Source organism: Nicotiana sylvestris, chromosome 9, assembly GCF_000393655.2.
Source record: "Nicotiana sylvestris chromosome 9, ASM39365v2, whole genome shotgun sequence".
Taxonomy (NCBI): Eukaryota; Viridiplantae; Streptophyta; class Magnoliopsida; order Solanales; family Solanaceae; genus Nicotiana; species Nicotiana sylvestris.
Window position 1 is genome coordinate 88,277,872 of NC_091065.1, and position 72,089 is coordinate 88,349,960.

The 72,089-nt window shown below is 40.6% G+C and overlaps 2 protein-coding genes across 2 annotated transcripts; both read left to right on the plus strand.

Annotated features, from left to right (window-relative positions):
- Positions 1-28,537: 28,537 nt before the first annotated feature.
- Positions 28,538-30,869, plus strand: LOC138877891 (uncharacterized). The gene is made up of 2 exons (XM_070157537.1): positions 28,538-29,436; positions 30,533-30,869. The coding sequence occupies exons 1-2, from the start codon at positions 28,538-28,540 to the stop codon at positions 30,867-30,869; spliced, it is 1,236 nt and encodes a 411-aa protein (XP_070013638.1).
- Positions 30,870-30,939: 70 nt separating this feature from the next.
- LOC138877892 (uncharacterized) lies at positions 30,940-33,426 on the plus strand. The gene is made up of 4 exons (XM_070157538.1): positions 30,940-31,266; positions 31,753-31,834; positions 32,832-33,024; positions 33,210-33,426. The coding sequence occupies exons 1-4, from the start codon at positions 30,940-30,942 to the stop codon at positions 33,424-33,426; spliced, it is 819 nt and encodes a 272-aa protein (XP_070013639.1).
- The last annotated feature ends 38,663 nt before the right edge of the window (positions 33,427-72,089 follow it).

Here is a 72,089-nt window from a genome sequence, read left to right on the forward strand (position 1 = left end):
TCTGGCCCACGTGCCCGGATTCCGAAAATCTTTGAAGATAAACTTTACCCATAACCCCACGAACTCAAATATATAATTTATTCCCAATTCCAAGCCCAACTTAGTGGCCAAAATCCAAAAATATCAATTTCTAGATTTTCTTCCAAATCCCACAATTACTACAAATTTTCAAGTCTAAATCCATATATAGACCATGTATTTAACTTACAACGAGAAGAAATCACTTACCCTATAAAAGATGCTGGAAATGACACTAAAAAATTGCTCCAACGAAGAAATTGAGCCAAATCCTCGATTTTAAAAGAACACTGCCCAAGCGACCCTCCTTCACGAACGCAGAAATACCCTCGCGTTCGCGAAGGCCAAACTTACACTGCCTTCAATTTTCCTATTCGCATTCGCGAAGGCTCCGGGCTCCAGGTTCCATTGCTTCGCGTTCGCGGTGGGAGCTCCACGTTCGCGAAGGCTAAATGACTCCAGGCCCAGCTCCCCTTTCCTTCTACTCGTTCGCGATTGGCCCTTCGCGTTCGTGTAGGTCCCTTAGGCAACTCCGCCGCGTTCGCGACCTCCACGTCGCGTTCGCAAAGACTAGAACTTAGGAACCTCAAACTTTTCTCTTTGAGAACGCGGGACACCCTTCGTGTTCTCGATGAAGGAAACCAGATACCAGCAACATCAATCCAAAACAACTCGAAATAATCCGGCACTATCGCGAAACATACCCGAGGCCCCCGGTACCCCGTCCAATCACACAAACCAGTCCCACAACATAACACGGACCTGCTAGAGGCCTCAAATCACATCAAACAACATCAAAATCATAAATCACACCCCGATTCTAACTTTAGAACTTCAAATTTGTACATTCGATGTTGAAACCTATCAAATCACATCCGATTGACCTCAAATTTTGTACACAAGTCATAATCCACATTACGGACCTACTCCAACTCTCGGAATCAAAATCCGACCCCGATATTAAAAAGTTCACTTCCGGTCAAACTCCTCAGAACCTCCAAAATTCCAACTTTCGCCAAATGACTCCAAAATGTCCTACGGACCTCCGAATCCACTTTCGGATGGGCTCCCAATACCAGAATAACCATATGTAGCTATTCCTAGACTCCGAATCCCAAACAAACATTGATAACATTGAAATGCACTTTAACCCTAATTTATTTTCCGAAATTCTATCTTCCACAATAGGCGCCGAAATGCTCCCAGATTATCCAAAACCTGATCCGAACATACGCCCAAGTCTGAAATCATCATACGAACCTGTTGAAACCTTCAAATCCTGATCCCGAGGTCGTTTACTCAAAAACTCCATCTTAGTCAATTCTTCCAACTTAAGGCTTCCGAAATGAAAATTTTCTTTCCAAATCCACTCCGAACTTCCCGAATTTCAATTCCGACCACGCATACAAGTCATAATACCTGAAGTGAAGCTGCCCATGGCCTCAAACCACCGAATGACATGCTAGTGCTCAGAACGACCGATCTGGTCGTTACATTCTCTCCCACTTAAACATACGTTCATTCTCGAACGTACTGAGAACTGCTCTGGAGTTGTCTGAAATCACTGTTTAACACCTCGTGCACCTACTTGTGCTATCACAACTCAGTTGAGCACATTTGCTCGAGCAAATCTGAAGATTCCTCTTTTATTTAGCAGCTTAGCCTTAGAGCCAGATTCTAACATCCGGAATTCTCTACCAGTACTGTTTCCATCATGTGAACACCGTATCAAACTCTATGCGATGCACCAATACATGATTGAGTACCTTTTCTGAATCCACACTATGCACTGCATAACTCACATAACCATAACAACATCCCCGATAATAGTAGCCCAAATTTCATGAATCTAATGCTCACAATGCACCTCATCACATATATAAGCCTTGTTCCAACTCTTGCTATGCCGCCACGATGGAAGAGATGTGTAGAAATTTATAACCAACTGCCGAGTCAATAATTCATTGAGTTCCTTCTCTTGACAAGATCCATTGCCTCATTATGAACCAAATATCTGTGTTTGCCCTTTAATATACTTTATATAAATCCGATCGCACTAATCCCAGGTCCAATAATCTCGTCTCACCCATTATAAGTTGCCCAGGCAATAAGCTACCTCAGACACTACAAAGATTCTCATATGATGCCACAACGTGCCAATAAGCTACAACTCGAATATGATACATAGGAAAACGAACTCTGGAAAGAACTACTTAACCCACGTAACTAATTAGACAACCGAGAAGGTGTCGTGAACCTTCCTTAGAAAACTGGAAACAATACACAAAATAACCATCGGGGGCTGTACTCAACATCACATTGTTGCGGTATGCAAGCCGATCCAAACAACTTATTCGTGGCGGCGTGCCACCTTATTCATACATAATAATCTATAAGGATTTACTTACCGAGCTAAAATGCTCATACCTGTGACATGCCCGAATATCAACCAGGAGCACGCGGAGTGCATAATGAAATTCATGGGGAAACCGATAGCGCCATACGCTACAAAACTCAAGCACGACTAAGGTGCGATATATGATCTGAATCTCGAGAGCCATCCTGCTCACCTAAAACCATCGCTATACAAAACCTCAACACATATTAAATTTATCAGGCCATTTCACAACTCACATGGCACAATATAATATTACATGAAATAGCTGACGACGAAGTATCATCCAGCGTTCAAACACCCCTCCATAAGGAGCGTTATGCTGAAATGAACACATCCGACCTGATATAGAGCCTACATTCATATTTAGGTTTATCCACATACCTCAAGCCGATTTTGATCGTACCACACTGGGCTAATAACCTTTCAAGGGTCCATAATAACCCCTTTTTCCCATAACACACAAGAACAACCATCTAATTTGGAACGAACTTCTATAGTTCCACCGGCCACACTAACACTGTGAAGCAGGTCAAAAATCCATAATCAGTACTCAAAACGTCTTACATAAGATGTCGATCTCAGGTGACGCTGAATATAATACCAGCTAGCTCTAACCATCTAACTCCTTCCTTGCTCATCCGAGCTCTTGACATTCTTATCAACACCGAACCGTGACCTTGATCCTCAACTTCCAATTCCCACGCTACTTATGGCACTTAATCATGACAATGCGCAAGAGTACTAAAAGTTCATCATAACTCCTGAACCACTAATAGGGCGAACACTTCATCATGAAGAAACCCTTGACTTAACTCATTTTAGGAGAACCATTGCGACACGTGACTAAATTCTCATAACAATAGAAAATGCCAACCTCACGTAGTAGTCTAAACCACCATAACTCTCTTAGGGTCCATCTATACATAACATGCCATACTACTTGAATGCCTCCAAATAAAATCAATTACGGTGGTCGTCAAGCCTCGCACGTACTGCCACAAATTACATGCATGGTTTAACACGCAGAAGGAACTGATCATTGCCACCATCATACCAATTCAACTATTTCTAACCGATCCGACTTTTTCAAATTTACCTTAGACTTGCCTTAGGAATAATGATAGCTTCATTCAAACATAACGAACTCACATCCGCACTCGTCCCGAGTGACCTTATTTCACGAGACCATGTTGTCTCAATTCCCACAAACCATCTTATACCCTCCTTATGCGCGTATTCACATCTTCAACTGGTATGCCTATTCTGATAATTCCTCTATGAATTAGAAGTCATTTTCTTCCATTTCTCTCAATTGCATTACATACGAAATATAACACCGAATACTCCAAGCTCCTTTTGTTATAATCCACCGCAAAAGCTCGATACTCAACCATACTATGGACTTGAAATACTTAGGCACCAAAGTTTAGCCTTCGAATCCACTAGGACCATTGTTGAAAGTCACCCACTTTGACTTGGTCCCGAATATAATCAACTGCAAGGCTCCGCTAGCACATGACCACTCTCTCAAAGAAGCACCTGGCCGAAAAACCTTCCTTGCATTTCACTTCTACACAAAGCATAGTTCTTGAGTCTTCCCAAAGCCTGAACAGAATCAATGATGCCAATTATAGAACATATTCCTCAAGTCCTTTGCTCAAATTACCACTGATATTCTCTCTCCTTAGTTGAAATATGTTTACCATGAAAATGGTAATAATAATTAATTTTGTAAATGGGATTCTAAAAATACGTGATCTATTCTCGAGCTAGTTGTTAAAGCAGTTAATGCTAAGAACGTGAAGCATAATGATACAATGCGAGCTAAGATGGGGCAGCAATCAAACCAAAGGGGCCTATTGCCCGGGTGCAAATATGGTCGACGAGACCTCGGGGTCGGCATTGGTATCAATCTCGAACTATTTGGGATAGCTGGGGATGGGATAATAGTTAAAGGTATAATTAGATAGGGCTCTTTTAGCCAATATTAAGCTATAAAGCGGAGAACAAGTTAAGAGGCAATGAATAAGGAGGCGGCCTCGGGCCAATACCAAGTGATAATCGAAGATAAATGACTTTGAGCCAAGGGGAATAAGCAAATTAGAGAAGAGAGAGACAAGATATTATTGCACTTGTGGAGAAATGGAGCAGCATCAGCCGTTTACAAGGTGGGGCAAGTCCTCTTTATATAGGAGGGGAGAATCGGCTACAAGTATGTGGGGATTAATTACAAAGTACGCTGATGGGATGGCTTGACATGATGTTTCAGCATAGGCTATGGATATGCCAGGCTTGTCAGATGTAGCCATGTGCCTAGAGGGCTTCCCCTTCTATCCTGGCTTCATTCTTCGTTTTCTCCGAGTCGGGCTTTGACGAGTCATGAGGTCGAGGATTCGATCGCGGCCTCCTGCCCTCGGGGTCCTGGGGCATGCTCTCGAAATGTCTCGACAGCGAGAAATCAAGTATTCTAATTTCTCCGCGTATAGATAGTCTCCGTGTTTCCCATAACGAAGTGATCGAAATGATTCTGACACTTGACTCCTCGAGCTTCTTTCGGCGACGCCATATCAATGATGCAACCCCTGGTTCATGCTTTTTGACCTCATTCATTACACTCCCTGATTTTTACTTCCCAAGGTACAAGTACCACCGTCGGTTCAGTTTTTCATTGATGCATTAACTGCGCCCGTCGGTTAGTCTTCCGAAGCCTAGATGACCGTGTCATAATACCCTATAAATAGGGGTGCATTTCCTTTGTTTTTCCTATCTCAATGCTTCTGTTGGCTTGCTTACCTTTTCCTTCCTATTATCTTTTTTCACCCTTGAACATCATGCTATGGGCTTATGACCTTAAGGCCGTTTGGAGGAGTTCCCATAGACTGCATCGTGGCTTTCTACCTGAGTCTCCCTTCGTCGAACATAAGCTTGTTGTTCCTCTATCGCTATGGTCGTCGGTATGCTGGCCCTTGTTGTTGCTGCTGGCCTGAGGTGATGAAGGATGGGGAGTCGGCTCCTTCCTTACGTAGAAGTCGTTCGGATTATGCACTGCTGCTCAAAAAGGGTCTCGGATCATACACCGCTACTCACCTTCACACCCTGGCTCGACATGGTGCTCTGCTTCGAGTTGGGGGCTTGCATGGTTGGACATCCCAAGAAGTGTATTCAAAGTTGTCGTGCAAGCGGGACCGAGGATTGTTCGGTACGCTGTCTCTCTGAGGCTTCCTTGGCCAAAGAAGGTCCTCGAGCCTTGGATAGTTATGGAGTGTTTTCATCCCTCCCTACCACTCGCCTTATCCCTTGGGGATATCAGTGTGGAAAGTTGGGATGAAACTTTCGAGGACGAGTGTCTGGAGGCGCCTGTTATGGACTTACGAAGGTGGGTTGGTCTTCGGGCTTTCATATAGCACGTGCATCCCTTTGCCTATTTCTCTAGGCGTAGACTCCTGTAGGCCTTTGTAATTGTATGTAACGACCCCTTAAGGGCTGCTTGTATGCAAATTTTTATGAATAAGAATATACTTTGCTGATTTTTGCTTTCCTTACTTCGCTTTGTTTCTGTACGCTCTCATGCCCTTCGAGGCTCTTCAAATGCCTTCTTTTATTTGCTGACCACTAATATCTGACTTGAGCGCGAGCGCTCATTCTGATCTTATGCTGATCGACATGGCTTTTCTCTAACCTGTCGTCCTATTTTAGACTAATCTTGGATTGATTCTGATATATCCAGGCTACCGATGCCCTTCGAGTTGTTTGGAGATCATGTGTAAAATTTCGGGGCTTTCGGGAATGTTACCCTGGACGAAGTCCATCTTCGGGTACCCAGGGGTCCCTATTGATCTTGATATAGATAACCTTTTTAGAATGAATAGGATTGACTTCTACTGGGGAGTTTGCTCATATTTGGGCGCTTCCTCGAACCTTCGTGGAGCTTTTGCCATTGGAGCTTCCTGTGTTTATTCCTCTTTTCAGGAAGAGGGGGTCACGAGACTAGGTGCTTGCCTTACATCGAGTGTTGGCATTTAAAGCTCATCGAGGTCCGACTTCTTTGGGCTGGGGGTTCTTGATGTAGAGTGCTGCCCCGAACATGGAGATAATACGAACAACCCCTTGAGTCTTGGCTCCTCGTTGGAGGATGTTTTTTGGATCGGGTATCGACCCGTCGATCTGTATCGAGGTTGTTGGCTTCCCGGGGCTTGCCTTGGGCAGGCAAATCATCGCTGCTTCTCGCGTATATATGGGACGGCTTTAGCTCCTTGGCAAGACTTCACCACTTTTACATAGCTACCTTTCTGCTTTGGCACGAGGTACTTAATCTCTTTAGGCGCACAATGTGTTGGTGCGCGCCCTTGCCTTGACCTGTTAGTTTCACCATAGTCATGGGAACCACTTCGGGGCCGATCCAGCAGGCGGCGGGGGGCACTGCTCCTAGTGCTCAGGAACCGAGGGATTTTGCTCTGGAGACGACGTCCTTGATAAAAGAGGAACACCTGGAGATGGCGAGGAGGTACTGCGACTGGAGCGAGGGGGTAACACTGTAGGTTCTTTCCCTAGATAAGGGCATTGCAGACTTCACTGATGGGTTCTCGAGCATGTACCTATACCCTTTCGTATTTGGCCCCCTTGATAGGGTTGTGCTTGATTTTTGCTTGAAGTATCGGGTTACCCTATCACAGATTCATCCGACGTTTTGGCGAACGGTGCTGACGATGGGATTTTTTACGGAGAAGTCCGGGCTTGAATTCACGCTTGACCACCTTGTCAGGCTATATCTGCCCTTCATCATTGAGGCATGCTAACTCTGAGGTGTCGTTCATCCACGCCCTTTGTTGTTGGTAACGAGGACGGCGAGGATCGAGAGTGGTCTAGTTGGTTTATTTAGGTCCGGACGACCGATATTATCCTTGTAGAGTTTTTGCCATTGACCGAAGGGTGGAATTATGCACGTGAGTGAGGCGTTTGACGCTTTTTTAGATTCTGCATATAGTGAAAATCAGTTGAGTAATAATGTTGTTTCCCTTGTTGCAGCAACTTCGTGGATGTCGGGTGAGGTTCATGACCTGCCCGGTTGGGTCGGAGGTTAGATGACCCATTCATCCTACGACGAGCGTAGATGGCAAGCTGTACTCTGTATTGGATGGGGAGCGTAATACCAAGGTATGCGCATATGCTACCTTTGCCTTGCCTTTGTATACCCGAGGTAACCCTTTCCCCTTCCATTTTTGCCATTTACAGATATCGGGTGGTTCCCCGGGATGGGGCAATGTTCTTCCGAAGAGGGGAAGGAGTTATTGTCTTTCGGGTCGAGGGATGATGGAGATAAGAGAGATCGGCACCCTGGGTGTGACGGAGCTTTGAGTGGCGCTAGCCGGGCTCACATTTTTTAGGAAAGGGCGTCGCCCGAGTCTGTTTCTCCTGGAGTGCCTGAATCCCGGCCGGCAGTTCCTTTGAGTGAATATGTTGTGCCCGGGGTCGGTTCTTTTGGGGCCTTAGGGGCAAGATCAATAGGAGTGTGTTCTGAACTCGAGGAAGTCCGTCGGCTTCACTTTGTGGTGAGTTTTATGTATAGTTTCCCTGTATCCCATGTCCTCCTCCCTCTATTGAATCTTCCTCGTGCAGGTCTGTGATGGGCTTAAGTCTGAGCTGTTTCGTCAAGGGGCCAAGCTTTAGAAAATTCTGGGTAAGGGCGTATCTATTAGGCTCCTTAGCGAGGAGAAGGAAGTTGAGCTGCAGCATTGGCGATATAAGGCATACCACAGCTCAAACTATGAGAGCTATTTGATAGAGTAGGTAACTTCCTGTAGTGCGTGCTTCGCTCCTTTCTTACCTTAAGGCTAATTCCCTTTTGTCGTATCAGTTGTAGAAAAAGGCAGAGGCCTTGGAGTACCTCAAGGACGATGCCAATCGCGTTAGAGTTGCTTGCGAGGAGCTAAGGGCTCAGGTGCAGGCTCGAGCTTTAGAGGAAATGAGCATCTCGGCTAAGGACCCTACCTTCGAGGCCCAACTCAGCTTGACTCATGACAATGCCAAAGTTCAAGCGGATATGATTGGGAAACTTGAATCTGATCTCTTGAAGGTCAGAGCCGAGATAATCGATCCTCGGGTAGAAGCGGCATTAAGCCGAACCAAGGCTGATCGTAAGATAGCGATTCATATGAAAGATGCTGCTAATGCCCAAGCCGAACTGAAGCGAGCCCTCGATCGGGAGAAGAGGATCGAGGAATATATCCGTTGTAGATCCCGGAGAAAGGTACTCGAGGAGGTCGGTGCAAGGGTCTTCATTCTCTCGGAGGAATTGGCTCGAGCAAGGGCAGACGAGTATGCTGCTCGGTCACTTCTTGTTGACGTTGCCGAGGGAGAATTTGACAAGTTGTAGCCCTTTAACATAGAGTGTAGATTTTGTCATTTTGTCACTTTATCTCTAATATATGTAGGACATGCCCGTAGATGGATGATGTGCCCTTTCTGCGCGTGAAATATATAAGAAAGAATTTGAAGCTTTATTTCTTCTGTACCTTTTTTTATCTTTTTTTATTGTTGCTTTCGAACGGTCAGGCCGGTTTTCGTGTTTGGCGAGGTCCTCATAGGTCCAGAATTGATCGGACAGATCCGGGGGATCTTAAGTGCGCTCCTTGACGCGAGCAGGTGCTGGGGCCACTGTACCAGGCCTGGCCATTTAGTCTTAGTCTCCAAGTCGCATTGTGACTCGTGTTTCAATTGACCCTCAGGCTCTTTCCTTCCTGCATGGGCGGATGATGATGCCTTTTGTGCTTTGGGTCGATGTGACCTTATAGGAGCTTGGTCCTGAGGTTTATCGGCTGGTGAGAGTGACATTCATGCTGCGCCCTTAGGCATATTGCAGCTTTTGGGTCCAGTCTCCGAGTCTTGTTGCGATTCGTGCTATAATCGACCCATAAATTTCCATGATTCTCTGGCCGACGATAGTGGCATTTATGCCCTGCCCTTGGGTATATTGCAGTTTTTGGGGCTAGTCTCCGAGTCACATTGCGATTCGAGTTGTGACCAACCCATAAATTTCCATGATTCTCTAGTCGGCGATATCGACACTTATGTCGTTTGGTCGTTGAGACCTTTCAGGAGGCTTTGCACAGTTAACTATTTTGGATTCGGTCTCCGAATCGGGTTACAATTCGAGCTCATTTTAATCCTCAAGTTGTCAAGATTTTTTAGCTGGCGACAATGGCTCTTACACTTTTTGGTCGTAGAAACCTTTCAGTATGAGTCCCGTAGGCTTGCTTAGCTAGCGACAATGGCTCTTATGTTGTTTTTGCCCATGGGCTTTTTGTAGGCTTTGTTTTCACTCGTTAAGGTCTTTTTATAGTATTTTTGCCTGACCCGTCATCGGTTCCAGAGGAACCTCGATTTCAAGTCGTTGTCGGTGATGTTACGAGCACCTCGTAAGGTTCATAGCTCGTAGGTCGAGTAGATCGACGCTCTTGCAATTTGGAGCCGATATGATCGGAGCTCGTTTTTGCCTATTGAGGGAAGCCTGTTTTAACTGGTTCTTTCTGAAATATATTTGGAGTAGTGGCCTGCAATTTTTTAGCAACAGTCGGGCGTTCCCGAGTCGCGTTATTTTGGCCGTATCAGCCGTTTTGACCATAGTCATATGCATTTGGCCGTAGCCATTTTTGATCCCTAGTGATAGTTTAGGCGTCTACATCGAGGGTATGCCCTTTAGGGATTCTTACAAATGCGATGTATAGCCTAAACTTTGGGATTTTTCATGTCGGTTGAGGTCTTATAGTTTGTCATGCCTGTTGAGGTCTTACAGTATGTCATGCCTGTTGAGGTCTTACAGTTTGTCATGCCTATTGAGGTCTTATGGTTTGTAGAATAGATCTAGTTACGCAGAGGCTGCCCGGTAGGGGTCTTACAGTTTTGGGTTTTCTAGTTGTATGTCGATTAACAGCAGTCTCCGAGTCATCGAATTTGTTTATGCTTGAAGATAGCTTCTCGTGAGCTCAGAGTTGCCTTCCAAGGGCTTGATGAGCCCGGAGTTCCGACCTTGGGGTCATGCAAGTTTTTGAATCGCTAACGCTAAGTCTCTGAGTATATCGAGACTCATTTGATGGAGAAACATTTGTCGCGAGTATGTCGAAATCACCTTTCCCGAAATATGAAATGCCGAAAAGGTATTCTTTATTGCTTGGCGTAAATATATGTTGTATCTACATATTGTCCCGTTGCTGTGAGCTCGGCCCGCATGGGTGCGGCTCTTCTGATTATCTGATCCATTTACATAATTCCATTTTGGAACTTAGCCTGCCATTTATTGGCCCTTCCGAGGGGATGGTGCCCTTAAGAGGAGGTCATCGTACGTAGTCTGACTATAGAAGAAAGGACTGGGATCTTGTCGGACCCCTTTCTTGGGGTATGTTGCTCCGCTAATAATCTTGTTGTCGGGACCTTTAGGTCGGAAACCCGGTCAAGGAAAGAGAGCTCAGCGGGTCCCGCGGAGGCCTCAGATCTTTGAGTGAAGTTTAGAACTTCTGAATGCCTCGGCTGACTGCCTGCATGTAGGTTAGTAAAAGGAAAGAAACAATTAAAGGAGCGGAGTAGTCCTTCCCTGCTGTCGTTTTAGGGCACGAGCCCTAATGCAGCTTCCGCCGCGTTCAACCAGGCTTGGCCGAAGAAGCAGTTCTGCTTACCCTTTGAGGGCGAAGGCATTGATGCCGGCGGTGGGTCATATGGTGAGGGATTTTCTCTCGTCACGTATAGCTTTTTGTCGAATTCCTTAGTCCCACCTTTGTCGGGGAGTTTCATCCCTTTGGCGAAGTGGGGTCGAAATCGCCTCTGGGTGGTGTGGTTGTTGTCATTCGAACAAAACGTCCGCGCTTCGCGGGCTCGGCGTTCCAGTCCAAGCTCAAGCGAGCTGTATAGAGGGAGCGGCCTTCCTGGTTGTTGTGGCGATCGACGTCTGGAATCCACCAAAGTTTCGAGGTGTGGGAGTGATTTGGTTCGTTAGTCCGAATTGCCCTATTGGCTTTGGCCTAACGCTGTCAGTATAGTTGGTCGAGCCACCTGCATTAATTAACATATGCTTTATTTGGAATAGGTTAAATGAGGGAGGGGATTACTAACGCGTGAATATGAGGCCGAGGCAAAGTCTTGGCATCCCTTTCCTTGGATGCAAGGGTGTCCTTTGGGTATATTCCCCGGAACGGTCTTTTCCCGGCGATGAGCACTTTCTCTCTAAATTGTATGGATCTTTGAAGGGTGCCGCCGCCCTTTTACTGCCGTGGCAATACGTTGTGGTTTGTCAGCTTCGTTTTTCCCAATATCCTTCCTCCCTTGGAGCTAGATTCGAGCCTGACCGCTCGATGATACTTGGTGGCGATCTTAATTAAATAGCACGGATATCGTTCTTTTGAGCCTATGACCCCGCGCGCCCTGTGGTTCTCGCGCCGGGCCATAATTCTCTTGAAGGGGTTTTGGTCGAACAGGTCTGAGCCACCTGGCATTCCCGGCTTCGCTTATGGTGATCACGATGTTTGGTATAGCAATGTTGAAATCGTACTCGGCTGGGCGGGGTTTCCCTACCAGTTGTGCCTTGTTGAATCTGGTTCCATCGGAGGTTCCTCGAGGGTGTTGTCCTCGGGCCATCTCCCTATTGTTGCAAGGTAGGTTGCATCTCAAGTCATTCCTTCCATTCGCCACGCATGGATGATACCTCCATCTGCTTTGTATCAGCTTCTTTTTCGGGAGTCTGCTTGGATATACCGAACCCAAGGAGGTTCCTGGAAGGTTGTCCATGGCCTTGATTCGGGGCTGGTGCTAGGTGTGGGCATCCAACCTGACCTCGGCTGGGTACTGGATCAAGCTTTGCTTGAAATGCCCTGGAATCGTTGGGCATGCTTCGTTAGGCTTTGGGTGAAGTCCTGTGTTGGCCGATCATCCGAAACTGGGAGCAATCTCATTCGTCCTATCAGGGAATAGGGTGCGGCTTCTTGCGGTATTTCATTTCTTCTTCATTCAGCCTCAGGTGTATCGGGCCCTCTCGGTACTGCTTTAATGGCACTGGTGCGCGCTTCCGCGGAGTACCACGTTGGTACGGTAAGAGAGTTTGGGAGGTCAGGTGCCAGGCAATGGCACTGCATCACGGTTTCTCTCGAAAGAGTTTCTTCGAACTTCCTCAACGAGACAGGCTCAAACTCATCATCTCGGGTGTCGCTGCCTCCGAATGAGCACGAGCAAGTGATGGTGCGCCTGTAGAGATTTGAGGTCCTGTCGGACCTAGGGAGTTTCAGCATTTCGGGTTTCTTTGAAGCGAGTTCTGGGACCATTTCCTCGGGAGACGGTTGCTGTAAGAGCTTCCACGAATCCGATTCGATCCTTTTGAAGAGATTCCCAAGCATCCTCACTACGGCGAGGTCGGTTGCTGACCCATCGTTACTTGATCTCTGGGGTACTAACTCATCGTAAGGAGATGTCTTCGTCGCTACTGCGTTGGGGGTCCCCAGGCGACTTTGCAGCCAAGCGATAGCCAACTATCGTGCCTGCTACATTTCAAAAATAACATGAAGACTAACTTCATGTTCTACCCGGGCTGGGGTTTTTTGTGCTTCTTGTTGGTCGTTGTCCGTACGCACCTGTCAGTGTGAGAAGTTTCGTCGACTTGTTGTACGTCCTGTGAATCTGCGTCTGCTAGGATCGGTCTAGGAGCGATATCAGGATTTCGTGGAGGTGCTCTAGTGGTTGGGATAGCCACGCCATTTTCCCCGTGATTTTTGAGGTTGTCGTTCTCAACTCCGTTTACCGAGCTAGACATTTTGACCTGAAATCAAAGGATCTTGGACAAGAAAAAGTGTGAAAGATAATGTATGTTTGTGAGACGAAACCAACAAGAAAATAATCACTATTATGTTTAGCCCCACGGTGGGCGCCAAACTGTTTACCGTGAAATTGGTAACAACAATTAAATTTGTAAATGAGATTCTAAAAATACGTGATCTATTCTCTAGCTAGTTGTTAAAGCAGTTAATGCTAAGAACGTGAAGCATAATGATAAAATGCGAGCTAAGATGGGGCAGTAATCAAACCAAATGGGCTTGTTGCCGGGGTGCAAAGATGGTCGACGAGACCTCGGGGTCGGCGTTGGTATCAATCTCGAACTATCGGGGACAGACGGGGATGGGATAAAAGTTAAAGGTATAATTAGATAGGGCTCTTTTAGTCAATATTAAGCTATAGAATGGAGAAAAAGTTAAGAGGCAATGAATACGGGGGCGGCCTCGGGCCAATACCATGTGGTAACCGAAGATAAATGACTTTGAGCCAAGGGGAATAAGCAAATTAGAGAAGAGAGAGAGAAGATATTATTGCACTTGTGGAGAAATGGAGCAACATCATCCGTTACAAGGTGGGCGAGTCCTCTTTATATAGGAGGGGAGACTCGGCTACAAGTATGTAGGGATTAATTACAAAGTACGGTGATGGGATGACTTGACATGATGCTTCAGCATAGGCTCTGGATAGGTAGGGCCTGTCAGACGTAGCCATGTGCCTAGAGAGCTTCCCCCTCTGTCCTGGCTTCGTTCTTCATTTTCTCTGAGTCGGGCTTTGAAGAGTTCTGAGGTCGAGGATTCGGTCACGGCCTCATGCCCTCGGGGTCCCGGGGTATGCTCCTGAAATGTCTCGACAGTGAGAAATCAAGTCTTCTAATTTCACCGCGTACAAAATAACCCATCCATATGCCGATTACCAGAAACCTCATAAGTAAATCACCATACAATCCAATCGTAGGCGGTGAGACTTTCCCACTTAGCTCGAAGCTACCCTTGCATAACCTGGAACCCACCAAGACTCTTCCTCCCTCGTTGATATGATCTTTCACAATCAACCTGCAAAACTTCCTCGAAATCTTCCTGTTAACCATCTCCTGAATACTCTGAATCACTAGCTACGTTTACATATTCAACCTCTCGCCAGATAACCAGTAGATTCCCTAGTAGAAGTTTCGTCGACACCACACGACCGCTAACCTGTTCACATGAGATAACCCACCTGTGTAAATTACATGCCGATATCTTCCAACGTCGTTGTACGGGGTAGAATACTACAAAATTAGTAACCCATCCAGAGCCCATGCTCATTCACCAGCTACACACGTCCGTAGACCCAGTCACTATCCGCCATATATCCCGAATCACTCTAGACTTCCTCAATGTGTGTAGTCTTCCTACCACAGAACCCATGCGCTACTCCGCCACTCTCCTACTTAGGTCAAACTCACTCCTTTAAGTAACTACTCAACACATGTTTCTCACACTTGGCCTTCTAGAAGTTTAGCCACCGCATGACAATTCCCGCATGTCTTTCCTTATCCCCCTCTTTAGATCTCTAACAAATTTAAACCCCTTCAAAGATCATTTTTCTTGAGCTATCAAAACCTGGAACTCCGATTCAAATCCCGAACCACCGCACACCGCAAACTCTGTTAGCCGCTTCTCCGTCACTATTTCACGCTACTCTACCTAAAGGCAAATTGGAGAAAACCATAACACCGACGAACTTAACGTATTCAACAAGGACAATGACACCACATCATGGATGAAAATTCTACCACGCTCAAAAATACCAAGTCTCATTCTTCATCAACCCAATCCTAAACATTTGTTGTTCGATTGCCTTTTCCTTCGCCGGAAATAAAATACCGAATCTCTGAATCATGCGCTGAGCAAACCCCCTCTCAAGTCATTCACCGCCCCGACACATAGGCAAGCATCTTACCATCACCTTAATACTAAGCGCTAACAACTTATGAGCATCATAGCAACCTGTGTGTAGCCTTGAAGCTCTCGAAAGTATAGCTACTGAGCTGAAATGATGGAATATCCTTCCGCAAGGCAATGACAATAGCCCAATCAACCACGCAAGGGGAAACCTCCCGTATCGCATCTGTAGTACCATTGCAATTCCTCAATTTGATCGATAGCAAGTGCTTCACGTCGCATAAGATTGAGTAGGAACGAAACAAAGGCATAAGCCTCAAAGGAATCAAACCACACAATGAGGAACCAAGAAGGGAAGTGCTCCTAACAGTCATGTAGACTCTCGAAACTAGCGCTCTGATACCAAGTTGTCACGACACTAAAACCATTAAAGGTCGTGGTGGCATCGGACACCACTCTCGGGCTAACCAACACTAAATAGTTAATTGAATTCTTATTTTTAATATTTCTGAAATAGTAAATTTCCTTCAATTTAACTAGTAAAAGATAATATTTACAAAATAAGTAAAAATGTTTACAACTTCAATAGTGAATATCCCATAATCATCCTAGAACTCGGTGTCACAAGTGCATGAGCAATTATTAGGAACTAAAATGAAATACAATAACTGTCTGGAATACAAATTGGACAGAAAAGGAAATATAATACTCTAAAGGAGACTCTGCTGGCTGCGGATCATCTCATAAGATACAGCTCACCTCTGTATCAACCATGCTGTCGTGCCCACTAGGCCACTAGACATATGGGTGCATGTACAATGAAAATGTACAGCTAGTGTAGTATGAGTATGAAAACAATGCGTACCCAGTAAGTATCCAGTCTAACCTCGAAGAAGTAGTGACGAGGGATCGACTTTGACACTTACTAGTGGTCCAATAATATCAGGTATAGTAAGAAGTAAATAAAGATGAGACAGAGTAAATATATGAAACAAACAAGTATAACATATGTGGTACAATTCCCCTCTTTACAATTTACTCAAGCTCTCAACTATCAAGTTCCCTCCTTAACCAGAGCGCATATATATAGATATAGTGGATTTAATCAAAGAGGTTGTCATAATTCAAATCAAGGGAAAGCCCTTAGATACACTATCTTCTTGCAAAATATTACGCACGATTCCCTGAGGATAATATATATAGGAAATGCAGAGGTGTACGGCCCGATCCAACATAAAATTAAATTGTGCACTACCGAGGTTCGAATGACGCGAACCATAGATGCATCTATTAACCTACCGAGGTGATCGTCTCGCTCAATTCTTTTTCGAAAATACGAAGTTCAAATGAAATTTTTTAAGGTCCCCACTGTATACGTTCGAAATCAGGTATGCCCTAATTCGTAGGCTCGGGGAGTTGCTTCGAGAATAAGCTCAAAATGGACCTGGCTTGAGCCCAATAGCGGAGTATAGAACTTGAGGATCCTCGATGGAGACCAAGGACGAGTATGACCATCCTCGAGATAATACCGTTATGGTTTAGTAACAGAAAGAGCGAGATTCCCGCAATCGCCCGAAGATCACGGTGTAATATCCAGAACGGATTTGTCCTTGACGGTTAAACAACTTTCCAATAAGATTCCCTACTATAATTAGAAGTGTACCTTATTTAGGACTCCCCTATTATATAAAGGGGAGCCCATTCACTTGTAACACACGATTCATTAACAAGAGAATATGCATTCATCACTTTCTTGCTTATTGTTCATCAGAGTTGCCTTATAATTTACTATTCTTACTAGCCCACCTCGAGACTGTCACAGATCAAGGTTGAGACATGGCTTGCACACTGGTTTGACCTACTTTATTCTTCAATTTATATATTAAATTCCTTGTTTATCAATTAGTATTGGACTAAATTACATATTTTTAAAACCACAATATAAGTTTAATTGTTACTCAAATTTTAGGGTAAAGTGATAAACAATTTGGCGGCCACCGTGGGGCTAAGGATAATTGGGGTTGTTTCAGTACTAATTCTGATAACACACGTTTATGAAAATGCTCGAGGGCCTCACTAAAATAATCGATTTGGAAGAAAAGAAAATCCAAGATAATGACAAAAAAGTGGAAACATACAACTCACGAGTTGATCAGATACCGGGGGCACCTCCGATCTTAAAGGGTTTGGATTCAAAAAAGTTTGTGCAGAAGCCTTTTCCTCAGAGTGCGTCTACGAAACCCATTCCTAGGAAGTTCCGTATGCCGGATATATCGAAATACAACGGGACCACCAATACTAATGAACTTCGTACACATGCGGGATAAAGAGAAATGACTTAGAAGACGATAAGATCAAGTCTGTTTTGCTGAAAATATTTGGGGAAATCTACCAAAGGGAGCAATGATTTGGTATCACAACTTGCCACCGAATTCCATCGACTCATTTGCCATGTTAGCAGATTGTTTTGTGAAGGCACACACTAGGGTTATAAAGGCCGCAATAAGAAAATCAAACGTTTTCAAGATAAGACAAAGGGATAACAAAATGCTGAGAGAGTTTGTGTCCCGATTTCAAATGGAATGCATGGAGTTACCACCAGTCATAGATGATTGGTCGTTCAAGCTTTCACCCAGGGGTTGAACGAGTATAGTTCGATAGCATCACGACAGTTAAAGCAAAATTTGGTCGAGTATCCAGCTATAACTTGGGCAGATATGCACAATCAATTTCAACCGAAGATCAAGGTTGACGACGACCAATTAGGAGCCCCTCCGATTTGGTACATCCAAACAGGTTGGCAGTTAAAGCTCCGAGGGACATTGATAGGGAGATAAGTTTGAACAGATAATGATGTCAGCCATATATCGCAGATCGAAGAAGAAGTGGATGGGGGCCCAATCCAGCTCGGAATGATCGAAGGAACAATCGAGGAAAAATATTCTCGGGGCTTATGAGCAAAAGTGGTTTTGATAAACACGCCGATACCATAGAGGCACCCCGTTTATCGGAGTATAACTTTAGCGTCGATGCATCAGGCTTTGTCTCAGCAATCAGAAGGATCAAAGTTACTAGATGGCCCAGACCCATTCAAACCAATCCTTCCCAAAGAAACCCAAATTTTATGTGCAAGTATCATGGCACGCATGGTCACAAGACCGGGGATTGCAGTCAATTAAGGGAGGAGGTAGCCCGTCTATTCAACAAGGGCCACCTTCAAGAGTTCCTTAGTGATCAAGCCAAGAATCATTTCATGAACAGAGACGCCAATAGGAAAAGTGAACCTGAAGAACCACATCATGTCATTCATATGATTGTTGGTGGTGTCGATATTCTATAAGGGCATGTGTTCAAGCGCACTAAAATATCAATTACCAGGGAGAAATTTCTTAGCCACATAATGATGCTCTAGTAATTTCTATCTTATTAAATAAAGTTCAAGTTAAGCATGTTTTAGTGGATCCAGCTAGCTCGGTGAGTATCATCCGATCGAGGGTCGTGGATCAGCTCGGCCTGCAAGATCAAATTGTGCCCGCAGCTCGGGTCTTAAACGGCTTCAACATGGCCAGTGAAACAACTAAAGGGGAAATTAATCTACTAGTGAACGTGGCTAGAACCATTCAAGATACCAAGTTCCACGTGATCGAAGGCGACATGAGATATAATGCCCTACTCAGAAGGCCCTAGATTCACAACATGAGGGCAGTTCCTTCGACTCTCCAACAAATGATGAAATTCCCGACATCGCACGGTGTGAAAATAGTGTACGGGGAGCAGCATGCTGCAAAGGAAATGTTTTCAGTTGATGAGGTAATATCGGTATCGACGTTATCAGCCTCGGAGAGGTCGTGCGCCAAAGTTAAATAGGAAACAAAATAGCAATTACAGCTACCAGCCTCGATCGAATCAGGAAAGCAAGAGATAGAAGAAGAAGAAGAAGAAGAAGAAGAAGAAGAAGACGAAAAGGAGAATTTTCTGACCCCTCGAACCTTTATTATTCTCGAAAACTCCGACGCTACCAAATCAATTGTCGAGGAGTTGGAATAGGTTATATTGATCGAGTATCTGCCCGAGCAAAAGGTATACCTGGGAATGAGGTTAACCCCAAAACTCTGGAAAAGGCATATCCAATTTCTTATCAATAACATGGATTGTTTTGCTTGGTCCTATTTAGATATGATAGGGATCCCACAAGAGATAAAAATGCATCGGCTAAGTCTTGACCCTAGGTTCAAACCGGTGAAACAAAATAGAAGGCCCTAATCCGAGGTAAAGCATGAATTCTTAAAGGACGAGGTAACTAAACTTATCAAAATAGGGTCCATTCGGGAAGTAAAATACCCTGAATGGTTAGCCAATGTAGTCCTAGTCCCTGAAAAAGGGAACAAACTTAGAATGTCTGTAGATTCCAAGGATTTAAACAAGGCATGCCCTAAAGACTCTTTTCCACTGCCTAACATCGATCGCATGATCGATGCCACAGCTGGCCACGAGATCCTTACCTTTCTCGATGCCTATTTCGGGTACAATCAAATTCAAATGAACCCGAAAGACCAGAAGAAGACCTCATTTATCACCAAATATTGAACATATTGTTACAATGTAATGCCATTCGAGCTAAAAAATGCAGGAGCTACTTATCAACGCCTAGTAAATACGATGTTCGAAGAACAAATAGGTAAGTCAATGGAAGTCTATATTGATGACATCCTAGGTAAGTCCCTGCACGCAGAGGACCATTTGGCTCACTTGCAGGAAACGTTCAAGACTTTGGGGAAGTATAACATGAAACTCAACCCCGAGAAATGTGCTTTTGGGGTCGGCTCGGGCAAGTTCCTAGGCTTCGTGGTGTCGAATCGGGGAATCGAGATCCACCCCGATAAAATCAAGGCCATCGAAGACATCACCATCATGGACAGAGTAAAAGTCATGCAGAGGCTAACTGGGCGGATAACTGCTTTAGGCCGATTTATCTCGAGATCATCGGATCGAAGCCATAGATTTTCTCTTTACTCAAGAAGAAGAATGATTTCACATGGACCCCGGAGTATCAGCAAGCATTAGAAGAATTAAAACGATATCTATCGATCCCACCATTGCTTCACACCCCAAAAGCAGATGAGAAACTCTACTTATACTTGGTAGTGTCGAAAATCGCGGTAAGTGGTGTCCTAGTTCAGGAAGACCAAGGTATATAATTTCTCGTTTACTATGTAAGTCGAACCTTAGGGGAAGTAGAAACTAGATATCCACACTTAGAGAAATTAGCACTTGCACTCATAAGCGCTTCTAGAAAATTGAAACCATACTTTCAATGTCATCCAATATGTGTGTTGTCGCGCCCTGTTTTCTCGCAAAAGCAGGTTTCGACACATGAAAACTCTTTAATGTAGGTATTAAAAGATAAGAGTCGTCACCTAATGAATTAAGGTGCATTAGGGCACCTATTTGCAGATAACTCTGTCTAACTAGTTTGTGTCACCAGATATCGGGTAAGGGCTCGAAATTACCTCGAAGAGAAGGTGTTATGCACTCTTCGAGGTCCACAAATGTGGGTCCCGACCGAACTTGAATTATATGAATTAGTCTAAGTGGAAGGTCAAATAAATAAAATGATTGATTTTAAAACAAATATGGGGGGGAGGGTCCTATGTTTTTTAGCCTAAAGGATCACCCCATGCAATATAAATAATACTTCGTAATTCCCTCAAGGTGGGGTGTTATTCATATTATTCAGCAGGTACAGACTATCATCTCCTGCTACCCCATTACTATCTTTAAGTTGTTTAACTAAAGCACACTAGTCAATTCTAAGTCATACCCTACGCGTGCACTGCCCGTCACATGCCTATGATCGAGGAGGCATTTGGACCTCTATCTCAGGGTGGTTCTAGACTTTAACATAGGCTGCTCAAAAATGAAAAATACTAGGTGACATACAAAACATTTTGAACTTTCACTTATAAGCAAATAAGGGCTCAAGTTGGCCTCTGCACTTAAACAACAAATGCAAGCAAAACTTGATTAACAAAGACAATTGCAGATTTTAACAAGTTGAAGTTGCAAAAACCTATAAGCACGATCTCTATATGATTCTAGATTTAATGAGCAGGCAATTTACAATCTCTGAAACCTACATGGTCGCCTACTGGTTACAGGTACAAGAGATTAAACTTATAGGCATGATAAATAGGCATTTTTATGTAGTAACTAATTGTGGTAATCACAGGATTATGTTCACAATTAGTTAATTGAGTCCTATATGCATAGTTTCTAGTGATGATAATTAGCACAACATTGAAGACTCCTAAAGGAATGAGTAGAACAATTAACTAAACTGATTCAGATCCTATAGGCATGAATTCTATAATTAAAACTGGTTTCAGATCCTATAGGCATGATTTCTAATAAGCAGGAGTCGAACACATTTGAACCAAATGAAGAACCTATCGGCAGGATGGCTAACATATAATAATAGAACATTCTAAGAATAACATACCTATAGGCAAGATTTCTACAATAACTTGAAAGTAACACGTTTGAGCGAAGATAAAATACCTAGGAATGATTTCTTACACATGATAGCTGATAATGTTTGAACATAATAGCACATTTTAACTAAGTAATGAACCTATAGGTAGTATTTCTACCCATTTCAGTGCAAGTATAAGATAAAAGCCCTTTTCCCAATTTTACTAATACCCCAAAATATTATTATAAGAATTATTATAGACCTAGAATGAATAGAATAAATTACAAAGTCGAATAGCTATAGGGAGCCTACAGATGGCCCAATGGTACACCTGGCCTGGCCAGGCCTTCATTCTCAGAGTTCACAACAGCCCAAAAATTACATGCTCAGGGACATAAGGCAGCCAGGACTTGAGGGATTCCCCTAGTGGTATTAAAATAGAGATGAACATATAGAACTAAGACCCTAGTGTGTCAGAGTTCCCAAGGGCTTCAAGAACCCAGGGCAGTACTCACACTAGGGAGATTGTTGATACCCAATTTTTCCCTATATATTTCTCAATGTGAAAATACTTTCAAAATAGCATATATATTCATATATAAGTATATCCAAATGTTTTATTATTATTTTTTACTTAATTTTTAAAGGTTTTTAATTCAATTTATTTCCCTATTTTATCCATAAAAACCCCAATAATTATTTCCAAAATTATCATTTTTGGTGATTCATTTATTGTACTTTTACATTTATGCAAAAATATAGCTGATGTAGTTCTTGCATATTTTTACAAAATTATTTAATATTTTTAAAGGCTAAATTGTATAATTGCGATATTAGCCTCCTTTAGGAATTAATTGCGTTATGCTCAAGAAAATTAAGTCAAGAATTTTTATATTAATAATTATATATCATAAATCGTTTTAGTACTTTAAATTTATTTCCAGAAATTAGTTTGCTATTTTTATAAAATAAATAGGAAAAAATGGCTATTTAGAATCTAGCCAGATTTCATTTCAATTATAGCCCAAAATTGACCCCAATTTGAACCCAATCCCCCTGGCCCAATTCCTTTTAAATCCGACCCCTTACCCGTTTAAATGACCTAACCCAGACTCCCCACCTAACCCCTTTAATCCTAGTCATTGATCGATTAGATTAACGGCTCCCATTATCCCTTTCCTTTTTTAACCCAAACGATCCATTTACCCTACCTCATTTCTCACCTACTGCCGCCATTGAATCTCTCTTCTCTCTCAACCCTCTCTGTAACTCCTACAAACCCTAGACGCCGCCATCAAGACAAACAATAATCCACCCTGATACCTACCTAATCCATGGCCTTCCGTGGTCATTTGGGACCTATACCAGCCTTCCATGGCTCCTATCTGTTTGGTTATATGGTTTTACGACAAGACTTCGAAGGATTTTGGTCCAGTCTTTGCTCGACTAGTGTTCATGGCCTTTTTCCGACCATCCACGACCTTTCCTGGCCATTCATGGCCTTTCAAGGCGTGTCCTTGGTATTTTTTGGTTAGATCATTAACTTTCGAGATCTTTCTCATTTATTTTGGGTTTTCTGAAACCCTAATCTCTAAGATCTTTCGATTTCTTTTAGATCAACCTTAGATCTGTGCTTACCATGAAATTTTAAGCATTTTTTCTCGAAGGTTCTTTAACTTTACTTTTAAAATGACTCTTTATCTTTTCCGATTAGGGTTTTTCTTTTAAGTTATTTCAAAATCTCTTCTCTGATTTTAACGTGTTTCTGATTCTGCTATGTTTGCTCATGTTGTTCCTTTATCTATTTCAATATGACAAAACCCTAATTTTTTTAATCTTACCCGAGTTTCGGAAATTGTCTGTTTAAATTACTGGCTTCATTCTTGTTTGACTCTGAGTTTTACCGTCTTTTGAGCTCGATTGTTGTCGAAAACCTTAGGTCTTTAGGTCTAAAATTGTTTGTTTGAATACTTGATTGAACGTTCTAGTTTCAGACTCTGTTTTCTTCACGTGACTTATCTGATTTTTACTATCTTTCAACTCGACTATGGCCGAAACCCTAACTTTTCAAAAGGTTTCCTCACCTGCTACTGTGAGACCTTTGCATGTTTCTGATACTATATTTTCTTCACTATTGATTCAATGTGACTTGACCTTCTTGATTACTATGCATCGAATGCTAGCTTTACTATTAAACCCTAGCTTATTTTTTCCACTACTGCATGCTTGTGATTATTTCTTTTGCCAATGTGCTTGGCCTCGCATGTCTGATGACCCTGTTCACTTTATTTATACACCGAAGTGCAGAAGCATGTTTCTTCTTTGATTGATCTCAATCTTGTGACTGATTTCAAAAACTTTTCTTTTATGAACTCTAATTTCACTCGCTTGTTAAAGTTAATTGATTCCTTTACTTATTTTGCCTTACTGAATATTTTTCCAAAATAAGCATATTTCTGTACATAGACTTGGTTACTTACTTAATGCTTTTAGTATTCCTTTTATGGCAATCATCAGTTTGTCTCCAAATTGATCTTCTTTCCTTATTTTGAATTTGTCATTACCCGTTAAACAGTGACTCCTTAATTAAAGGGAGTCACTTGTGTAATTGATTCTGACTTGTGATTGTTTCCATGTTTGTATTAAAACTTTACTTCTTACCTTACTTCTCACTCATTTTCAGAAGCTATAAATACCTTGCACTTTCTCTTCTTTCAAAGACACGAACCACTTGAGTTCTGAACACACACTTCACTAAAAAGCTCTCTCTCTCTCTCTCTCTCTCTCTATCTTTACTCTGTTATTACTTGTGTTTCTGCCTTGTCTAACCGGTTGAAAGCCAAGTCTAGGCTATGGAAATTTGCTTACTTTTCTTTCTGCATTTGCTTCTTTACTGGTATGTTCTAATTAATCTTCAGCATCAACAACAATATGTTTCTTTACTATTTCCTTCACTCTTGCATGTTTCCTGCTCGTGTTTAATCAAGTTACATTACCAAGGGTGTTGTAATCTGCCCTTTCCTCTTCTGAATTAATGTTTTTTCTTATGTATGAACTCTGTCAGTCACTTATTATGACTTATGAGTCCCAAACCCCCATATCCCTTATGTGTTTGTATTCTTTGGTCGGTTTGAGGGCATATCAGGACTAGAAATTGTTGTGCATGACCCAAACCTGACCCTCCCTAGGGTCATATGCTTCATATCCCCTCTATGTGTTGTGTTCTTTGGCTGGTTTATGGGCATGCCAGCACCAGTTATTACTTTGCAGGTCCAAACCTGACCCCTCCTAGGGTCATATGCTCCCTGCAATGTACTCTTAAACCCCTGACCCGTTTGTACAAAAAATGTTGATTCTGTGTAATGTTAGTTTTACTACTACTATTTTAAAATTACCCTTACCCCCTACTATTCTCAACCCAGTTTTTAAACAAATCTCTGCTCCTGCACTTCCACTATACTCTTAGACTTAGGTTCTGCTATTTATGTGCTTTGCTTGAGGAGGTATACATGAGCCTCTTATTTGTTTACATGTTTCCCTTAATGTGCAGTCCTATGTGTTTTGTATGTCGCCTTAGCCTTTTTACCTTTTGAAACCTAAAAGTCAACCTAATATCCTTCTCCTTCAGGAAAAGTAGTCCTAAGTTCCTCCAGGATAGGAATGGGATGGGTAATAGTATGCAATAGTGGTCGAGACCAATCCGCGCTTTAAATACCTTAATGGGGTGGGCAGGGTAGATATGGATATGATGACCGGTTCGCTAATACCACGTGTATCTCCTCTTCTGAGGAGTGTCATACCGGGTATCGCATTGATGTGATCCATATTACGAATAAACCTCGGACCCCTTTTCTTTTCTTTTTTTTCCATCTTTTCAAATATTTATAAAAATGCAACTTCGTTTCAAAATTCGCCTTTTAATAATTGTTCTTTCTCTTATGTGTTTAAACGTAAATCCCCTACTATTTGAGCCTATATTTCTCTACTTGCTAAATTGCAAATTCAAAAAACTGTCTAGCCGGGAACCACACTAGTGGATCCTGAGGGGTGCCTAATACCTTCCCCTTAGGATAATTTCAAGCCCTTACCCTATCTCTAGTTATCAAAGAAACATAGAAGTGAACCTTATAGGTGTCCTAATGCACCTTAAATCATTAGGTGGCGACTCTTCAAATGTAAAACCTAGTTCCCAAAAGGAATGAGTTTTTCTATACCCAAAATGTCACAAACCCGATTTTACGATGCAAAGAGGGAAAAAAGGGGGCGCGACAGCATGGCGACTCTGCTGGGGATATTAGGCTTTTACCACTTCAAATTGTTCTTGTGAATTTGTACCTCTTTATGTGAAATTACGTGTTTAATATCTTTTAGCATTTAATATCCTTTTCAACTGCAAGGCTGACGTATTTTCCTTGTTTCTTTCCTTTATTACTGCTTTAAATTATGAAACTGCTATATTTATCACTTTCTTAACGTGCAAATACGTGCCAACATGCTTTTAATTATTACATAATCATGCTCAACATCATACTCTACTTGTGCCAAACAAATACCATAGCAACGCTTATAATGATTGGTTGTGCTCTTCCTATATTATTACCCCCTAAATTCATAAAGGCATATTTGCGGTAAAACCAGTCGATCAGCGGTGCAGTCGACGGTCCCGTGCCTTTACCCTTGAGTTGTCTGCTCAAGAGTACCAATCTAAAACCTCATAGAAACCTTACTCTATTCAAATTGTACATGCATCATGGTCAAACCTAGCCGGGTCAGTTATGTTGTTCACATAATGATCCTTTAAGATAGCCTTGTCCAAAGTCCACCGGGTTTCCCTGAAACCCAAAACGTACACCACCACGTTCTGTGCATTTATTTGGAGAACTAAATGCTTCATGCTAATTGTTGGTATTATATAGTTGAGTCTGGTGGGGATAAGGGCCTAACCGTATTTGTCTTGCAGAAATATGAGGCACGAAGTCCCTAGATTTTGCATGGTCACCAACATCCACCCAAGACTACTAAGTTGGTGGAAAGATCTTTACTCTAGTGATCAAACTCTTGTCCGAAAATATTTGGGAAATCTACCTTCTCTCCTAGAAATTCAACCCAATAACAAGATTATAGAAGCTGGCACACTGTTTTGGGATTGTGAGAGGGCTGTATTCCGCTTTGGAAACATTGAAATGATGCCCTTACTAGAGGAGATAGAAGGATTGGCCAATCTAGTATGGGAAACTCCGGGTCTGCTGATGCCTGAGAACTGTAAAGTCAGGGGTTTCCTCAAAATGATGGGTTTAAAGAAGAATCCAAAATTGACATGTCTGAAGGAGTCCTACATCCCTTTTGACTATTTGTACGAAAGTTACGGTCACAACAAATCCTAGCGTGCCTACCCTGATGAGTTTGTCATCATATCCTTGGGGCACATCCATCGAAGGGTCTTCGTCTTCATGTTTTATTTTCTGGGGCTGATCGTGTTTCTGATGAAGAAAGCAAGAATCCACACCAAGCTGGATATGGTAACTAAGACCCTAATGGAGGGAATTAGTGGTTAGCCATTCAGCATCGTGCCCATGATCATTGCTGACATATATCGAGCCTTGGAGAAGTATCAACAAGGAGCAAAACATTTCGAAGGCTGCAATTTATTACTTCAACTCTGGCTCATGGAACATCTCCAAAGGGGCGAATATCGACAAGAGATTCAGCAAAGGGACTGGGATGATCACATCGCTTTCCATCATCCAAAGAGAACGAATTACATCCTCGATATGTTCGCTCAACCTGAGAGTGCCAAAGGATTGGTGGAGCTATTTGATAATCTGACTGAAGAGCAGGTTCAATGGATGTTCGAGTGGTTTTCGACCGAGGAGTTCATTGCCCGATCCAGAGATGCACCTTTCCTGATACTGATTGGTCTGAGAGGAACCTATCCTTACGTCCCTCTCCGAGTTGTGAGACAAGCTGGTAGGAACCAGGTTATACCAAATGTCGACAAGATGAGTCATTTCCGGGCTGATTTCCAGAATGATGATAGTCCTTACAAGTGCCAAGCCCAGCATATGTGGCACTGCAAGATAATAATGGGGAGAGATACCATCGAACCAGACAGGTATCATGCTGGTTGTGCTCCTTTTTACTCAAGTTGGTTGGAAGACAATCATGATGGTCTGGGTCAGCTAGGGTTTGCTCTAGGTCATAGGATTATAGATGAAAGGGCCGAGGCACAGGTCAAATACAACCAACTGCGCAAAAGATTCCGGGAGTACGAGGGCGAACACCGCGAGATACAAGAGTCCAACCAGAAGCTGGTTGAGGAATGGAAGGACATGGTTGTCAATACCAACAAGCAACTGGGATACTTGGAGCAAGGCATAGTGGAGTTGGAGAGAAAGTTTCTCAAAAGGGTCGAAGATTGCCAAAATGTTGAAGGGACCGAAGGCGGACATCTAGCTAGGGCCTACCTATTGTTAGGACTTCGTGAGTTGGGGAAGCTGTTTGATGAAGCCAAGGATGCAGAACAAGGGGAAGGTCATTCTAGGACCAAATAGATAGGATTTTTATCTTTTTGCTTTATGAAATGTAATAAGGCTATTAATGATTTTTCATTTCTTGTTTATTTAGTGTCAATTTGGGATTCATCTACTTTTTATCAATAAAATGATGCATTTAGCATCCTAAGTTCTTCAAATCAATTTATCGCTAGGCCCACCACAAGTATAAAGAGTTCCCTAAATTAGGACACGATTTACATTCCCGCATTATGTGTTTAAATACTGCAAAACTTTCTATGATCCTCACTAACTTGGTTACCTTTTGTTTTATTCTTTGTTTTTGTTTTTCCCTTCCCCAAAGGTTAGTTCGTACACTATGGCAACATCATCCTATTCCAGGAGATCCAAGGGCCCTCCACCCACTCCTCCTCTTAGTCCTATTAAAAATAAGAACAAAAGCAAGATGGAAGATCTTGACAACGTCAGAAAGGAGAATCCAACTGAACGGGTAGAGGCCACTAACGGCCATAGTACTCAGGTTCCTAAGGAGAATGTATCCCAACTTGAACAAAAGCTATTGAAATTTCAAGAAGAGCTCGATCAAGTCCGGAATTTGGCAAGCCTGTCATTTTCCCTCAGCACCCCAGATATCCCTTTTCCCAATACTCAAAACCCTACACCGCCTCAAAACATCTCAAAGAAACAGAATCATCCCGCTCCTCACACTATTCCACAAAAGACCCAATGTAACACCTGTCATACCCCAAACAACACTCCACTACTCATCCCAGAACTTCAAAACTCCACAAATGACCACTTTCAAGCCCACCATAACACCCCTATCTACGTGGACACCATGCCACACTCCACCCAAGATATATCAAACACACCTGAGTCTGATGAAAAGGATCTGCATATTAGAAACCTGGATAATGAACTTATGAAATTGACTAGCCGGATTCAAGGCGTTGAAGGAACCAAAGGAATTGAGGGGCTGAACTATGCAGATCTATGCATACAACCCAATGTCGAATTTCCCAAGGGGTACAAACCTCCAATGTTTGAAATGTTTGATGGTATAAGTGATCCAAGGGTCTATTTTAGGACGTACTATGACAAGCTGGTTGGAGTAGGGAAAGACGAGAGAATCCGCATGAAGCTGTTCATGAGGAGTTTGAAAGGAGATGCATTGTCCTGGTACATCAGCCAAGATCCAAAGAAGTGGTTAAGCTGGATAGGAATGGCGTCCGACTTTATGGACAAGTTCAGGTTTAACACAGAGAATGTGCCAGATGTATTCTATATTCAGAATCTAAAGAAGAAGCCTACAAAAACATTTCGCGAGTATGCTACTCACTGGAGGTCTGAAGCTGCCAAGGTCAGACCTGCCCTAGAGGAGGAACAAATGAACAAATTCTTTGTCCAGGATCAGGACCCGCAGTATTATGAATGACTAATGATGATTGAAGGCCACAAATTTTCCGACATTATCAAACTGGGTGAAAGAACAGAAGAGGGCATCAAAAGTGGTATGGTTACAAACTTCGAGGCCTTGCAAGTTACAAATAAGGCCTTACAGTCTGGTGGTGTGTCCAAGAAAAGGGACGTAGGAGCCGTGATAGTTGCACAAAGGACCAAATCTCCTATCAAATACCAAACCTACCCAACACCTCCACTCACATATCAGCCAACTCTAAATTACCAAGTACCCTCACCCTCATACCAAGCTCCACCACCCACTTATCAATCACCTCCACCTCCCACATATCAACCTACTTCACCTAGATATTCCCAACCTGCTCATGTCTACCAAACCTATAATATTCACCCATCCCACTATCAATCGCCTCATCCACGCCAAAACTTTCCTAGACCTTGACCTAATTTTGATCGCAGACCTCCAAAACAATATACGGCCATTGCTAAACCTACTGACCAGTTGTATGAGAGGTTCAAAGCTGCTGGTTATGTCACCCTTATCCCTGCTGCAACCCCTAAGAACCCTTCTCAGTGGATTAACCCAAACAAATACTATGCATACCATTCCGACATGAAATGGTACACCATCGATGAGTGTCGTTCCTTGAAAGACAAGATCCAGACTTTAATTGATAACAAGATTATTGTGGAAAAGGAACCTACTCCAAATGTCCGCAATAACCCTCTGCCAGACCATAAGGGTGAAGGCATTCACATGATTGAAATAGAGGGTTATTGGGATCCCAAGGGATCAATCGGGTTGGTCGCAGAAGGTGATGACCCGAAAAAGCCAATAGTTACTCTTAATCCAATCATAGTCCAGATTCAGCCATCTGGAGACGCTGAGGTAAATATTCTGTGCCACTTGAGTTTGAAGCAATGACGCCATCGCCAATTGAGGTCGAATTCGTGTCTTCGGCAAACGCCCCACACTGTTTAAAGTTGCAATTTTACCACCCAAGGCACATGCTTCGTTCAGAGTAAAGATAGTCGCGCTGATCCCAGTGGCGATGTCGACCATGACACCATTTCATACAAAAGCTATACCTTGGGACTATAAAGCCGAGGCAAGGAGGAAAGGCAAGGTTACGTTCGAAGAAACTATTGCGGCACAGGGTATGACACGAACTGGTAGAGTCTATACCCCGAAACATCTAGTTGATTCAAGCAAGCAGTCCTCCAACTGGCCACCCATCATTGAGACACGTTTAAAACGATCTTTGGAGAAAGATATAGGCCAACGAATACTCAGTCATCGACCAGATGAACAAAACACCGGCGCAAATCTCCATTCTTGCTTTGCTACAAAATTCTGAGGCACACAAGAATGCTCTGTTGAAGGTGCTAAGTGAAGCATATGTACCAAGCAACATCACTGGCGGAGAAATGGCTAACATGGTAGGACAAGTGTTGGAGAGCCATAAGATCACTTTTCATGAGGATGAGCTATCGCCCGAAGGGCTAGGGCACAACAAGGCATTGCACATCACTGCGCAATATGAGGACTATTTCATCACAAGAATCCTGATCAATGGGGGTTCCAATCTCAACATTTGTCCACTGGTAACACTCAAGAAGTTGGGTAAAGGACTGCACGAGATAAAGGATGGAGCCATCAATATAAAAGCCTTCGACGGTTCCCAAAGGTCCACCATTGGGGATATTAGTATATGTTTGCAAAAGGGGCCAATATGGTTCGATATCGATTTCCAGGTGATAGACGTGCCAACATCTTACAACCTGCTGCTGGGACGGCCGTGGATTCATGTTGCTGGGGCCATAGCATCAACACTGTATCAGGCAGTAAAATTCGAATGGAATCATCAAGAGGTGATCATTCACGGTGACGGTAGCAACCCTATATACAGTCGCTAGACCATTCCGGCAATCGAAGGAAGAAGGAAGCTAGGTGGAGAGACTTACCACCACATTGAACGGGTAAATGCTGTTGACAAATACAAATGGTGGGATAATAAAATCGAGAGTATACTGAATTGGAGTGGGTACGAACCTAGCAAGGGGCTCGGAAAGAATCTCCAAGGAATCGCTAAGCCCATAAAACTCAAGAAACATGGCACCACTTTCGATCTGGGGTATGATTACACCTGGGAAGAATTCAACAACTGGTAGCCACCATGGTACGGTCCTTACTCTCTACTGGAGCAGCCAATACCGTGTCTGGAACAAACTTTTCAATAGGGCGACATTATTTACGGGTCAGATGAAGAAGAAGCACTTGCAGCAGTGAAGAACTTATTCCTAGAAGACAATGACATGGACTGTTATGTTGTTCTCGAGGAGGAGGGGGAGGAAGCCCCTTCCATACAGGCTGTAAGCAGAGGGGTACGCCTCAATAACTGGACCATCAGGAGAACCAGAGCCCGACGAGCCTCGGGGTAGCAAGGCTAAAACAAGCATCATGTACTGTTTTTACTAAATAATTTTCTTTTTGCATTTTAATTCCCGTAATAAGAGCTTCAATGTTCAAAACAGTTATGAAATTTATCAAAGCATTTTGACTTTCTTATGAATCAACACTCATTATTATTTTTCTCTCATTACTTTACTTATTATACAACATTACTATTACTTATCTTGATGAACCAATGATTGTGACATGCAATGAGACAACGCAACAAACGGATATTGATTCAGAGGAAAATGACATACCGGAAGATATTGTTAAAGAAGTTGAGAATTTTGAAAACAGACCTAAGTCCAACCTGGACGAGATCGAAATTGTTAACCTGGGGGATGCAGAAAACGTCAAGGAAACACGAATCAGCATTTACTTATCGCCATCAGAAAAGAAGGAATACACAGAACTTCTAAGGGAATATGAGGACATATTCACCTGGTCGTATGATGACATGACTGGTCTGAGTACGTCTATTGTGGCTCACAAACTGCCAACCGATCCAACGTGTCCACCGATAAAGCAAAAGCTAAGAAAGTTCAAGCCTGATATGAGTTTGAAAATCAAGGAAGAAGTCACTAGGCAAGTTAAAGCTAAGGTTCTCAGGGTGGTAGAATATCCGACATGGTTAGCCAACATCATGTCAATGCCAAAAAAGGACGGGAAGGTCAGAGTCTGTGTCGACTACCGGGATCTCAACCGGGCCAGTCCAAAACACGACTTCCCTTTGCCAAATATACACATCCTGATTGACAATTGCGCCAAGCATGAATTGCAGTCATTTGTAGATTGTTTCGCTTGTTATCATCAGATCTAGATGGATGAAGAAGATGCTGAGAAAACGGCTTTCATTACGTCATAGGGAATGTATTGTTACAAGATGATATCGTTCGGCCTGAAGAATGTAGGGCCACCTACATGAGTTCCATGACCATCATTTTCCATGATATGATACACAAGGAGATAGAGGTATATGTGGATGATGTTACCATCAAGTCCAAGAAGGCCACTGATCATATGGAAGATTTGGGGAAGTTCTTCAATAGATTACGGAGGTACAGCCTGAAACTAAACCCCACAAAGTGCGCATTCGGGGTTCCTGCTGGAAAATTACTTGGGTTTATTGTGAGTCGCCGAGGAATAGAACTGGACCCATCAAAAGTCAAATCCATTCAAGAATTTCCACTACCAAAGAATAAGAAGGACTGATGAGTTTCTTGGGGAGACTGAACTATATCAGCCGGTTTATAGCACAACCTACAGTTATCTGTGAGCCAATCTTTAAGATGCTGAAAAAAGATGTCTCCACCGAATGGACCGAGGACTGCCAGAAGGCTTTCGATAGAATCAAGGAGTACCTATCAACCCCACCAGTTTTAGTCCCACCCGAGCCAGAAAATCCCTTATTACTCTACCTTATAGTGTTGGATGGAGCTTTCGGCTATGTTCTGGGGTAGCACGATGAAACAGGAAGGAAGGAACAAGTCATTTATTATCTCAGTAAGAAGTTCACCCCGTATGAGGCCCGATATTCTCTATTGGAACGCACCTATTATGCTTTGACTTGGGTATATCAGAAGCTAAGGCATTATTTCTGTGCCTATACAACATATCTCATATCAAGAATGGATCCTTTGAAGTACATCTTTTAGAAGCCCATGCCCACCGGCAAGCTAGCCAAGTGGCAAATCCTATTGAGTATGGTTGACATTGTCTACGTAACTCAGAAAGTGGTCAAGGGACAAGCACTAGAAGACCATCTTGCTAAGAATCCCGTGGATGGAGAATACGAACCCTTGAAAACGTATTTTCCTAACGAAGAGGTATCATTCATAGAAGAAGACATTGCAGAATCCTATGACGGTTAGAGAATGTTTTTCGATGGAGCGACAAACTTCAAAAGAGTTGGCATAGGAGTAGTCCTAGTATCAGAAACCGGTCAGCATTATCCGGTGTCTGCCAAACTCAGGTTCCCCTGCACCAACAACATGGCCGAGTACGAAGCCTGCATCTTAGGGCTCAAGATGGCCATTGACATAAACATTCAAGAGTTGTTAGTGATTAGAGATTTAGACCTACTCATACATCAGGTTCGTGAAGAATGAGCAACCAAGAACTCTAAGATACTCTCGTATCTGCATCATGTACAGGAACTGAGGAAAAGGTTCACGAAGACGGAGTTCCAACATGTTCCTAGAGTCCAGAATGAGTTCACTGATGCATTGGCTACCCTGTCATCTATGATACAACGCCCAGACAAGAATTTCATTGATCCCATTCCATTAAAGATACATGATTAGCTAGCTTACTATGCTCATGTTGAAGAAGAAGTAGACAGAAAGCCTTGGTTTCATGATATCAAGGAATATTTGGCAAAAGGAGAATACCCAAATCTTGCAAATCCTACTCAGAAACGCACACTGCGGAGATTGTCCAACAATTTCTTTCACAGCGGAGGAATCCTGCATAGGAAGACTCCTGATTTGGGATTACTAAGGTGTGTCGACGCGAAGGAAGCATCCAGGCTACTAGAGGAAATTCACGCTGGGACCTGCGGTCCACATATGAACGGTTTTGTCTTAGCAAAGAAGATACTCCGAGCCGGTTACTTTTGGATGACTATGGAAACGGATTGCATCCAGTATGTCCAAAAATGCCACCGCTGTCAGATACATGCAGACATGATAAAGGTACCTCCGAATGAGCTTAATCAACAAGCTCGCCATGGCCGTTTGCCGCCTGGGGAATGGATGTTATTAGACCAATCGAGCCTGCCGCTTCCAACGGGCACAAGTTTATCCTAGTAGCAATCGACTATTTCACCAAATGGGTCGAAGCATTATCTTACAGAGCAGTAACTAAGAAAGTTGTGGCAGACTTTGTCCGCGACCGCATTGTTTGTCGATTCAGGGTTCTAGAGTCTATAATCACTAATAATGGCTCCAATCTCAACAGTGACTTGATGAAAGCTATGTGTGAGTCTTTCAAAATCAGACACATGAATTCCACAGCTTATAGGCCTCAAATGAATGGAGCTACAGAAGCCGCCAATAAGAATATCAAGAAGATATTGAGGAAAATGATAGAGAAGCATAAATAGTGACATGAGAAGTTATCATTTACTCTATTGGGGAATCACACCAAAATCCTCACATCAACTAGGGCAACCCCCTATATGCTAGTTTATGGTACAGAGGTTATCATTCCCGCTGAGGTAGAAATTCTTTCCCTAAGTATCATATAAGAAGTTGAGCTTGACGACGTGGAGTGGGTAAAAAGTCATTATGAGCAACTAGCCCTTATAGACAGAAAGAGAATGAATGCAGTTTTCCATGGTCAACTCTATCAAAACAGAATGTCCATAACCTTCAACAAAAGAGTCAAACCAAGACAGTTTACACCGGGGCAGCTGGTGTTAAAGAAAATTTACCCTCATCAAGATGAAGCCAAAGGGAAGTTCTCTCCCAACTGGCAGGGTCCAAACATGGTTCACCGGGATCTGACAGGAGGAGCCCTCATAATTGCAGAAATGGACAGAGAAGTCTAGCCGAAGCCGATCAATTCAGATGCAGTCAAATGTTACTATATGTAATCTTTATGCTTTCCTTGTATGATGTAATTTGAACTACGCCTGAACTGATTCCCGCTTAAGAGGGGATACGTAGGCAGCCCTATGGGTTCGGTCACAATTTAATAAATTTTTATTTCCCCTCGCAGTTGGAAACTAGGGTAGAATATTGAGGAGGACCCTCAAAATTCTAAAGCAATTTCAGCCGAATCATCGCAAGCAACAATCAGAAACATCAACCCATTAAACTGGGGCAGAATTTTGAGGAGGACCCTCAAAATTCCTTAGCAAGAGAGGTTGTAATGTCCTGAACCACGTCACAGTAATCGGCTTATCTAAAAAGTTATTCTTAATTATATACTTATATCATATTTTTTACAAAATCATGCATATAACTAAAATTGCTTTGTTTAGCAATGCTAACCCAATAATACATACAGTATCACAAGATTAGAGTAGAGCAGGTCAAGAAAAAGCCAGCGGGGATGAGAACTAACCTCCCTTAACAAAACTCACGATTTTTCTTTGGATGCAAGCATTTGGATTATGAAATCATCAAACATACGATACACTCACAAGACAAACATTGTCCGGGAATACAACTCTCGGAACCGTTGCACTTACCAACACTTGCTATCCACACACAACAGTGACATTCCATGTGTCACAATGTCCCTAGCAGTCATAATATCGCAATCTGCTATCAGCTAAGAAAGCTCTATTACGATTTGCCATTTTATTTCTTGCATAAGGCTACCATTCTGCCTTACAAGACTAAATGTTGTCTCCATCTGCATTTCTGCATTGCATAAAGCTACCATTCTGCCTTCCGAGACTAAACATTGTCTCCATCTGCATTTCTGTATTGCATAAGGCTACCATTTTGCCTTCCGAGACTAAACGCTGTCTCCATCTGCATTTCTGTATTGCATAAGGCTACCATTCTACCTTCCGAGACTAAACGATGTCTCCATCTGCATTTCTGCATTGCATAAGGCTACCATTCTACCTTCTGAGGTTAAGCTCTACCTCCATCTGCATGGCTGAAAACTCTACCTCCATCTGCGTTTGCATGGCTGAAAGATCGCCTCATATTGTATCTCATGGGCTAAAAGATCACCTCATACTACATCTGCATGGCTGAAAGATCGCCTCATATTGCATCTCATGGGCTGAAAGATCGCCTCATACTGCATCTCGTGGGCTGAAAGATCGCCTCATATTGCATCTGCATGGCTGAAAGATCGCCTCATGCTGTATCTCATGGGCTGAAAGAGCGCCTCATACTATATCTCATGGGCTGAAAGATCGCCTCATACTGCATCTCATGGGCTGAAATATTGCCAAATTATCCAAAGGCGTCATCGTTCGGAGGCACCATCTTCATAGCCCGAGAACACCATGTCATGGCCTGAGGAACCCTTCCAATCTTTTGTATATCATTATTCAAAGGCATCATGGTTCGGAGGCACCATCCTCATAGCTCGAGAGCATCATTTCATGGCCTGCGAATCCTTTATCATACGCTTTATGGCCCGGGACATCATGGTCTAAGGGCGTAATCCTAACTGTCCAAAGACAACATTCATGGTCCGACGGGAATTTGCATCATGTCTAAATTTATGCATAGAATACGCCTGTATTGTTTCATTGCAGGTAAACCAGCAAGCAACGGCCATCCCAGCAGGAGAGGTCCCACTCCAGTTCCCGCAGCCATATCGAACCTAACTATTCCCGTAAACCGTCCACTCACCCGGCCCTAGATATTGCATTTGTTCTTGAAAGGTCTTCATCGGTATACTTCACTGATGGATCCTGAACTACATACGACATGATTCCTGTGAAACCAAGGATTTGTTGGCAGCTCAGAAGCCAGGGTGCGACCTAACCTCTTCAAACCATTTCGCTCGGTCAAAATTGGCCATCATATCTTTACCCGACAACTCTTTCATCCTTCCCGGGTAAAGAGGGACAGTTGTTGATACCCAATTTTTTCCTGTATATTTCTCAATGTGCAAATACTTTCAAAATAGCATATATATGCATATATAAGTATATCCAAATGTTTTTTTTTCCTTAATTTTTAAAGGTTTTTAACTCAATTTATTTCCCTATTTTATCCATAAAACCACAATAATTATTTCCAAAATTATCATTTTTGGTGATTAATTTATTGTACTTTTATATTTATGCTAAAATATAGCTGAGGTAATTTTTGCATAGTTTTACAAAAATATTTAATATTATTAAAGGCTAAATTGTATAATTGCGATATTAGCCTCTTTTAGGATTTAATTGTGTTATATTCATGAAAATTAAATCCAGTATTTTTAAATTGATAATTATATATCATAAATTATTTTAGTACTTTTAATTTATTTCAAGAAATTAATTTGCTATTTTTATAAAATAAATAGGGAAAAATGGCTATTTAGAATCTAGCCAGATTTCATTTCAATTATAGCCCAAAATTAACCCCAGTTTGAACCCAATTCCCCCTGGCCCAATTCATTTTAAATCCGACCCCTTACCCATTTAAATGACCCAACCCGGACTCCCCACCTAACCCCTTTAATCCCAGTTGTTGATCATTTAGATCAATGGATCCCATTACCCCTTTTCTTTATTAACCCAAACGACCCTTTTACCCTACCTCATTTCTCACCTATCGCCGCCTTTGAATCCCTCTTATATCTCAACCCTCTCTGTAACTCCTACAAACCCTAGTCACTGTCATCAAACCAAACCCTAATCCACCATAATACCTACCTAATCCATGGTCTTCCGTGGACATTTGGGACCTATACCAGCCTTCCATGGCTCATATGTGTTTGGTTATATGGTTTCACGACCAGACTTTGAAGGAGTTTGGTCCAATCCTTGCTCGACTGGTGTTCATGGCCTTTCTCCGACCATCCACGACCTTTCCTGGCCATTCATGGCCTTTCAAGGTGGGTCCTTGACATTTTCTGGTTAGATCGTTAACTTTCGAGATCTTTCTCGTTTCTTTTGGGTTTTCTTAAACCCTAATCTCTAAGATCTTTCGATTTCTTTTAGATCTACCTTAGATCTGTGCTTACCATGAACTTTTAAGCATTTTTTCTCGAAGGTTCTTTAACTTTGCTTTCAAAATGACTCTTTATCTTTTCCGATTAGGGTTTTTCTTTTAAGTTATTTCAAAATCTCATCTCTGATTTTAATGTGTTTCTGATTCTGCTATGTTTTCTCATGTTGTTCCTTTATCTATTTCAATATGACAAAACCCTAATTTTTTAATCTTACTCGGTTTTCGGAAATTGTCTGTTAAATATGTACTGGCTTCGTTCTTGTTTGACTCTGAGTTTTACCGTCTTTTGTACTTGATTGTTGTCGAAAACCCTAGGTCTTTGGGTCTGAATTTTTTTGTTTGAATACTTGATTGAAAGTTCTTGTTTCAGACTCTCTTTTCTTCACGTGACTTATCTGATTTTTACTATCTTTCAACTCGACTATGGCCGAAACCCTAACTTTTCAAAAGGTTTCCTCACCTGCTACTGTGAGACCATTGCATGTTTCTGATACTCTGTTTTCTTCACTATTGATTCAATATGACTTTACCTACTTGATTACTATACTTCGAATGTTTGCTTTACTATTGAACCCTAGCTTATTTCTGCCACTACTGCATGCTTGTGATTATTTCTTTTGGCAATGTGCTTGGCCTCGCATGTCTGATGACCATGTTCACTTTATTTATACATTGAAGTGCAGAAGCATATTTCTTCTTTGATTGATCTTAATCTTGTGACTGATTTCAAAAACTTTTCTTTTATGAACTCTAATTTCACTCGCCTGTTAAAGTTAATTGATTCCTTTCCTTATTTTGCCTTTCTAAATATTTTTCCAAAATAAGCATATTTCTGTACTTAGACTTGGTTACTTACTTAATGATTTTACTATTCCTTTTATGGCAATCATCAGTTTGTCTCCAAATTGATCTTCTTTCCTTATTTTGAATCTGTCATTACCCATTAAACAGTGACTCCTTAATTAAAGGGAGTCACTTGTGTAATTGATTCTGACTTGTGATTGTTTCCATGTTTGTATTAATACTTTACTTGTTACCTTACTTGTCACTCATTTTCAGAAGCTATAAATACCCTGCTCTTTCTCTTCTTTAAAAGACACGAACCACTTGAGTTCAGAACACACTCTTCACTAAAAAGCTCTCTCTCTCTCTCTCTCTCTCTCTCTCTCTCTCTTTTCTCTGTTACTACTTGTGTTGCTGCCTTGTCTAGCCGGCTGAAAGCCAAGGCTAGGCTGTGGGAATTTGCTTACTTTTCTTTCTACATTTTCTTCTTCGTTGGTATGTTCTAATTAATCTTCAGCATCAATAACAACATGTTTCTTTACTATTTCCTTCACTCTTGCTTGTTTCCTGCTCGTGTTTAATCAAGTTACATTACCAAACGTGCTGTAATCTGCCCTTTCCTCTTCTGAATTGATGTTTTTTGTCTTATGTATGAACTCTGTGAGTCACTTATTATGACTTATGAGTCCCAAACCCCCATATCCCCTATGTGTTTGTATTCTTTGGTCGATTTGATGGCATGTCAGCACTAGACATTGTTGTGCATGACCCAAACCTTGCCCTCCCTGGGGTTATATGCTTCATATCCCCTCTATGTGTCATGTTCTCTGGCTGGTTTATGGGCATGCCAACACCAGCTATTGCTATGCAGGTCCAAACCTTACTTCTCCTAGAGTCATATGGTCCCTGCAATGTACTCCCAAACCCCTGACCCCTTTGTACAAAAAATGTTGATTTTGTGTAATGTTAGCTTTACTACTACTGTTTTCAAATTACCCTTACCCCTTACTATTCTCAACCCAGTTTTTAAACAAATCTCTACTCCTGCACTTCCACTATACTCTTAGACTTAGGTTCTACCCCTCTTGTGTGAGCCTTGTCTTGGGACATATGAGCTCCCTATGAACTTGGACACATAAGGGCTGGCCCTTCCACACTGCACTCATCTCTATCTGGTTATGCAAACTTCGGTGTAAGCACTCTCCGGGGTCCCTTGAGACCCTTAGGGAAATTTGACACACTCAAGTTTGAGAAAGGCTTTGAAACAAATGGTATTTGAGGTGGTTTATTCCATAACTCATAGAGGATGTCAAGAATCAGGCTTCCTTTCATTGTAACTTCGTCTTTTACACTTTTCTGGTGTCATTCATTGTTCAGTTTGTAATAATTTGTAATAACATTGGGGTTGGCTAGTAAAAAGGGCTGGGTAATTGTGCATGTTTAAGGGTAGATGTCATGCCTGTAAGATCGGTTATTTTAAATTTTGCATGTTTAACTCTGCATTTAGATGTCATGCCTATAAGATCAGTTGTTTTAAATTCTGCATGTCTAACTTTACATTTAGATAACATGCCTATAGGGTTTGTCTTCAATTCTGCATGTTTGTTACCACACTTAGACATCATGTTCTTAGGGTCTAAGTGGTTATAATCCAACATCATGTCCAATAGATTAAAATCAATACTTTTATAGAAATCATGCCTATAGGAATTTCAAGTAAATGTTGCCTGCTTCATTTCATGTTCGACTAGAAATCATGTCTATAGGAGTTAAAATCAGTAATAATAGATATCCTGCCTACAGGATCTGAAACTAGTCTAGTTTAAAATCAACATAACTCGTATTGTTCTGAATTAGTTTTGAACAGACTTACTCCTTTATTTAACGCAGTTTAGAAAGCATGTCTATAGAATCTCAAATCGTCTGTTGTAGAACTGTTACTGCTTTGCTACATTCTGAACCAGTAATAGATATCATGTTCATAGGATCTCACCCAAACACTTAGGCAAGACTTAGGTGATAACGACAATAAAAACTGAACCCGCCTCTGTTAATCAGTAATTGCTACAACTAGCAGGCAGGCCTGATTCTGACTTCTTATCTGAGTTAGGTAATAAACTGGTCTACCCCAACAATTAAAACTTCCCTTGCCTTAGTATCTTAAAATTCAGACCCTGATTGTGTTTTAAGTCATGCTATTTATGTGCTTTGCTTGAGGAGGTATACATGAGCCTCTTATTTGTTTACATGTTTCCCCTAATGTGCAGTCCTATGTGTTTTGCATGTCGCCTTAGCCTTTTTACCTTTTGAAACCTAAAAGTCAACCTAATATCCTTCTCCTTTAGGAAAAGTAATCCTAAGTTCCTCCGGGACTGATAGAAATGGGATGGGTAATAGCATGCAATAGTGGTCAAGACCAATCCGCACTTTAAATACCTTAATGGGGTGGGCAGGGTAGATATGGATATGATAACCGGTGCGCTAATACCACGTGTATCCCCTCTTCTGAGGAGTGTCATATCGGGTATCGCATTGATGTGATCCATATTACAAATAAACCTAGGACCCCTTTTTTTTTTTCATCTTTTCAAATATTTGTAAAAATGCAACTTCTTTTCAAAATTCGCCTTTTAATAATTGTTTTTTCTCTTATGTGTTTAAACTTAAATCCCCTACTATTTGAGCCTATACTTGTCTAGTTACTTGTTTTATAAAAATAAAAATCACAAAAATAGCTCATTGTTACCCTTTTTCCTCTTATTGATTTTTTCTCTTTTAATTTAGGATTAAGTAGATTTTATAATTTTTATAATTATTTAATTAGTTTAATCTCACATTTTTAGATAATCTAGGATTTTAATTTTAAAGAAAAGAAAAAGAAAAACAAAGAAAAAAGGAAAATAAGAAGAGAATTTGAAAGATGGGGTATTAATTCAAATTTGTTTTGTTCTTATACCCAAAATCTGGCCCAAACCACTCAAAGCTCAAAAAAACCTGCCTGACCTGCCAGTCCAAACTAACATACCCGACCCGGATCCCCTCATTTAAAACCTAATAACCTAGATCATATCATCAGATTCCCGACCCTTAGAAAAGAAGAAGGGTGCAGCAACTCACTCCACCTCTTTCTCCAAAATCGACATCTTCCACCCTGAAATAAGTTCATTAGAGAAATTATCAGATCTTCCTCTAGAAAAGAGCTAGCATCGTTCCCTCTCTTAAAGGGTCCTCCCCCTTTTCATTTTTCTCAACAGAGAACAGGGACAATCTCTCGTTTTGGTGCATCTCTGGCGATCCAAGGCAAAATCCGGCCAGCCATCCTGCCCCCCATGGTTCTTCATCTACTCTTACACATGCTGAGGCCTCTTGCAACAAGTGGGAATTGCAAAGTTTAGAGCTAAAATTCAAAAATTGCAAAGTTGATTTTCAGTTTCAAATCCTTGTCTTCTCTCGTATTTTCTGGGGATTTCAGAGCTTGGTGGAGTTGTAGAACTTGTTTCGAAGCTGGAGTTTGATTTAAACTCAAATCTCTCTTCGATTCCGCTGATTTTACTATTTCGGGAACTGCTGAGCTTCGATCGATTTCGCCCCTGCATCTAGTCTGTTTACTTGAGTTCTTTGTTCAACCAGTTATTTGTTTTTTATTGTTTAAGAGTTGTTTCATTTTGTAGTGAGCTAAAATTTGTCAAACACACTTTGTAATGTGATAATTGCTGCCAAGATGTTGAATTTAAAACATCTGTTACTTATTCATTCTAATTTCGCGATTAAGGTGAATCAGATACTATTTGTTATTTAATGCAAGTTTAGTCACCAGTTCTGTCTACTCACGAGATTCTTGTCTTTTGGCTTGAAATTTTGAGCAATGTACATATTCATATTGCAACACTAGAAGAACTTAGCAAGAACAATTTTTGCAAATGGAATGAGGATATACTTTTGATTACACATTTGGGCCTAAATCTACCGAATTCACTGTGCAACATTTTCTTAATGTGAGACTTTGTACTGTCTTATATTTGTCTACATTGCAGATGATATGGATCACTTGTATTAGTCAGCAGTGTCAATTATTTGCCTAGTATCTCCTTGATTTACTGTGTTAAATGTGCTTCAGTTTCCAAATTTTGTTTTTAACATTAAGTTAAAGTTAGATACATTGTATGCAATGTTTCCTTTTATTTATGGAAGCAATCTCTTTGATGCACAAACTTTGTATCTGGATTGCTAGCTTGAGGTTTGCTTTCGTATGATTGTTTTTTTGTATTTGTAACCTTTTGAAATAAATCGAGGTGTGACATGCCAAATAAAATCCCAAAACTCATGGCCCTCACTTAATTAATTTTAATCCTTAGAAATCGAGGTGTGCCATTTAGTTAAATTTTCCATGGCCCTCGCAAAGTTAAAAGTACGTAGTTGCTTTAGGCGCATTATTTTAAAAATTAATTTCCTAAACTCGGGTGTGCATTTCATGTGACCCAAATCCAATTCTCAACAGTGTTAAATAAAATGTGTCGTGTATCGCGGGTGCATTTCATGTGGCGTGGTTCAGAGACGTGTTATAGATAACGTTGAATCTTCCTAAAATTAATTAAAAGCTGTTTAATAAGTTAAAATATACCATAGGCTAAAACATGTATTAAAATTAGATAATAGTCCAATTACGATAATTTAAGCAACCGTGCTAGAACCACGAAATCCGGGGGTGCCTAACACCTTCCCTCGGGTTAACAGATTCCTTATTCAGAATTTTTGGTTCGCATACTTCAAAAGGAAAGTTGAATTGTCCTCGATTTGGAATTTTAAAATGAACCGGTGACTTGGGACACCAAATAAACTATCCCAAGTGGCGACTCTGAAATGATTAAATAATCCTATTTCGAATAATGTCACTTAAATTGGAAAAACTCCCTTATATACCCCCTCGGGTGTGTAAAAAGGAGGTGTGACAGCTCTGGCGACTCTGCTGGGGATTCAAACCAGAACTTCGGTTCAGGGTTCAAGAATTCGAGCTTAGAATAATTGTTATACTTGGCTTGTTTTATCTGATTTTCCATGTTGAGCCTAATGTGCTAAATGCTTCTTTTTACCGCTTTGATATTGTGTGAACTGTATATAAACTTCTACGAAAACCTTCTTCTCTCTGAATCTTCTAAATCATCTGGGGAGTGTGCACTTCATGTGACTTCTCTTCTGTTAGAGTGTTATCCAATTTTAGAACGAGGTTCGGAGAAGTTGCAAAGCCGGTGAAGCTTCTGTATTCCCGGTACGATGCCCCACCCCCTGGCTCGAGTTGTCCGCTCAGGTAAGCCAGGTCTAGAACAATACACCCAGATTTTTAAACCTAGTATAACAAAGCCTCATGCCGGATCCCTAGTAGGTACGTTTGTTTGCATCACGTGCATTTGACTTTGGGGGTCAACATAGGGGTTGGGTCCATCAAGGACAGGTGTACCCAAATTAAAAAGACCATCCTGATGCATCTTATGTGCTGCCTGCGCATCTGTTTGTTTCAGCTTGCATGTTGACCGGCTTCTAGAATAGGTAAAGAAAATAAAAAAAAAGTGAAAAAGAAATCAAAAAAAAAGTGAGAGTTAGGTATTTAGAAAATTTTGAAACTCTGCCGAAATTCTGAAAAGGAAAAGTCATTTCTAAATGAGCTAAAATTTCAAGATCCATGTTTCCCTTGTTCCATCAAAACTGACCGAACTACGCGGGTCTGATTCTCACTGGATGTGAGATACGTAGGCAAACCTCATCGATTCCGGCCACAATTTTCAAAAATCCAAAAAATATTGTCCTTCACTTCCTTTTTTTTTTAGAAAAGTCTTTCTTTGAGACCCCAATTTTCAAAAAATCCAAAAATATTTTCCTTTAGAAATCTTTCCTTAAAAAATTCAAAAAAAAAGGGAAGTTTTTAAAATTCAAAAAAAGTAGTTTCCTTCTTTCTAGAGTATTGCATACGAGTTTTCTTTGTTTTGAAGTATTTTTCCAAAAAATAAAAAAAATAAAAATATTCTTTTCCTTCTTTAAAAGTATTTCATTCGTAAATGTGGAAAAAAAAATTAAAATTCAAGTCCAAAAATATTTTGCTTTTCTTTAGAAGTACTTTTTGTAAATAAATAAAAAAACTCAGAAATTCAAAACGTTTTCTTAAAAGTCTCTCTTTCGAAATTAAGAGGCAACATCCAAAATCCAAAATATTTTCTTTCTTTTTTAGAAAAAGAAAAAACAAATGAAAATTCAAACAAAAATATTTTCCTTTTACTTTTGAAATTCCCAAAGTTCTAATCAAAAGAAAAGGAATTTTTAGAAGTCTTTCTTTTAAAAATAAAAGAAAAATCAAAATAAAAAATCCAAAAAAAAATATTTCCTTTTTTCTTTTAAAGCATTTCTTTCAAAAATTGCAAAAAAAAAAGAAGAAAAACAAAAAAAAAAATCAAAAAAAAATATGTCTTTTCTTTTTCTTAAAGCTTTCATGGTTTGAGTTTACAAAAGTAACCAAAAAAAGAGTTGGCTTATTTACTCCATTTTCAATCTTTTCGAACTACGCAAGATCTGATTCATGCGGTGTCATGATACGTAGACAATCCCCATCGGATTCGATCATAGCTATAAAATAATTGAGTGAAAAATAAACTGATAAAAAGAGAGAAAAGAGAAATTTGAGTGAAAAAGAAAGAAAATAGCGAAAAAAAAGGAGCGACAAGAAATAAAGAGTGACAAACAAAAGAGAAAAAGAGAGTGCCAAAAATAAAAGAACGCCAAAAACGAGATGAAAAATCAAGAGTGTTCAAAGAGAGACAGAAATAAAAGAAAATAGGTACATACTGAAAGAGTTAGTTAAGGCCAGGATGAAACATGCAACCGTTCAAACACATGGTAGAAGCATTTAACTGTTAGGTGCATTGCATCCCAACATGTGATTTCCTATATGTTAAAATGTCTCAAACTAACAAGGTTGTGGTGTGAGCAAATTAGCCAGGTTCTGTTCAGGTGGTTGGTTTTGCTGGTATACGCGCAACCTTGCACGCGGCCACAACATTATACACAAAACTAAGCTCTACCTCCCAGAAATGCCTATCCTTACCAAGCTTCATATAATCCCAAATGAAATATTCTCAATACAATCCTCGCCCAAGAGAGCCTTTCAAAAGGAATCAGTTCACCCCTATTGGTGAATCATACTCGGGTTTGTTCCAAAAGCTAGTCAGGCGAGGTCTGCTGCAGCTGGTGGCCCCAAACCGGCCAAACCCCGAGTCCCCCTCGCACTGAGCTGACGCTAGATGTGAATACCACTCTGGAGCAGTGAGACATAGTACAGAGGATTGTTGGACCCTCAAAAGGGCGGTTGAAGATTTTATTGAAGCTGAAAGAATCGTTTTTCGGGATGAAGAAGCTCCTGATGTAATGAACAATATGTTGCCTGCACAACAACGGGCGAACAGTCAGAATGATTTGTGAAGATGAGGAATTTGATCCGGCACTAAAGGCTATTGCAGCCATTGCCGAAATAGAGGAATTTGATCCGGATTATCTCGGGGTGTGATCCAGATGTTTTACTTTATTGTCTGACTTTCTGTTGTAAACCCTTCTATCTTCAAAATTCAAAAAAATCAAATCAAAAAACAAAAATTAAATATTTCATTTGTCCAGGAATATCTCTATTCTTAATCTTGTCACTTTTCTTATTCTCTTTTTAGTTCTGTTAAATGCAGATTTTAATAATATGACATGCTTGCAAACTTCATGCCCAAATCCTGAAAGTTGTCAGACCTCGAAATAATGAATCAAGGATTAGATCGCAATGAAGATAAAGTTTAAGGAAATAAAACAAAGAGTTGAAACAACGGAAGGAAAATTAGTTCCCGGATTGGAAAGGTCCATACATTGCAACAAGATTACTGCCAAATGAGTGCGTTGTACTTGGGACACATCGAAGGAAATGTCCCTAAAATAACTGTCAATGTAGATGAAGTCAAGAGGTACTATGTTGGATCCTCCATATAATACTAATATTCTCCGGTTAGGATGATGAAGGCTTTCATTCTCGCTACCCAAATACTATCAACCCTTTGCAAACCCTTTAAGTCGGTTCCCTTTTCTTTGATTACCCTCTTTGGAACCTGAAAGTGTTATTGAAAAAATGAAATGGAAAAAAAAAGAAAAAGAAAAAGACAAATACAAAAAAAGGAAGAAAAGAAAAGGAAAATGAAAAAAAAGAGAAAAGAAGAAAAAAAAAAGAGAAGAAAAGGAAAGAAAAAGAAAGAGAAAATAAAACAAAAACAAAACATAAAACAAAATAAAATATAAAGTTTTCTGAACTACGTTCGACTTGATTCCGAAAGGATACGTAGGCAGCCTCTCTCTAGGGACCAAAATAAAAATTCAAATTCCCCCAAAAGTAAAATTGGGGCAGATGTTGTAATGGTCTGGCGATGATCCCGCATGAATGGTTCCAAAGTTGTAATTCGATCCAAATCATTTTTACCCAAATCCTTTCAAGTCCTTCCGATCAATCGGTGAGAATGTTCAAGGATCAAAGAATATGGCTACTTGGATCCGGTGCAATAAAAATAAGAGAAATAAAATGAGAGAGTCTTATTGGTGAAAACCCACACGGGCACCATGAGGCGATGGTAAGCAGAGAAATGAAAAATGAGAGAGTCTCGTTAGTGAAAACTCGTAAAGAGCACTATAAGGCGAGAAGAGAAATGAGAGAGTTCAGCTCGTGAAAACCCGCAAAGGGTGCCCCTGATCGAAAAGAGGATCCTCACAGCCATCAGCACCGACAGAGTCCTGGCAAGGTTTCTCGATTTTGAGGCAAAAGTTGTGATGAATTTCTGAGTCGGACAATTTACATAGATTAGACATCCAGTCCAAGAGGCATGTCATGTTTATTGAAGTCCGCATGTACTTCAGGTAAGTCCTTTTTTCCTTTCCCCGAAAGAGACACTTCTTATTTTAAACTCATTCTCCATTCCATTGTTTGTTTTCTTTGAATCCCTTTCGGTTTAATACTGTTCCGAAACTAAGACAAAGAAAGGATGGTAAGACCGATTTATAGAGTTCTCATTTGGCATGAGCTAATGTGCAAAAAGGCATCTAGCCTCGTCTCGGGCATCAAGTCGACCCCAACTAGCCATGGCGGCCGATGCTTCGAAATCAAAACTCTTGGAAAGAGAAAATCAAATAGAGTGCCTATAAAGGCAAATGAAGTTAAAAAGGTTGAGTCCCACATGGCTAACCGTCTTGGCAAAGAGTTGAAAAGCCAAGGTACCCCAAATGCTCAAAATTTGAAGTTGGGAGAAAGAATCCAGAAAAGAAAGGCCTACGAAGGCGAAATAAATATTGAAAAGGTTAAGTCCCACGCAACTAGCCATTGCAGCAATGTTTGAGGAGCCGAAAGTTCCCCAACGCTCCAAAGAAAAGAAAAGAAAAAATAATGATGAAAAAAAAAGAATATAAAAAAAAGAAAAAAAAATCAAAAGGGAAAGGCCTACGAAGGCAAGATAAAGTCGAAAAGGTTGAGTTCCACCAACCAATCATCATGACAAAGTCTAAAAAAGCCAGAGTTTCTCCAGAGTCAGAAAGGCAATCGGTATTCAGGAAGCAACCACTTTCAGGTGAAAGGGCCGAGATCAAGTGATCAAAACAATCAAGGCCACAAAACCAACCACCGTTTCAAACTAACAATTGTTCTTTGTTTGAAAAATTGAAACAGGTGCAATCCAAAACAACCGTGCAAGAAGCAGGTGCAGCCAAAAAGGAAAAAGAAATGTGCAAGTGCTAGAAACAGCTTTGCAACAATAATCAGCCCAAAAAGGAAGTCTCCTCCAAATTCTTTCCTGCATTTTTTTTATTAAAAATGAATTGAACTGAAAGAAAATAGATAAGAAGAAAGTAAAAAAAAGGTAGTTTAGAAGCCCCCAATATCAATCTTTTACCTTTTTTTCCAACATTAGGGCTCCAATCCCTGAGTTGAGATTTTTAGACATAGGGCCTCCATTCCCTAGTCGCCTTTTTGCCAATATTAGGGTTTCAATCCCTGAGTTGAGATTTAGACATACGACCTCCATTCCCTAGTAGCCTTTTTGCCAACATTAGGGCCCCAATCCCTAAGTTGAGATTTTTAGACATAAGGCCTCCATTTCCTAGTCGCATTTTGCCAACTTTAGGGCTCCAATCCCTATGTTGATGTTTTTAGACATAGGGCCTCCATTCCCTAGTCGCCTTTTACCAATATTAGGGCTCCAATCCTTAAGTTGAGGTTTTTAGACATAGGGCCTCCATTCCCTAGTCGCCTTTTTGCCAACATTAGGGCCTCAATCACTAAGTTGAGATTTTTAGATATATGGCCTCCATTCCTTGGTCGCCATTTTGCCAACATAAGGGCTCCAATCTTTGAGTTGAGATTTTTAGACATAGGGCCTCCATTCCCTGGTCTCCTTTTTGCCAACATTAGGGCTCCAATCCCTAAGTTGAGATTTTTAGACATAGTGCCAACATTAGGGCTCTAATCCCTGAGTTGAGGTTTTTAGACATAGGGCCTCCATTCCATAGTCGCCATTTTGTTTTGCCAACATTAGGGCTCCAATCCCTAAGTTGAGATTTTTAGACATAGGGCCTCCATTCCCTAGTCGCCTTTTGCCAACATTAGGGCTCCAATCCCTGAGTTGAGATTTGTAGACATAGGGCCTCCATTCCCTAGTCGTTTTTTTGCCAACAGTAGGGCTCCAATCCCTGAGTTGAGATTTTTAGACATAGGGCCTCCATTCCCTAGTTGCCTTTTTGCCAACATTAGGGCTCCAATCCCTGAATTGAGGTTTTTAGACATAGGGACTCCATTCCCTAGTTTCCTTTTTACTAACATTAGGGCTCCAATCCCTGAGTTGAGATTTTTAGACATAAGGCCTCCATTCCCTAATCGTCTTTTTGTCAACATTAGGGCTCCAATCCCTGAGTTGAGGTTTTTAGACATACGGCCTTTATTCCCTAGTTGCCTTTTTGCCAACATTAGGGTTTCAATCCCTGAGTTGAATATTTTTAGACATAGGGCGTCCATTCCTTAGTTGCCTTTTTGCCAACATTAGGGCTCCAATCCTTGAGTTGAGGTTTTTAGACATAGGGCCTCCATTCCCTAGCCGCCTTTTTTTTTTTTGCCAACATTGGGGCTCCAATCCCTGAGTTGAGGTTCTTAGACATAGGGCCTCCATTCCCTGGTCGCCTTTTTGCCAACATTAGGGCTTCAATCCCTGAGTTGAGGTTTTTAGACATATGACCTCCATTCCCTAGTTTCCTTTTTACTAACATTAGGGCTCTAATCCCTGAGTTGAGATTTTTAGACATAAGGCCTCCATTCCCTAGTCGTCTTTTTGTCAACATTAGGGCTCCAATCCTTGAGTTGAGGTTTTTAGACATAGGGCCTCCATTCCCTAGTTTCCTTTTTGCCAACATTAGGGTTCCAATATCTGAGTTGAAATTTTTAGACATAGGGCCTTCATTCCCTAGTTGCCTTTTTGCTAACATTAGGGCTCCAATCCTTGAGTTGAGGTTTTTAGACATAGGGCCTCCATTCCCTAGTCGCCTTTTTTTTTGCCAACACTGGGGCTCCAATCCCTGAGTTGAGGTTCTTAGACATAGGGCCTCCATTCCCTGGTCGCCTTTTTGCCAACATTAGGGCTTCAATCCCTGAGTTGAGATTTTTAGACATAGGGCCTCCATTCCCTAGTCGCCTTTTTGCCAACATTAGGGCTCCAATCCCTGAGTTGAAATTTTTAGACATAGGGCCTCCATTCCCTAGTCGCCTTTTTGCCAACATAGGGCTCCATTCCCTAGTTGAGATTTTAGACATAGGGCCTCCATTCTCTAGTAGCCTTTTTTGCCAACATAGGGCCTCCATTCCCTAGTTGAGATTTGAGAGATAGGGCCTCTATTCCCGAGTCACCTTTTCCTCCTAAAGACACAATCCTTATTTTATCGTTTTCAAAAGAAAAAAATTCGTTCCAAATATTCCTTACAAATAACTCACGAAATTTTCCTAGCAAAAACTGGGGCAGAAAAATTTCGTTCGTTTGTTTGTTTTGGTGTCTGAATAGGTCTGACCTCGAAGCATAGGATTCGAGATAACCAAAAGAATGAGTCTCAATCCAGAATAAAGAAAGACGAAGAGAGCAAAAAGAAGTGAACTCAAAGTGTTAAAGTGGAGAATGATGTGGACTGCTCAAAATATGTTTGAAGTCACAGGCTTCGCATGTCCCGCCTGGATCCAAAGCGAAAGAATGAAACAACACCTACAGCTGATAAGCATCAAGATTCAGATCGGAGTCTGCAGCAAGAACCAGCCAAGACTCAAGATCAAGCTTCAGAAGATTTATAGGTAGGAATCTTGTAACTCGTAATTGATAAGCTTAGCTAGTTTAACTTTTAATTTTTCATTTTTGGTGTAATAAGGAGCTCAGCAAGCAGAAACAGCAGCAACAGCAGTGAAATCACAGCTTCTCGGTAGTCCCACCTACCAAAACTTCCAGAACTACACTGACTTGATTCTTTTATAGCCAAGGATATGTAGGCAACCTCTGAAGTAAGGTTCGGTCAGATTTTTTCAAAAGATGCTTCTCATGGAGTCTCAGATAGGCAAAATCCCTCATAATTGCTCATTTTTTCTTTGCCTAAAAATCCTTCGTGTCTCCGAGCAAAGAGGGTCAGCTGTGAGCACGTGATTTTTGTCCCACATGAATTACTCCTATAAAATCCCAAGAAACTAGATTTTTTTTTTGTTAATTATTTGCCTTTTTAGGAATTTTGCAGAATTTTATTTAATTATTTGCATTTTGTGCATATTTAAGTTTTAGTTAAGTCATAAAAAAAATACCAAAATATCACGTATGGTATTTAGGCCTCATTTTTACATTTTTAGGATTAATTGGTAGTTACTTGTTTTATAGAAATGAAAATCACAAAAATAGCTCATTGTTACCCTTTTTCCTCTTATTGATTTTTTCTCTTTTAATTTAGGATGTAGCTTTTATAATTTTTATAATTAGTTAATTAGTTTAATTTCACATTTTTAGATAATCTAGGATTTTAATTATAAAGAAAATAAAAAGAAAAACAAAGAAAAAAGGAAAATAAGAAGAGAATTTGAAAGATGTGGTTTTAATTCAAATTTGGGTTGTTCTTATACCCAAAATCTGGCCCAAACCACTCAAAGTCCAAAAAGACCTGCCTGGCCCGCCAGCCCAAACTAACCTACCCGACCTGCTTACCCGACCCGGATCCCCTCATTTAAAACCTGATAACCTAGATCATATCATCAGATTCCCGACAATTATAAAATAAGAAGGGCGCAGCAGCTCACTCCACCTCGTTCTCCAAAAATCGGCATCTTCCACCCAAAAATAAGTTCATTAGAGACCAAAATTATCAGATCTTCCTCTAAAAAAGAGCTAGCATCGTTCCCTCTCTTCAAGGGTCGTCCCCCTTTTTATTTTTCTCAACAGAGAACAGGGACAATCTCTCGTTTTGCTGCATCTCCGGTGATCCAAGGCAGAATCCGGCCAGCCATCGAGCCCCCCATGGTTCTTCATCTACTCTTACACACGCTGAGGCCTCCTGCAACAAGCGGAAATTACAAAGTTAAGAGCTAAAATTCAAAAATTGCAAAGTTGATTTTCCGTTTCAAATCCTTGTCTTCTCTCGTATTTTTTGGGGATTTCAGAGCTTGGTGGAGCTGTAGAACTTGTTTCGAAGCTGGAGTTTGATTTAAAATCAAATCTCTATTCGATTTCGCTGATTTTATTATTTCAGGAACTGCTGAGCTTCGGTCGATTTCGCCCCTGCATCTAGTCTGTTTACTTGAGTTCTTTGTTTAACCAGGTATTTGTTTTTTTTATTGTTTATGAGTTGTTTCATTTTGTAGTGAGCTAAAATTTGTCAAACACACTTTGTAATGTGATAATTGCTGCCAAGATGTTGAATTTAAAACATCTGTTACTTATTCGTTCTCATTTCATGATTAAGGTGAATTAGATATTATTTGTTATTTAACGAAAGTTTAGTCACCAGTTCTGTCTACTCACGAGATTCTTGTCTTTTGGCTTGAAATTTTGAGCAATGTACATATTCATATTGCAACACTAGAAGAACTTAGCAAGAACAATTTTTGCAAATCGAACGAGGATATACTTTTGATTACGCATTTGGGTCTAAATCTACCGAATTCACTGTGCAACCTTTTTCTTAATGTGAGACTTTGTATTGTCTTATACTTGTCTACATTGCAGATGATATGGATCACTTGTATTAGACAACAGTGTCTATTATTTGCCTAGTATCTCCTTGATTTACTGTGTTTAATGTGCTTCAGTTTTCAAACTTTGTTTTTAACATTAAGTTAAAGTTAGATACACCGTATGCAATGTTTTCTTTTATTTATGGAAGCAATCTCTTTGATGCACAAACTTTGTATCTGGATTGCTAGCTTGAGGTTTGCTTTCGTATGATTTTTTTTGTATTTGTAACGGTTTGAATTAAATCGAGGTGTGTCATGCCAAATAAAATTCCAAAACCCATGGCTCTCACTTAATTAATTTTAATCCTTAGAAATCGAGGCGTGCCATTTAGTTGAATTTTCCTTGGACCTCGCAAAGTTAAAAGTGCGTAGTTGTTTTAGGCACGTTATTTTAAAAATTAATTTCCTAAACTCGGGTGTGCATTTCATGTGACCCAAATCCAAATTTCAACAGCATTAAATAAAATGTGTCGTGGACTGCGGGTGCATTTCATGTGGCGTGGTTCAGAGACGTGTTTTAGATAACATTTAATCTTCCTAAAATTAATTAAAAGTGGTTTAATAAGTTAAAATATACCATTGGCTAAAACATATATTAAAATAAGATAATAGACCAATTATGATAGTTTAAACGGCCGTGCTAGAACCACGGAATTCGGGGGTGCCTAACACCTTCCCTCGGGTTAACAGAATTCCTTATTCAGAATTTCTGGTTCGCAGACTTCAAAAGGAAAGTCGAATTGTCCTCGATTTGGGATTTTAAAATGAACCGGTGACTTGGGACACCAAATAAACTATCTCAAGTGGCGACTCTGAAATGATTAAATAATCCCATTTCGAATAATGTCAATTAAATTGAAAAAACTCCAATATATACCCCCTCGGGTGTGTAAAAAGGAGGTGTGACATTGTCCTATACCCATAATGTCACAAACCTGATTTTTCGATGCAAAGAGAGAAAAAGGGGGGCGCGACAGAGATTAGCAGAGATAACTTAGAGAAGAAACTAGGTACCAAACCCTAGTGTGTCAGAGTTCACAAGGGTCTCAAATGAACCCTGAGCAGCGCTCACACTAGAGAGGCCAAAGGACAGAACCTAAGTAGCATTGGCTTTCAGTCTGCTAAGAATGGAATTTAAAGGACTTAGGTGACAGGTGAAAGAAAGTACCAAAGTTGAGAAAACAGGAATTGAAAGGTTTAAACAAACACAACTAAATTGAGCAAACCAGGTAGACAGTTGATTAAATAACAAAGCTAAAAAGAGCAAGTTTAATGTACACTAAGAAACAGATTCAACACTTAGCACAGAAGTCGTCGCATGCTAAAAGAAAAGTTGAAAAGAACATATTTGCAAGATTGACTAAGTTTACTATACACAGGTGCAAGACAGGTTAAAACATGGTTGAATTATTCCATGTACACAACCTAATGTTATTACCAAGGAGACAGGACATCATTGTGATGAGTCAAATAATCATAGAAAGAGTAGGGTATCATGTTAGCAAAGGGGTGAGATTACAATTACAAATTAAGACACATATACAAACTATTACTCATAATAGAAGGTTGTATCATATAAAGTAGCAAGCATAGGCATTCAAGTATTGTTATAGTAGTCTAATTAATAAAAGATGATCCAGTTTGTACCAAAGATTTAGCCTAACATCTCAAAGTATTGATTCAAACATGATGAGACAACTGTTCCAAATCATAAGCAAACACTAGAAAAAAAGGAGAGGGGTATAGGGTCGAGTGATCATGCTGAATAATACAATAGCAGGGAGGTAAACTACGACTGACAATGAAGGTCTTAACACAAGATAACACAAATGTGAGGCACCCACTACATGGATTTAGGACAAGTGAGCAAACATGTTCATGAGCATTCAAAAGTTTAACACACTAACTGAATAAACCCCAAGAAAGTCCAGATTAACTAGGCTAGGAATAGATAACTGCAGAACTGGTGGCATTAGGGGCAGTTAAGTGTTAAAGAGGCTAAAACATGTAAAGTTGATAGAACAATGCCTAACAGGACTCAGAAGCCTATTGAACCATAGATTCATAAGTAAGAACACATGCAAATCATAGACATGTAAGAATGGAATTGCAGAAGTCAAGTGACTCACCAGTTAAGTAAAAATGCACAAAATAATAAAAGCCACAGTATTCTGAGTAGCAAGATCCCAGAACTAAATGGCCTTGGCTTCCAGCCGGCTAAAATCAAAGTATAGAATGTAAATTAGAGTAAAGCTTTTTGATTTAGTGAAGCTATATCGAGTTCAGAAAGTCTGTTCAAAGGGAATGGGGGGAGGGATTTATATAGTGGTAGAAATTAACATCCAAATAAGGAAAATCATCAATCAAACACGAGAAAGGAAAGATTCATTACATGCAATCAGAATCAGTAAGGGAAAGGGAAAAGTCTCAAACCCTAATTCTAGGGAGAGTGTAAAATCGACTGAATAAAATCAAACACCACATAGAATAGGACGAACATAGACGGAATTGCACTTAAAATCAGAGAATCGAACTCGATTTGGTTCAATTAAAAGAGGTCTAAAAACCCTAATTTAGGGTGGGTAAGAATCATCAACATATATAGAAAATATTCATACTTACAAAGGATACATGAAGAACATAGACAGAATAATCAGAGAAATCAAGGATTTGAACCGATTTGGTTCAATTTTAATGAGATTTGCTTGCCATGTTAGGCAATCAACTAGGTAACACCACAAATGAGTAACCAGTAGAGAAGGAACACAGATATGGTAAGTAAATTATAGGTAAATCCCATGGCTAAAGGGATTAGGAAGCGGATTGGTAAAGCGCAGCGATTAGGTTTATTCAGAGGTGAGACAGGGAGAGTTTAGAGGTGGCGGTCTTTAGGGAATGGGGATTAGGGTTAGGGTGAGGAGATATAAGGAAAGGGGATAGGGTTTTGTGAGCCGTTGATCATTTTTGATCAACGGTTGAGGTTGAAGGAGATTTGGGTCGGATTAATTAGCTGGTTGGGCTGGGGGTTATTTGGTTTGGGCTTAGGTATTATTGGGCTATTAGGTCCGAAAATGGATTTTGAATTAGGCTAGTTTTTAAATACCCAATATTTTAAAAAATAAATAATTTATAAAAGTAATTAATAGATAACAAAAATATTATTTTTGCACTAAAATAATTAAAAATAATCTCTTAACATTATAAAAATATATTTTATGCATAAATAATGTAATTATATATTAATATGGGCTATTATTGGAAAGATGTGCAATTTAGCCTTAAAAATGCAAATGCAATTATAAAAATGTACTGAAAAATATTTAAACATTATGTGGGTATAAATGATAAATTTAGATGATTAAATATTCATAAAATAATTTGAAGGATAATTATTGGTTATTTATATATAATAAAAAATGCAAGAATAAATTGGTTTAAAGCCCTTAAAAATTATAAAACAATTATGAAAAATATTTATGTATGCTTATAAATCAAATGATGGTGGATATGCACTATTTTGAAAGTATATGTATATATATTTAAAATATGAGGGAAAAATTAGGTATCAACAGCTGCCCCTCTTTATCCGGGAATGATGAAAGAATTATCGAGTAAAGAATGATGACCTATTTTGACCGAATGGGGTAATTTTTAAAAGTAAAGGCCGAACTCTGGTTTTTGAGTTGCCTACACATCCCTGGTTTTACAGAAATTAGGCCATGTGTAGTTCTGGACCCAACGGTGAATGAAACCGATGGAATTATTATAGGAATGGTCGTGTGTTTCGGAAAAGGTTCTTTTGAGAAGGATAGTATCAGGTGCAGAGTTTTGAATGTGAATTTAAAATGCAACGAATGTGTTATAGAGCAAGTATTTGAATAGCCACAGAGAAAAGTGAGTAATTGATGGGAGTCGGTTACGTTTAGAACATATGAACATCGTGAATAGAAATCAGAGCAAATATTGCTCCCGTTTGAAGAACGGTTACCTCCTGGATTACCTTCAAAACTTAAAATACGATGCATGCAAAACATATATGGGTTATTGCGAGAATTTAAACATGATGCAAATTCCCTTTGGACCATGAAGATTATCTTCGGACGGTGAGGATGATGTCCTTAGACCATGATGTCCTGGTCCATGAATCATGTGATAAGGGATTCACAGGCCATGAAATGATATTCTTGGGTGAGAATGGTGCCTCTGAACCATGATGTCTTTGAATAATAATATTCAGCATTGAGAGATCCTCAGGCTATGACATGGTGTCTTCAGGCTATGAGGATGATGCCTTCGGACTATGACGCCTTTGGATAATATGGCAATGTTTCAGCCCATGAAATGCAAAGACATGATGATGGATCATATAAGCGAAGCAAGACAGAGCTTAGTCTTGCATAAGATTGGGACAGAGCTTGGCCTCGAGAAGGAAAAATAGTGCTAGATTCCAAGTAGCATAACATTCGTTATCATGTAGGGAAAAGCAGAGCTTAGCCTTATGCAGTTAGGGAGGCAATGCTTCGCCTCATGAAAGAAAGGGGGCAGTGCTTAGCCTCATGCAATGAAAGGCAATGCTTAGCCTTATGAAATTTAGGGAGGCAGTGCTTAGCCTCATGCAAAAGAGGAGACCGGGCTTAGTCTCATGTGATGGAAGGCAGCGTTTAGCCTTATGTAGTTGAGGAGGCAGGGCTTAGCCTCATTCAAAAAGATTATATATGGCTTAGTCTCATGCGATTGAGGAAGCAGGGCTTAGCCTCATTCAAGAAGAGTATATATGGCTTAGTCTCATGCGATTGAGGAGGTAGGCTTAGCCTCATGCAGAATAGGAGATAATGCTTAGTCTCATATAGGGGAAGGCAATGCTTAGCCTTATGCAGAATGGAGACAATACTTAGTCTCATGTAGGGGAAGGCAGTGCGTAGCCTTATGCAGAATGGAGACAATTCTTGGTCTCATACAGGGGAAGGAAGTGCTTAGCCTTATGCAGTTGAGGAGGCAGGGCTTAGCCTCATGCAAGACGAGGAGACAATGCTTAGTCTCATGCAGGGAAAGGCAATGCTTAGCCTTATACAAAATGGAGACAATGTTTAGTCTCATGCAGGGAAAGGCAATGCTTAGCCTTATGCAGAATAGAGACAATGCTTAATCTCATGCAGGGGAAGGCAGTGCTTAGTCTTATGCAGAATGGAGACAATGCTTAGTCTCATGCAGGGGAAGGCAGTGTTTAGCCTTATGCAGTTGAGGAGGCATGGCTTAGCCTCATGCAAGAAGAGGAGACAATGCTTAGTCTCATGCAGGGAAAAACAATGCTTATCCTAATGCAGAATGGAGACAATACTTAGTCTCATGCAAGGGAAGGCAATGCTTAGCCTTATGCAGTTGAAGAGGAAGGGCTTAGCCTCATGTAAGGAGAGGAGACAATGCTTAGTCTCATGCAGGGAAAGGCAATGCTTTGCTTTTTGCAGAATGGAGATAATGCTTAGTCTCATGCAGGGGAAGGCAGTGCTTAGCCTTATGCAGTTGAGGAGGCAGGGCTTAGCCTCATGCAAGAAGAGGAGACAATGCTTAGTCTCATACGATTGAGGAGGCAGGGCTTAGCCTCATACAGAATAGAAGACAATGCTTAGTCTCATGCAAAGAAAAGGTAGTGAGTGATAGTAGAGTATTTCTTACTCAATGTTTAGTCTCATGCCAAACTGCTCCATACATTTCTATGAGTATGAGTGCTCCCCCTGTAAATACTCAATGAACCATGTAGGGCCCTTGCCAATTGGGTTAAAATTTCCCTTTGGTCTCATCTTGATGTGGGGAGATCCACTTCAGCACCAGCTGCCCCGGTGCAAACTATCTGGATTTGACCCTCTTGTTGAAAGTTCTAAACATTCTGTTCTGATAAAGTTGACCGTGACATATCGAATTCATTCTTTTTCCGTCAATAAGAGCTAACTATTCATAACGACTTCCTATCCATTCTGCATCACTGAGTTCAACTTTTTGTATAATTCTTAAGGAAGGGATTTCGACCTCGGCGGGAATGACAGCTTCTGTACCGTAGACCAACATGTAGGGAGTTGCTCAGGTTGATGTGCTAACTATGGTATGATATCCCAATAAGGCAAATGGTAATTTCTCGTGCCAGTGGTTGTCTACTATTTTCCTTAGAATTTCTTGATGTTCTTGATGGCAGCTTCCACGGCTCCATTTATTTGAGGTATGTATGCTGTGGAATTCTTATGCTTGATTTTGAAGGTTTCACACATAGCTTTCACTAAGTCGTTGTTGAGGTTGGCAGCATTATCGGTGATGATGGATTCTGGCACCCTAAATCGGCAAACAATACGATTCCTAACAAAATCTGCAATGACTTTCTTGGTTATAGCCTTGTAAGATGCAGCCTCAACCTATTTTGTGAAGTAGTCTATGGCCACTAAAATAAACATGTGCCCGTTTGACGCGGTGGGCTCAATCGGGCCGATGACATCCATTCCCCAAGTGGTAAAAAGCCAAGGTGCACTTGTGGCATTGATTTCATTTGGTGGCACCCGTATCATATTTGCATGTACCTGACACTAGTGACACTTTTGGACATACCTGATGTAGTTTGTTTCCATACTCATCCAAAAGTACGCTGCTTTTAGTATCTTCCTGGCTAAAATGAAACCATTCATATATGGTCCGCAAGTTCCGGCATGTATCTCTTCGAGTAGTTTGGAGGCTTCTTTGGCATCAACACACCATAATAATCCTAGGTATGGAGTCCTTCAGTACAGAATTCCTCCGCTTTGGAAGAAATGGTTGGATAATCTTCAGAGCGTGCGTTTCTGAGTATGATTTGCATGCTCCGGGTATTCTCTTTTTGCCAAGTATTCCTTGATATCATGGAACCACGGATTCCCATCCATTTCTTCTTCAATATGAGCGCAATAAGCTGGTTGATTATGGGTTCTTACTAGAATAGGGTCGATGAAACTCTTATCTGGATGTTGTATCATGGAAGACAAAGTAGCCAGTGCGTCTGCAAACTCGTTCTTGATTCTCGGAACATGTTTGAATTCTATCTTTGCGAACCTCTTCATCAACTCTTGTACGTGATAACAGATATGGCAATATTTTTGTATTCTTTGGTAGCCCACTCTCCTAGAACCTGATGTACCAGAAGGTCTGAATCACCAATTACCAATAATTCCTGGATATTCATGTCAATGGCCAAATTGAGCCCCATGATGCAAGCCTCATATTCTGCCATATTGTTGGTGCATGGAAATATGAGTTTCGCGGATACCTGGTAATGCTGACCTGTCTTTGACACCAAAACAGCTCTAATACCCACTCATTTGAAATTTGCAGTCCCGTCGAAGAACATTCTCCAACCGTCATAGGTTTCGGTGATATCTTCTCCTATAAATGATACCTCTTCATCGGGAAAATACATTTTCAATGGTTTGTATTCTCCTCCTACAGGAGTTTCCGCAAGATGATCTACTAATGCCTGTCCCTGGATCGCCTTCTTAATCACATAGACGATATCAAATACATTCAACAATATCTGCCATTTTTCTAGTTTCCCTGTAGGCATTGGTTTCTGAAAAATGTATTTCAGGGGATCCATCCTTGATATGAGATATGTAGCATAGGCATCAATTTTTGAGCTATCCACGTCAGGGCACAGCAGGTACATTTCGGCAAATAATATCGTGCCTCATAGGGTATGAACTTCTTACTCAAGTAGTATATGGCATGTTCCTTTCTTCTCGTCTCGTTGTGTTGTCCCAAGACACAACCGAAAGCTCCATCTAGTATGGACAAATAGAGTAGTAGAGGTCTACCAGGTTCCGGCAGGACCAAGACTGGTGGTATGGATAGGTACTCCTTGATTCTGTCAAAGGCTTTTTGACATTCTTTAGTCCATCTAGTTGCGGCATCTTTCTTCAGCATTTTGAAAATTGGTTCACAGATCATGGCCATTTGTGCAATGAATCGGCTGATGTAATTGAGACGCCCCAAGAAGCTCATCACATCTTTCTTGCTCTTCGGAGGTGGCAAATCTTGGATAGCTTTGACCTTTGAAGGGTCCAATTCAATCCCTCGGTGACTGATGATGAAACCTAGTAATTTTCCAGCAGGGACTCCGAAGGCACACTTCGCAGGATTCAGTTTTAGATTGTACCTTCAAAGTCGATTAAAGAATTTCCTTAAATCTGTTATATGATTTGCGCTTCTTTTGGATTTGATGATGACGTCATCCACATACACCTCTATTTCTTTATGAATCATGTCATGGAAAATAGTCGCCATGGCTCTCATATAAGTGGCTCCAGCATTCTTCAGGACAAACAGCATCATTTTATAACAATATATCCCCCATGGAGTGATAAAGGCCGTTTTCTCGGCATCTCCCTTATCCATCCAAATCTGATGTATCCCGTGAAGCAATCCACAAAGGATTGGAGTTCATGCTTGGCACAGTTGTCGATCAGTATGTGTATGTTTGGTAGTGGGAAATCTTTTTTGGGACTTGCTTTGTTTAAATCTCGATAGTCGACACATACTCTAACCTTTCCATCCTTCTTCGGAACTGGCATGATGTTAGCCAACCAAGTAGGATATTCGACCACTATAAGAACTTTAGGTTTGATTTGCTTGATGACTTTCTCATTGATTTTCAGACTCATATCAGGCTTGAACTTTATGAGTTTTTGTTTTACAGGCGGACATATTGGATTGGTAGGTAGTTTATGAGCTACGATAGATGTGCTCAACCTGGTCATATCATCATAAGACCATGCAAAGATATCTTCGTATTCTTTTAGGAAATGGGTGTACTCTTCTTTCTCTGACGGTGACAGGTGGATGCTTATGTGAGTTCTTTGACTGTTTCAGAATCTCCCAAGTTGACTATCTCGGTTTCGTCCAAATTTGACTTAGGCTTATTCTCAAACAATTTCACCTCTCTGACAATTTCCTCAAGGATTATATCTTCTTCTTCTATTTCCTCTAAATCACTATCCTTATGTTGCGTTGTCTCATTACATGTCACAGTCATCTGTTCATCAGGATAAGTAATAATAATATTGTAGAGAGAAAAATGTAGAGGATAATAATAAATACTAAAATAACAATACATTAGATAAATCTAGAAATGTTAAAACAAGTACGGCTCGATGATTCGAGCAATTATTTCAAAAAATGCATCTAAACAAAATACTGAAAATGTCTTAAATTCTTAAAATTACTTTTTTTTTAAAAATGGATCATGCTAATTGCCAGGCTACCCAGGAACTCGACGGACCTGGGATGGTGCAGCAACCCAGTTCTTGAGGACAACTCCCTCTTCCACGGTCTGAATTGTAAGGTCTTCCTTCTCCTCCTCCTCAACTATTGCATTGAAGTACATGTATTCATCATTCATAAATAGATTCCTCAGGCCAGCTAAAGCCTCATCATCTTCAGATCCCCATATCAAGTTAGCCTATTGAAACGTCTGGTGCAAATGTGGTATTGGATGTTCAAGAGGGTAATAGGGACCATGCTATGGCGGCGACCAATCATTATACTCCTTCCAAGTGTACTGATATCCAAGTCCAAAGATTGTACTGTGATGTTTTGGTTATATTGGCTTAGTGATACCCTGAAGACTCTTGCCGAGACCTTTAACGGGTTAATACCATGTCCATAACAGTATGCTTTCAATCTTATTACTCCACCACTTGTCTTTCTCGATTGCACTGACGTGCTCGATGCAATGGTATGTTTCTCCACCCAACTTCCTTCTATTCTCGACAACCAGAACGGTTTGATTGGTGTAATTGGGATTACTTTCATCTCCACGAATGATCACTTCCGGATGATTCCATTCGAACTTCACGGCTTGGTGTAGCGTAGAAGCTACGGCTCCAGCAGCATGTATCCAAGGTCGTCCCAATAGCAGATTGTATGTGGCGGATATGTTCAATACTTGAAACTAAACATCAAACCAAGTTGGACATATCTGCAGCACAGGTTTATTTCCCCAATCGTGGCCCTTTGGGACCCATTGAATGCTTTCACATTCATAGTTCATGCTCTTATCTCATGCAAGCCTTTACCTAGCCTCTTCAAAGTAGTCAATGGACAAATGTTGAGGCTTGAACCCCCATCTATTAGGACTTTGGCTATGAATTTATCCTCAAATTGTACTGTGATGTGTAGTGCCCTGTTATGACTCAGTCCTTCAAGTGGCAGTTCATCTTCGTGAAAAGTGATCTTGTGGCTCTCCAAAACTTGCTCTACCATGTTGGCCATCTCTCCACTGGTGATATTGTTGGGTACGTAGGCTTCGTTCAACACTTTCTTTAATGCATTCCTATGCATCTAAGAATTCTGTAGTAGTGATAGAATGGATATCTAAGCAGGGTTTTGTTCAGATGATCACCACAAAATATTCTCTTGCTTTCACCTTTATCCAAAGATCATCCAGGCCCGTTTCAATGATAGGCTGCTTGGGAGCGGCTTCTTTACTTGTTCCTCCCAAATGCTCGGGTGTGTAAACCCTGCCGGTATTGGTCATGCCTTGTGCGGCACCTGTTTCTTCCATTTTCCCTTTTCCTTTCCTTCTCGCCTCTACAGCATAATCCCATGGTATAACATTGGAATTAAAGGATGGTGTGGGTTCTACCGTCACAGTGAAGGGTGAGGTTACTTCCACCTCAAACGGAGCTGGTGCAGCTGAGGGAATTGTTGCTTTAACCTCAAATGGAGTTGGTGTGGCTATTTCAACCTCAATTGGCGATTGAATCTGCACTATAATAGGTGTGAGAGTGACTGGAGGTACTTTGGGTTCATCCCCTTCACGAATGAGTCCAATTAATCCTTCCGGATCTCATTCTTTATCAGTTTCGATCACATATACCCCCTCGCCCCTGTGATCCGGGAGGGGGTTGTTAAGGATATTTAGTGCAACCTCTTTTTCTTGTATAACTTTGGTGTAAATCAACATCTGGATCTTATCCTTCAAAGTGCGACATTCATCAATAGTATGTCCCTTCATGCCCGAGTGGTAGGCACATATTTTGTTTGGATTGACCCACTGAGAGGAATTTTCCATAGCAACGGCGGGAAAAGGAGTGACATAACTAGTGGTCTTTAGTCTTTCATACAACTGATCGATAGGTTCAGCAATAGGGGTGTATTGTCTGGGCGGCCTGCTGTCGAAATTTGGTTTGGGTTTCTGGTAGTTTTGGCAGGCTTGTGGTGGTGAGTGGTAATATGCAGGTTGTGTGTTATAAGTATGGTAGGTGGCAGTGGGTTGTTGGTATCTAGGAGGTGAAGGCTGATATGTGGGTGGAGGTGTTTGGTATGTAAGAGGAGATTTCGGGCCTTGGGCTACCATTACTGCACAAACTTCTTTCTTTTTAGATATACCTCCTGACTGCAAGGCCTTTTCGGTAGCTTGTAATGCCTCGAAATTGGTTACCATCTTGCTTTTAATTCCTTCTTCTATTCTTTCTCCCAACTTGATGATGTCGGAGAATTTATGATTTTCAATAACCATTAACCTCACGTAGTATTGCGGATCCTGGGCTCTGACTAAGAACTTATTCATCTGTTCTGCTTCCAGTGTTGGTCTTACCTCTTCAGCATCCGACCTCCATCGAGTAGCATACTCGCGAAAAGTTTCTGTTGGCTTCTTCTTAAGATTCTGAATGTAGAAGATGTCAGGCACATTTTTCGTATTGAACCTGAACTGATCCATAAAATCTAATGCCATGCTTACCTAGTTAACCCATTTCTTTAGGTTTTGATTGATGTACCAAGACAGGGCGTCTCCAGTGAGCCTCCTCATGAACAGCTTCATGCGGATTCTTTCATCTTTACCAACCCCTACGAGCTTGTCACAGTATGTTCTCAAATGTACCTTCGGATCACCCGTCCCGTCGAACATATCGAACTTAGGAGGTTTGTAACACTCTGGAAGTTCTGCGTCCGGCTGAATACACAAATCTTAATAATTTAGACCTTCGATGCCTTTACCGCCTTCAACACCCTGGACTCGACTAGTAAGCTTCTTGAGCTCCTCTGCCATGTTCTTGATGAGTAAGTCCTTCTTAGTAGACTCTGGTATGTATAAGGTCTATTGTGGAGTGTAGGTTAAGGTTTCTACATATATGGGGTTGCTTTGATGGACTCTAGGAATTTGTGTATAGTGGTGGTCGTTGGTTGAGTTTTGAGGATCAGAGGTAGGTTGTGGTGTCTGAGGAGTGTGATAGGTAGTGGTTTGTGGATACTGGGTTAGCTGATGATGATGTTGTGGAGGATCGGTACTGGTGAAGGATTGGGATTTTGAGGTGGTGTGACATATTGGTGAGGTGCGGGAGGATTTTATTAGTTTTGTGTGTTCTGGGGATGTGTTGGGTTTTTGATGTTTTGTTGGTTGACGTCGGGGACGTTAATGGTAAGGGAAAGGTTTGCCAAAATCCGGACCTGCTCAAGTTCCCCTTGTAACTCCAACATCTTTTGTTCCAACCGTAAAACCAAATCATTCTGTGCTGGAGTGCTTCGACTATCTGAAGTTTTGACATTCTCTTCATGCGTAGCATTGTCTTTCCTGATATTGCTTGTATCATCCAGTATGGCTTCTCCTTGCTTTTAGGATCATTTGGAGGAGGAGGAGGTGGAAGACCTCTAGATCTGGTATAATATGCTAATGATGCCAGTATGCACGAACCAACCTTAGAGGATAGGAATAAACAAACAAAGAAAAGAAGAAAACAAAAAGGTAAACAAGTCATTAAGGAGTATTAAAAGGATGTTTGCCGTATTTAAACAAATATTGCGGAATTATAAATTCACGTCCTAGTTTAGAGACCTCATTTTTCCCGAGGTAGGACTAGGTGACATATAAATTTGGACAAAACCGATGCCAATAACGGCGTCATTTCATTAATAAGAAAAATGAACCAAATCTCTACTGAAACGACAATAATCATAAAGAGTCACCAATGGCATTTGCCTTATTACAACTAAAGCCTAAAACAAGTCTAGGAAGCAAGTAAAACATAATTCCTAATCTATATGGTCCCATAGGGACCTTCTCCATGCTTGGCCTTCTTTGCCCCATCAATCAGATTCCCCAGGTCGCGCATGTCCAGCAGCAGAACCATGCCAAACCAGGGGACTTCGTGCCTCATTTATGCAAAATAAATATAGTTAACCCTTTCCCCCTCCCGACTTGGCTATTTATACATTAATGATTAGCATATTGGCACGTTTTCTCCAAATGATGCACATATCATGATTGTGCCCATTGGGATTATAGAAATCCCGTCAGACTTTGGACAGGGTTTGTCTTAGCGAGTTGTTACAGGGATAGCGTTTTAACGCATACTAGGTTTAGACATGATGCATGAACAGCTAACATCAGAGTGAGGTTTCTATAAGAGTCTAGGCTGGTACCCTCAAGCAGACAACTTGAGAGGGAAAGGCACAGAACCATCGATTGCACCACTAATGGACTAGTTTTACCGCAAATAAGCCTTTCCAAATTTAAAGGTCGATTTAGGAAGAGCTTGGACACTCATCAAGTGCCACTATGGTATTAATTACGCTCGAGTGGAGTATGATGGAGCATGCTTTATGCAAAGATAAAATAACACGTTGTCAGGTATTTTGCATGATGAAAGCAGTAAATACACTAATAAATAAACGTAAAGACACGAAAGAAAAAAAATAGGGAAGAAGTTAGTTCGCGCAATGAAAGAATTGTAATAAAGCAAATAACGGGGTATGGATTGGGGAGAGAAATGATATAGAAAAATTAAAAGTTTGGAGCGAGTGAACATGATTAGGAAATAAGGGGAAAAGCACGTTGTAATCAAATTAAGCGAAGAGTTGCATATGAGTTCATATAAAAGGGAAATAGGGAAGAGGATGTGCATGTAGCAATAAAAGGGAAATGGGAGTGGGATATTCAAGTAACAGCAAAATAACAAAGACAGTCTTATCGGGAGAGACTAATTCATGTAGACCAAGTTCGCAATAGTAAGAGCTTAAAATATCCCCAACAAAGTTGCCATGCTATCGTGCCCCGTCTAATGGATGCGTTTCGACACGTGACAACTCTTTAATAGAAGTATTAAAAGAGAAGAGTCGCCATCTAACAGATTAAGGTCCATTAGGGCACCTATTTGCAGATAACTCTATTTAACTAGTTTGTGTTACCAAAGATCGGGTAAGGGCTTGAAATTTCCTCGAAGAAAAGGTGTTAGGCGCTCTTCGAGGTCCACAACTGTGGGTCCCGGCCGAACTTGAATTATATGAATTAGTCTAAGTGGAAGGACAAATAAATAAAATTATTGATTTTAAAACAAAGATGGTGGGTCCTATGTTTTTTAGCCTAAAGGATCACCCCATGCAATATAAATAATATTTCGCAATTCCCTCAAGGTGGGGTGTTACTCATATTATTAAGTGGGCATAGACTATCATCTCCTGCTACCCCATTACTATCTTTAAGTTGTTTAACTAAAGCGCACTACTCAATTCTAAGTCGTACCCTATGCGTGCACTACTCGTCCCATGCCTATGATCTAGGAGGCATTTGGACCTCTATCTCAGGGTGGTTCTAGACTTTAACTTAGGCTGCTCAAAAATGAAAAATACTAGGCAACATACAAAACATTTTGCACTTTCACTTTAAGCAAATAAGGGCTCAAGTTGGCCTCCGCACTTAGATAACAAATGCACGCAAAACTTTATTAACAAAGACAGTTGCAGATTTTAACAAGTTGAAGTTGCAGAAACCTATAGGTAGGATCTCTATATGATTTTGGATTTAATGAGCGGGCAGTTTACAATCTCTGAAACCTACATGGTTGCCTATTGGATACAGGTACAAGATATTAAACATATAAGCATGATATCTAGGCATTTTCATGCAGTAACTAATAGTGGTAATCACAGGATTATGTTCAGAATTGGTTAGTTAAGTCCTATAGGCATGGTTTCTAGAGATGATAATTAGCACAGCGTTGAAGACTCTTAAAGGAACAAGTAGGACAATTAACTAAACTGATTCAAATCCTATAGACATGAATTCTATAATTAAAGCTGGTTTCATATCCTATAGGCATGAATTATATAATTAAAAATGGATTCTGATCCTATAGGCATAATTTCTAATAAGCGGGAGTCGAACACATTCGAACCAAATGAAGAACCTATCGGCAGGATGGCTAACATATAATAATGGAACACTTTGAGCATAACAATATACCTATAGGCAAGATTTCTACAATAACTGGAAAGTAACACGTTTTGAGCAAAGATAAAATACCTATAGGAATGATTTCTAACACATGATAGCTGATATGTTTGAACATAATAGCACATTTTAACTAAGTAATGAACCTATAGGCTGGATTTCTATCCATTTCAGTGCAAGTATAAGATAAAAGTCATTTTCCAGATTTCACTAATACCCCAAAATGTTATTACAAGAATTATTACAGACCCAGAATGAATAGAAAAAATTACAAAGTTGAATAGCTATAGGGAGCCTACAACGAGCCCAAAGGTACACCTGGCCGGCCAGGCCTTCATTCTCACAATTCACAACAGCCCCAAAATTACATGCTCATGGACATAAGGCATCCAGGACTTTGGGGATTCCCCCAGTGGTTATAGATGAACATATAGAACCAAGAACCTAGTGTGTCAGAGTTCCCAAGGGCTTCATGAACCCAGGGTAGTGCTAATGCTAGGGAGATTAGCAGAGATAACTCAGAGAAGAAACTAGGGACCAAGCCCTAGTGTGCCAGAGTTCACAAGGGTCTCAAATGAACCCTGAGCAGTGCTCACACTAGAGAGGCCAATGGACAGAACCTAAGTAGCCTTGGCTTTAAGCCGGCTAAGAATGGAATTTAAAGGACTTAGGTGACAGGAGAAAGAAAGGACCAAAGTTGAGAAAACTGGAATTGAAGGGTTTAAACATACACAACCAAATTGAGCAAACCAGGTAGATAGTTGATTAAATCACAGAGCTAAAAAGAACAAGCTTAATGTAAACTGAGAAACAGATTCAACACTTAGCAAAGAAACAGTCACATGCTAAAAGAAAAGTTGAAAAGAACATACTTTCAGGATTGACTAAGGTTGTTATACACAGGTGCAAGACAGGTTAAAACATGGTTGAAATATGCCAAGTACACAACCTAATGTTATTACCAAGGAGACAGGACAACATTGTGATGAGTCAAATAATCATAAAAAGAGTAGGGTATCATGTTGGCAAAGGGATGAGATTACAATCACAAATTAAGATACATATACAAACTATTATTCTGAATAGAAGGTTGTATCATATCAAGTAGCAAGCATAGGCATTCAAGCATTATTATAGTAGCCTAATTAACAAAAGATGATCCAGTTTGTATCAAAGATTTAGCCTAACATTTCAAAGTACTGATTCAAACATGATGAGACAATTGTTCCAAATCATAAGCAAACACCAGAAAAAAAGGAGGGTATAGGGTCGAGTGATCATGCTGAATAATTACGACTGACAATAAAGGTCTTAACACAGGATAACACAAATGTGAGGCACCCACTGCAGGGATTCAGGACAAGTGAGTAAACATGTTCATGAGCATTCAAGAGTTTAATGAACTAACTGAATAAACCCCCAAGAAATTCCAGATTAACCAGGCTAGGAATAGATAACTGCAGAACTTGTGGCATTAAGGGCAGTTAAGTGTTAATGAGACTAAAACATGTAAAGTTGATAGAACAATGCCTAACAGGACTCAGAAGCATATTGAACCATAGATTCAGAAGTAAGAACACATGCAAATCATAGACATGTAAGAATGGAATTGCAGAAGTCAAGTGAATCACCAGCTAAGCGAAAATGCACAAAATAATAAAAGCCACAATATTCTGAGTAGCAAGATCGAATGTAAATCAGAGTAAAGCTTTTTGATTTAGTGAAGCTGTATCGAGTTCAAAAAGTCTGTCCAAAGGGAATGGGGGGAAAGGGTTTATATAGTGGTAGAAATTAACATCCAAATAAGGAAAATCATCAATCAAACACGAGAAAGGAAAGATTCATTACATGCAATCAGAATCAGTAAGGGAAAGGAAAAAGTCTCAAACCCTAATTTTAGGGATAGTGTAAAATCGGCTGAATAAAATCAAACACCACATAGAATCGGACGAACATAGACGGAATATCACTTAAAATCAGAGAATCGAACTCGATTTGGTTCGATTAAAAGAGGTCTGAAAACCCTAATTTAGGGTGTAAGAATCATCAAGAGATAGAGAAAATATTCGTACTTACAAAGGATACATGATGAACATAGACAGAATAATTAGAGAAATTAAGGTTTTTAACTGATTTGGTTCGATTTTGATGAGATTTGCCTGCCATGTTAGGCAAGCAACTAGGTAACACCACAAACGAGTAACCAGTAGAGAAAGAACACGGATATGGTTAGTAAATAACAGGTAAATCACATGGCTAAAGGGATTAGGAAGGGGATTGGTAAAGTGCGGCGATTAGGGTTCTTTAGAGGTGAGACAGAGAGAGTTTAGAGGTGGCGGTCTTTAGGGAATGGGGATTAGGGTTAGGGTGAGGAGATATAAGGAAAGGGGATGGGGTTTTGTGAGTTGTTTATCATTTTTGATCAACGGCTGAGGTTTAAGGAGATCTGGGTCAGGTTAATTAGCTGGTTGGGTTGGGGGGGTATTTGGTTTGGGCTCAGGTATTATTGGGTTGGTGTATTGGGTAGTTTAGGTCCGAAAATGGGTTTAGAATTAGGCTAGTTTTTAAATACCCAATGTTTTAATAAATAAATAATTTATAAAAGTAATTAATAAATAACTAAAATATCATTTATATACTAAAATTATTACAAATAATTACTCAATATTATAAAAATATCAAAATTCATTTTTTGCATAAATAATGTAATTATACATTAATATGGGTATTATTGCAAAGATGTGCAACTTAGCTTTAAAAATGCACTGAAAAATATTTAAACATTATGTGGGTATAAATGATAAATTTGGATGATTAAATCATCATAAAAATAATTTGAAAGATAATTATTGTATATTTATATATAATAAAAAATGCAAGAATAAATTGGATTAAAGCCCTTAAAAATTATAAAAGATTTATGAAAAATATTTATGTATGCTTATAAATCAAATGATGGTGCATATGCACTATTTTGAAAGTATATGTATATATATTTAAAATATGAGAAACAAATTGGGTATCAACATGTGTTAACCACTTACCCACTTTGTAATATTTTGCACAAACCCGAACTTTCGGGTCGATTGGCTAAATGGGTCATCGAACTCAGTTGGTATGATATCACCTATCAACCCCGAACAACCATCAAGTCTCAAATTTTAGCGGACT

Coding starts and splice junctions, on each gene's coding strand:
- LOC138877892 (XM_070157538.1), top strand. CDS start 30,940: ATGGCTAACATGGTAGGACAAGTGTTGGAGAGCCATAAGATCACTTTT. Junction 31,835..32,831: donor AGAAGACAATGACATGGACT/GTTATGTTGTTC, acceptor ATTACGTCATAG/GGAATGTATTGTTACAAGAT. Junction 33,025..33,209: donor TTCTTCAATAGATTACGGAG/GTACAGCCTGAA, acceptor GAACTATATCAG/CCGGTTTATAGCACAACCTA.
- LOC138877891 (XM_070157537.1), top strand. CDS start 28,538: ATGGAAGATCTTGACAACGTCAGAAAGGAGAATCCAACTGAACGGGTA. Junction 29,437..30,532: donor GAGTATGCTACTCACTGGAG/GTCTGAAGCTGC, acceptor TGCTTCGTTCAG/AGTAAAGATAGTCGCGCTGA.